Here is a 72,089-nt window from a genome sequence, read left to right as displayed (position 1 = left end):
TTAAAGTGTCAGTCCTCTTGTACATAAGTCGGCATTGTGCTTCTTGAATTTAGTTCCGATGCAATATCTGTGTTTCATCGTCAATTAGAAGTTCCGAGGTATTCAGTAAACCTTAGGTGAAACATCGGAATCTAAAACTGGACTCACAGGAGAGGTTCAAATCACAGAAAGTGAGGGTGTCGGTCCTCTTGTACTTAAGTCGGCATTGTGCCATTTGTATTATATTCGGATGCAATTTCTGTGTTTCATCGTCAATAAGAAGGTCCAAGGGATACAGTAAACCTGAAGTGAAGCATCGGAATCTAGAACTGGACTAACAGGAGGGGTTCAAATCATAGAAAGTTAGAGTGTCAGTCCTCTTGTACTTAAGTCGGCATTGTGCCTTTTATATTAAATTCGGATGCAATTTCTGTGTTTCATCGGAATCTAAAACTGGACTCACAGGAGAGGGTCAAATCATATAAAGTTAGAGTGTCAGTCCTCTTGTACTTAAGTCGGCATTGTGCCTTTTGAATGTAATTGCGATGCAATTTCTGAGCCTCATCGTCAATATGAAGGTCCAAGGTACACAGTAATCCTGAATTCAAGCATCAAAATCTAAAACTGGGCTTACAGGAGAGGTTCAAATCATAGAAAGTTAGAGTGTCAGTCCTCGTGTACTTAAGTCGGCATTGTGTCTTTTGAATTTAATTCCAATGCAATTTCTGTTTCATCGTCAATAAGAATGTCCAAGGTATACAGTAAACCTTAAGTGAAGCATCGGAATCTAACACTGGACTCACAGGAGAGGTTCAAATCATAGAATGTTAGAGTGTCAGTCCTCTTGTACTTAAGTCGGCATTGTGCCTTTTGTATTAAATTCGGATGCAATTTCTGTGTTTCATCGTCAATAAGAAGGTCCAAGGGATACAGTAAACGTGAAGTGAAGCATCAAAATCTAAAACTGGGCTCACAGGAGAGGTTCAAATCATAGAAAGTTAGAGGGTCAGTCCTCTTGTACTAAAGTCGGCATTGTTTCTTTTAAATTTAATTCCAATGCAATTTCTGTGTTTCATTGTCAATAAGAGTGTCCAAAGTATACTGTAAACCTGTAGTGAAGCTTCGGAATCTAAAACTGGACTCACAGGAGAGGTTCAAATCATAGAAAGTGACATTGTCAGTCCTCTTGTACCTAAGAAGGCATTGTGCCTTTTGTATTAAATTCGGATGCAATTTCTGCGTTTCATCGTCAATAAGAATGTGCAAGGAATAAAGGAAACCTGAAGTGAAGCATCGGAATCTAAAACTGGACACACAGGAGAGGTTCATATCATTGAAAGTTAGGGTGTCATTCCTCTTGTACTTAAGTCGGCATTGTGCCTTTTGTATGAAATTCGGATGCAATTTCTGTGTTTCATCGTCAATAAGAAGGTCCAAGGTATACAGTAAACCTGAAAGGAGGCATCGGAAACTAAAACTGGTCCTACAGGAAAGGTTCAAATCATAGAAAGTTAGAGTGTCGGTCCTGTTGCACTTAAGTCGGCATTGTGCCTTTTGTATTAAATTCGGATGCAATTTCTGTGTTTCATCGTCAATAAGAAGGTCCAATGTATACAGTAAACCTGAAGTGAAGCATCGGAATCTAAAACTGGACTCACAGGAGAGGTTCAAATCATAGAAAGTTAGAGTGATAGTCCTCTTGTACTTAAGTCGGCATTGTGCCTTTTGTATTTAATTCGGATGCAATTTCTGTGTTCCGTCGTCAATAAGAAGGTCCAAGGGATACAGTAAAGCTGAAGTGAAGAATCGGAATCTAAAACTGGACTCACAGGAGAGGTTCAAATCATAGAAAGTGAGAGTGTCTGTCCTCTTGTACTTAAGTCGGCATTGTTCCTTTTCTATTAAATTCGGATGCAATTTCTGTGTTTCATCGTCAATACGAAGGTCCAAGGGAAACAGTAAACCTGAAGTGAAGCGACGGAATCTTAAACTGGACTCACAGGAAAGGTTCAAATCATAGAAAGTGAGAGTGTCACTCCTCTTGTACTTAAGTCGGCATTGTGCCATATTTATTAAATTCGGATGCAATTTCTGTGATTCATCGTCAATAAGAAGGTCCAAGGGATACAGTAAACCTGAAGTGAAGCATCGGAATCTAAAACTGGACTCACAAGGGAGGTTCAAATCGTAGTGAGTTACAGTGTCAGTCCTCTTGTACTTAAGTCGGCATTATGCATTTTGAATTTAATTCAGATGCAATTTCTGTCTTTCATCGTCAATAAAAAGTTACGAGGTATACAGAAAACCTGAAGTGAAGCATCGGAATCTAAAACTGGACTCGCATGAGAGGTTGAAATCATAGAAAGTTCGAGTGTTAGTCCTCATGTACCTAAGTCGGCATTGTGCCTTTTGTATTAAATTCGGATGCAATTTCTGTGTTTCATCGTCAATAATAAGGTCCAAGGGATACAGTTAACCTGACGTGAAGCATCGGAATCTATCACTGGACTCACAGGAGAGATTCAAATCATAGGAAGTTACAGTGTCAGTCCTCTTGTACTTAAGTCGGCATTATGCCTTTTGTATTAAATTCGGATGCAATTTCTGTGTTTCATCGTCAATAAGAAGGTCCAAGGTATACAGTAAACCAGAAGTGAAGCATCGGAATCTAAAACTGGAATCACATTAGATGTTCAAATCATAGAAAAGGAGAGTGTCAGTCCTCTTGTACTTAGGTCGGCATTTTCCTTTTGTATTAAATTCGGATGCAATTTCTGTGTTTCATCGTCAATAAGAAGTTCCAAGGGATACAGTAAACCTGAAGTGAAGCATCGGAACCTAAAACTGGACTTACAGGAGAGGTTCAAATCATAGAAAGTGGGAGTGTCAGTCCTCTTGTACTGAAGTCGGCATTGTGCCATTTGTATTAAATTCGGATGCAATTTCTGTGTTTCATCGTCAATAAGAAGGTCCAAGGGATACAGTAAACCTAAAGTGAAGCATCGGAATTTAAAACTGGACTCACAGGAGAGGTTCAAATCATAGACGGTTAGTGTCAGTCCTCTTGTACTTAAGTCGGCATTGTGCCTTTTGAATTTAATTCCGATACAATTTCTGTGCTTCATCGTCAATAAGAAGTTCCGAGGTATACAGTAAACCTGAAGTGAAGCATCAGAATCTAAAACTGGACTTACAGGAGTGGTTCAAATCATAGAAAGTTAGAGTGTCAGTTCTCTTGCACTTAAGTCGGCATTGTGCCTTTTGTATTAAATTCGGATGCAATTTCTGTGTTTCATCGTCAATAAGAAGGTCCAATGTATACAGTAAACCTGAAGTGAAGCATCGGAATCTAAAACTGGACTCACAGGAGAGGTTCAAATCATAGAAAGTTAGAGTGTCTGTCCTCTTGTACTTAAGTCGGCATTGTGCCTTTTGTATTTAATTCGGATGCAATTTCTGTGTTCCGTCGTCAATAAGAAGGTCCAAGGGATACAGTAAACCTGAAGTGAAGAATCGGAATCTAAAACTGGACTTACAGGAGAGGTTCAAATCATAGAAAGTGGGAGTGTCAGTCCTCTTGTACTGAAGTCGGCATTGTGCCATTTGTATTAAATTCGGATGCAATTTCTGTGTTTCATCGTCAATAAGAAAGTCCAAGGGATACAGTAAACCTAAAGTGAAGCATCGGAATTTAAAACTAGACTCACAGGAGAGGTTCAAATCATAGACGGTTAGTGTCAGTCCCCTTGTACTTAAGTCGGCATTGTGCCTTTTGAATTTAATTCCGATACAATTTCTGTGCTTCATCGTCAATAAGAAGTTCCGAGGTATACAGTAAACCTGAAGTGAAGCATCAGAATCTAAAACTGGACTTACAGGAGTGGTTCAAATCATAGAAAGTTAGAGTGTCAGTTCTCTTGTACTTAAGTCGGCATTGTGCCTTTTGTATTAAATTCGGATGCAATTTCTGTGTTTCATCGTCAATTAGAAGGTCTAAGGTACACAGTAAACCTGAAGTTAAGCATCGGAATCTAAAACTGGACTCACAAGAGAGGTTCAAATCATAGAATGTGAGAGTGTCTGTCCACTTGTACTTAAGTCGGCATTGTGCCTATTGTATTAAATTCGGATGCAATATCTGTTCTTCATCGTCAATAAGAAGGTCCAAGGGATACAGTAAACCTGAAGTGACGCATCGGAATCTAAAACTGGACTCACAGGAGAGGTTCAAGTCGTAGTAAGTTACAGTGTCAGTCCTCTTGTACTTAAGTCAGCATTATGCCTTTCGAATTTAATTCCGATGCAATTTCTGTGTTTCATCGCCAATAAGAAGGTCCAAGGGATACAGTATTCCTGAAGTGAAGCTTCGGAATCTAAAACTGGACTCACAGGAGAGATTCAAATCATAGAAAGTGAGAGTGTCAGTCCTCTTGTACTTAAGTCGGCATTGTGCCTTTTGTAATAAATTCGGATGCAATTTCTGTGTTTCATCGTCAATAAGAAGGTCCAAGGTATACAGTAACCCTGAACTGTAGCATCGGAATCTAAAACTGGTCCCACAGGAGAGTTTCAAATCAAAGAAAGTTAGATTGTCAGTCCTCTTGTACTTAAGTCGGCATTGTGTCTTTTGAATTTAATTCCGATGATATTTCTGTGTTTCGTCGTCTTTAAGAAGTTCCGAGGTATACAGTAAACCTGAAGTGAAGCATCGGAATCTAAAACTGGAATCACAGGAGAGGTCCCAATCATAGAAAGTTAAAGTGTCAGTCCTCTCGTACATAAGTCGTCATTGTGCTTCTTGAATTTAGTTCCGATGCAATATCTGTGTTTCATCGTCAATTAGAAGTTCCGAGGTATTCAGTAAACCTTAGGTGAAGCATCGGAATCTAAAACTGGACTCACAGGTGAGGTTCAAATCATAGAAAGTGAGGGTGTCGGTCCTCTTGTACTTAAGTCGGCATTGTGCCATTTGTATTATATTCGGATGCAATTTCTGTGTTTCATCGTCAATAAGAAGGTCCAAGGGATACAGTAAACCTGAAGTGAAGCATCGGTATCTAGAACTGGACTCACAGGAGGGGTTCAAATCATAGAAAGTTAGAGTGTCAGTCCTCTTGTACTTAAGTCGGCATTGTGCCTTTTGTATGAAATTCGGATGCAATTTCTGTGTTTCATCGTCAATAAGAAGGTCCAAGGTATACAGTAAACCTGAAAGGAGGCATCGGAAACTAAAACTGGTCCTACAGGAAAGGTTCAAATCATAGAAAGTTAGAGTGTCGGTCCTGTTGCACTTAAGTCGGCATTGTGCCTTTTGTATTAAATTCGGATGCAATTTCTGTGTTTCATCGTCAATAAGAAGGTCCAATGTATACAGTAAACCTGAAGTGAAGCATCGGAATCTAAAACTGGACTCACAGGAGAGGTTCAAATCATAGAAAGTTAGAGTGTCAGTCCTCTTGTACTTAAGTCGGCATTGTGCCTTTTGTATTTAATTCGGATGCAAATTCTGTGTTCCGTCGTCAATAAGAAGGTCCAAGGGATACAGTAAACCTGAAGTGAAGAATCGGAATCTAAAACTGGACTCACAGGAGAGGTTCAAATCATAGAAAGTGAGAGTGTCTGTCCTCTTGTACTTAAGTCGGCATTGTTCCTTTTCTATTAAATTCGGATGCAATTTCTGTGTTTCATCGTCAATAAGAACGTCCAAGGGAAACAGTAAACCTGAAGTGAAGCGACGGAATCTTAAACTGGACTCACAGGAAAGGTTCAAATCATAGAAAGTGAGAGTGTCACTCCTCTTGTACTTAAGTCGGCATTGTGCCATATTTAATAAATTCGGATGCAATTTCTGTGATTCATCGTCAATAAGAAGGTCCAAGGGATACAGTAAACCTGAAGTGAAGCATCGGAATCTAAAACTGGACTCACAAGGGAGGTTCAAATCGTAGTGAGTTACAGTGTCAGTCCTCTTGTACTTAAGTCGGCATTATGCATTTTGAATTTAATTCAGATGCAATTTCTGTCTTTCATCGTCAATAAGAAGTTACGAGGTATACAGAAAACCTGAAGTGAAGCATCGGAATCTAAAACTGGACTCGCATGAGAGGTTGAAATCATAGAAAGTTCGAGTGTTAGTCCTCATGTACCTAAGTCGGCATTGTGCCTTTTGTATTAAATTCGGATGCAATTTCTGTGTTTCATCGTCAATAAGAAGGTCCAAGGGATACAGTTAACCTGAAGTGAAGCATCGGAATCTATCACTGGACTCACAGGAGAGATTCAAATCATAGGAAGTTACAGTGTCAGTCCTCTTGTACTTAAGTCGGCATTATGCCTTTTGTATTAAATTCGGATGCAATTTCTGTGTTTCATCGTCAATAAGAAGGTCCAAGGTACACAGTAAACCAGAAGTGAAGCATCGGAATCTAAAACTGGAGTCACATTAGATGTTCAAATCATAGAAAAGGAGAGTGTCAGTCCTCTTGTACTTAAGTCGGCATTTTCCTTTTGTATTAAATTCGGATGCAATTTCTGTGTTTCATCGTCAATAAGAAGTTCCAAGGGATACAGTAAACCTGAAGTGAAGCATCGGAACCTAAAACTGGACTTACAGGAGAGTTTCAAATCATAGAAAGTGGGAGTGTCAGTCCTCTTGTACTGAAGTCGGCATTGTGCCATTTGTATTAAATTCGGATGCAATTTCTGTGTTTCATCGTCAATAAGAAGGTCCAAGGGATACAGTAAACCTAAAGTGAAGCATCGGAATTTAAAAGTGGACTCACAGGAGAGGTTCAAATCATATACGGTTAGTGTCAGTCCTCTTGTACTTAAGTCGGCATTGTGCCTTTTGAATTTAATTCCGATACAATTTCTGTGCTTCATCGTCAATAAGAAGTTCCGAGGTATACAGTAAACCTGAAGTGAAGCATCAGAATCTAAAACTGGACTTACAGGAGTGGTTCAAAGCATAGAAAGTTAGAGTGTCAGTTCTCTTGTACTTAAGTCGGCATTGTGCCTTTTGTATTAAATTCGGATGCAATTTCTGTGTTTCATCGTCAATAAGAAGGTCTAAGGTACACAGTAAACCTGAAGTTAAGCATCGGAATCTAAAACTGGACTCACAGGAGAGGTTCAAATCATAGAATGTGAGAGTGTCTGTCCACTTGTACTTAAGTCGGCATTGTGCCTATTGTATTAAATTCGGATGCAATATCTGTTCTTCATCGTCAATAAGAAGGTCCAAGGGATACAGTAAACCTGAAGTGACGCATCGGAATCTAAAACTGGACTCACAGGAGAGGTTCAAGTCGTAGTAAGTTACAGTGTCAGTCCTCTTGTACTTAAGTCAGCATTATGCCTTTTGAATTTAATTCCGATGCAATTTCTGTGTTTCATCGCCAATAAGAATGCCCAAGGGATACAGTATTCTTGAAGTGAAGCTTCGGAATCTAAAACTGGACTCACAGGAGAGATTCAAATCATAGAAAGTGAGAGTGTCAGTCCTCTTGTACTTAAGTCGGCATTGTGCCTTTTGTAATAAATTCGGATGCAATTTCTGTGTTTCATCGTCAATAAGAAGGTCCAAGGTATACAGTAACCCTGAAGTGTAGCATCGGAATCTAAAACTGGTCCCACAGGAGAGTTTCAAATCAAAGAAAGTTAGATTGTCAGTCCTCTTGTACTTAAGTCGGCATTGTGTCTTTTGAATTTAATTCCGATGATATTTCTGTGTTTCATCGTCTTTAAGAAGTTCCGAGGTATACAGTAAACCTGAAGTGAAGCATCGGAATCTAAAACTGGAATCACAGGAGAGGTCCCAATCATAGAAAGTTAAAGTGTCAGTTCTCTCGTACATAAGTCGGCATTGTGCTTCTTGAATTTAGTTCCGATGCAATATCTGTGTTTCATCGTCAATTAGAGGTTCCGAGGTATTCAGTAAACCTTAGGTGAAGCATCGGAATCTAAAACTGGACTCACAGGTGAGGTTCAAATCATAGAAAGTGAGGGTGTCGGTCCTCTTGTACTTAAGTCGGCATTGTGCCATTTGTATTATATTCGGTTGCAATTTCTGTGTTTCATCGTCAATAAGAAGGTCCAAGGGATACAGTAAACCTGAAGTGAAGCATCGGTATCTAGAACTGGACTCACAGGAGGGGTTCAAATCATAGAAAGTTAGAGTGTCAGTCCTCTTGTACTTAAGTCGGCATTGTGCCTTTTGTATTAGATTCGGATGCAATTTCTGTGTTTCATCGTCAATAAGAAGATCCAAGGGATACAGTAAACCTGAAGTGAAGCGTCGGAAGTTAAAACTGGACTCACAGGAGAGGTTCAAACCATAGAAAGTGAGAGTGTCAGTCCTCTTGTACTTAAGTCGGCATTGTGTCTCATTATATTAAACTCGGATGCAATTTCTGTGTTTCATCGTCAATAAGAAGGTCCAAAGTATAAAGGAAACCTGAAGTGAAGCATCGGAATCTAAAACTGGACTCACAGGAGAGGTTTAAATCATAGAAAGTTAGAGTGTCATTATTCTTGTACTTAAGTCGGCATTATGCCTTTTGTATTAATTTCGGGTGCAATTTCTTTGTTTCATTGTCAATTAGATGGGACAAGGGATACAGTAAACGTGAAGTGAAGCATCGGAATCTAAAACTGGACTCACAGGAGAGGTTCACATCATAGAAAGTTAGAGTGTCTGTCCTCTTGTACTTAAGTCGGCATTGTGCCTATTGTATTAAATGCGGATGCAATTTCTGTGTTTCATCGTCAATAAGAAGATCCAAGGGATACAGTAACCCTGAAGTGAAGCATCGGAATCTAAAACTGGATCACAGGAGAGGTCAAATCATAGAAAGTGAGAGAGTCAGTCCTCTTGTACTTAAGTCGGCATTGTGCCTTTTGTATTAAATTTGGAGACAATTTCTGTGTTTCATCATCAATAAGATGGTTCAAGGGATACAGTAAACCTGAAGGGAAGCATCGGAATCTAAAACTGGACTCACAGGAGAGGTTCAAATCATAAAAAGTTAAAGAGTCAGTCCTCTTGTACTTAAGTCGGCATTGTGCTTTTTGATTTTAATTCCGATGCAATTTCTGTGTTTCATCGTCAATAAGAAGTTCCGAGGTATACAGTAAACCTGAAGTGATGCATCGGAATCTAAAACTGGACTCACAGGAGAGGTTCAAATCATAGAAAGTTAGAGTGTCAGTCCTCTTGTACTTACGTCGGCATTGTGCTTTTTGTATTAAATTCGGATGCAATTTCTGTGTTTCATCGTCAATAAGAAGGTCCAAAGGATACAGTAAACCTGATGTGTAGCATCGGAATCTAAAACTGGACTCACAGGAGAGGTTCAAACCACAGAAAGTGAGAGTGTCAGTCCTCTTGTACTTAAGTCGGCATTGTGCCTTTTGTACTAAATTCGGATGCAATTTCTGTGTTTCATCGTCAATAAGAAGGTCCAAGGGATACAGTAAACCTGAAGTGAAGCGTCGGAATCTAAAACTGGACTCATAGGAGAGGTTCAAATCATAGAAAGTGAGAGTGTCAGTCCTCTTGTACTTAAGTCGGCATTTTCCTTTTGTTTTAAATTCGGATGCAATTTCTGTGTTTCATCGTCAATAAGAAGGAACAAGGGATACAGTAAACCTGAAGTGAAGCATCGGAATCTAAAACTGGACTCACAGGAGAGGTTCAAATCATAGAAAGTTAGAGTGTCCGTCCTCTTGTACTTAGGTTGGCATTGTGCCTTTTTATTAAATTCGGATGCAATTTCTGTGTTTCAATGTCAATAAGAAGGTCCAAGGTATAAATGGAACCTGAAGTGAAGCATCGGAATGTAAAGCTGGACTCACAGGAGAGGTTCAAATCATAGAAAGTTAGAGTGTCAGTCCTCTTGCACTTAAGTCGGCATTCGGCCTTTTGTATTAAATTCGGATGCAATTTCTGTGTTTCATCGTCAATAAGAAGGTCCAAGGTATACAGTAAACCAGAAGTGAAACATCGGAATCTAAAACTGGAATCACAGGAGATGTTCAAATCGTAGAACAGGAGAGTGTCAGTCCTCTTGTACTTAAGTCGGCATTGTGCCATATTTTTTAAATTCGGATGCAATTTCTGTGTTTCATCGTCAATAAGAAGGTCCAAGGGATACAGTAAACAAGTGAAGCATCGGTATCTAAAACTGGACTTACAGGAGAGGTTCAAATCATAGAAAGTGGGAGTGTCAGTCGTCTTGTACTTAAGTCGGCATTGTGCCATTTGTTTTAAATTCGGATGCAATTTCTGTGTTTCATCGTCAATAAGAAGGTTCAAGGGATACAGTAAACCTGATGTGAAGCATCGGAATCTAAGACTGGACTCACTGGAGAGGTTCAAATCATAGAAAGTTAGTGTCAGTCCTCTTGTGTTTAAGTCGGCATTGTGCCTTTTGAATTTAATTCCGATGCAATTTCTGTGTTTCATCGGCAATAAGAAGTTCTGAGGTATACAGTAAACCTGAAGTGAAGCATCAGAATCTAAAACTGGACTCACAGGAGAGGTTCAAATCATAGAAAGTTAGAGTGTCAGTCCTCTTGTAGTTAAGTCAGCATTGTGCCTTTTGTATTAAATTCGGATGCAATTTCTGTGTTTCATCGTCAATAAGAAGGTCTAAGGTACACAGTAAACCTGAAGTTAAGCATCGGAATCTAAAACTGGACTCACAGGAGAGGTTCAAATCATAGAATGTGAGAGTGTCTGTCCACTTGTACTTAAGTCGGCATTGTGCCTATTGTATTAAATTCGGATGCAATATCTGTTCTTCATCGTCAATAAGAAGGTCCAAGGGATACAGTAAACCTGAAGTGACGCATCGGAATCTGAAACTGGACTCACAGGAGAGGTTCAAGTCGTAGTAAGTTACAGTGTCAGTCCTCTTGTACTTAAGTCAGCATTATGCCTTTTGAATTTAATTCCGATGCAATTTCTGTGTTTCATCGCCAATAAGAAGGTCCAAGGGATACAGTATTCCTGAAGTGAAGCTTCGGAATCTAAAACTGGACTCACAGGAGAGATTCAAATCATAGAAAGTGAGAGTGTCAGTCCTCTTGTACTTAAGTCGGCATTGTGCCTTTTGTAATAAATTCGGATGCAATTTCTGTGTTTCATCGTCAATAAGAAGGTCCAAGGTATACAGTAACCCTGAAGTGTAGCATCGGAATCTAAAACTGGTCCCACAGGAGAGTTTCAAATCAAAGAAAGTTAGATTGTCAGTCCTCTTTTACTTAAGTCGGCATTGTGTCTTTTGAATTTAATTCCGATGATATTTCTGTGTTTCATCGTCTTTAAGAAGTTCCGAGGTATACAGTAAACCTGAAGTGAAGCATCGGAATCTAAAACTGGAATCACAGGAGAGGTCCCAATCATAGAAAGTTAAAGTGTCAGTCCTCTCGTACATAAGTCGGCATTGTGCTTCTTGAATTTAGTTCCGATGCAATATCTGTGTTTCATCGTCAATTAGAAGTTCCGAGGTATTCAGTAAACCTTAGGTGAAGCATCGGAATCTAAAACTGGACTCACAGGTGAGGTTCAAATCATAGAAAGTGAGGGTGTCGGTCCTCTTGTACTTAAGTCGGCATTGTGCCATTTGTATTATATTCGGATGCAATTTCTGTGTTTCATCGTCAATAAGAAGGTCCAAGGGATACAGTAAACCTGAAGTGAAGCATCGGTATCTAGAACTGGACTCACAGGAGGAGTTCAAATCATACAAAGTTAGAGTGTCAGTCCTCTTGTACTTAAGTCGGCATTGTGCCTTTTGTATGAAATTCGGATGCAATTTCTGTGTTTCATCGTCAATAAGAAGGTCCAAGGTATACAGTAAACCTGAAAGGAGGCATCGGAAACTAAAACTGGTCCTACAGGAAAGGTTCAAATCATAGAAAGTTAGAGTGTCGGTCCTGTTGCACTTAAGTCGGCATTGTGCCTTTTGTATTAAATTCGGATGCAATTTCTGTGTTTCATCGTCAATAAGAAGGTCCAATGTATACAGTAAAAATGAAGTGAAGCATCGGAATCTAAAACTGGACTCACAGGAGAGGTTCAAATCATAGAAAGTTAGAGTGTCAGTCCTCTTGTACTTAAGTCGGCATTGTGCCTTTTGTATTTAATTCGGATGCAATTTCTGTGTTCCGTCGTCAATAAGAAGGTCCAAGGGATACAGTAAACCTGAAGTGAAGAATCGGAATCTAAAACTGGACTCACAGGAGAGGTTCAAATCATAGAAAGTGAGAGTGTCTGTCCTCTTGTACTTAAGTCGGCATTGTTCCTTTTCTATTAAATTCGGATGCAATTTCTGTGTTTCATCGTCAATAAGAAGGTCCAAGGGAAACAGTAAACCTGAAGTGAAGCGACGGAATCTTAAACTGGACTCACAGGAAAGGTTCAAATCATAGAAAGTGAGAGTGTCACTCCTCTTGTACTTAAGTCGGCATTGTGCCATATTTATTAAATTCGGATGCAATTTCTGTGATTCATCGTCAATAAGAAGGTCCAAGGGATACAGTAAACCTGAAGTGACGCATCGGAATCTGAAACTGGACTCACAGGAGAGGTTCAAGTCGTAGTAAGTTACAGTGTCAGTCCTCTTGTACTTAAGTCAGCATTATGCCTTTTGAATTTAATTCCGATGCAATTTCTGTGTTTCATCGCCAATAAGAAGGTCCAAGGGATACAGTATTCCTGAAGTGAAGCTTCGGAATCTAAAACTGGACTCACAGGAGAGATTCAAATCATAGGAAGTTACAGTGTCAGTCCTCTTGTACTTAAGTCGGCATTATGCCTTTTGTATTAAATTCGGATGCAATTTCTGTGTTTCATCGTCAATAAGAAGGTCCAAGGTATACAGTAAACCAGAAGTGAAGCATCGGAATCTATAACTGGAATCACATTAGATGTTCAAATCATAGAAAAGGAGAGTGTCAGTCCTCTTGTACTTAAGTCGGCATTTTCCTTTTGTATTAAATTCGGGTGCAATTTCTGTGTTTCATCGTCAATAAGAAGTTCCAACGGATACAGTAAACCTGAAGTGAAGCATCGGAACCTAAAACTGGACTTACAGGAGAGGTTCAAATCATAGAAAGTGGGAGTGTCAGTCCTCTTGTACTGAAGTCGGCATTGTGCCATTTGTATTAAATTCGGATGCAATTTCTGTGTTTCATCGTCAATAAGAAGGTCCAAGGGATACAGTAAACCTAAACTGAAGCATCGGAATTTAAAACTGGACTCACAGGAGAGGTTCAAATCATAGACGGTTAGTGTCAGTCCTCTTGTACTTAAGTCGGCATTGTGCCTTTTGAATTTAAATCCGATACAATTTCTGTGCTTCATCGTCAATAAGAAGTTCCGAGGTATACAGTAAACCTGAAGTGAAGAATCAGAATCTAAAACTGGACTTACAGGAGTGGTTCAAATCATAGAAAGTTAGAGTGTCAGTTCTCTTGTACTTAAGTCGGCATTGTGCCTTTTGTATTAAATTCGGATGCAATTTCTGTGTTTCATCGTCAATAAGAAGGTCTAAGGTACACAGTAAACCTGAAGTTAAGCATCGGAATCTAAAACTGGACTCACAGGAGAGGTTCAAATCATAGAATGTGAGAGTGTCTGTCCACTTGTACTTAAGTCGGCATTGTGCCTATTGTATTAAATTCGGATGCAATATCTGTTCTTCATCGTCAATAAGACGGTCCAAGGGATACAGTAAACCTGAAGTGACGCATTGGAATCTAAAACTGGACTCACAGGAGAGGTTCAAGTCGTAGTAAGTTACAGTGTCAGTCCTCTTGTACTTAAGTCAGCATTATGCCTTTTGAATTTAATTCCGATGCAATTTCTGTGTTTCATCGCCAATAAGAAGGTCCAAGGGATACAGTATTCCAGAAGTGAAGCTTCGGAATCTAAAACTGGACTCACAGGAGAGATTCAAATCATAGAAAGTGAGAGTGTCAGTCCTCTTGTACTTAAGTCGGCATTGTGCCTTTTGTAATAAATTGGGATGCAATTTCTGTGTTTCATCGTCAATAAGAAGGTCCAAGGTATAGAGTAACCCTGAAGTGTAGCATCGGAATCTAAAACTGGTCCCACAGGAGAGTTTCAAATCAAAGAAAGTTAGATTGTCAGTCCTCTTGTACTTAAGTCGGCATTGTGTCTTTTGAATTTAATTCCGATGATATTTCTGTGTTTCATCGTCTTTAAGAAGTTCCGAGGTATACAGTAAACCTGAAGTGAAGCATCGGAATCTAAAACTGGAATCACAGGAGAGGTCCCAATCATAGAAAGTTAAAGTGTCAGTCCTCTCGTACATAAGACGGCATTGTGCTTCTTGAATTTAGTTCCGATGCAATATCTGTGTTTCATCGTCAATTAGAAGTTCCGAGGTATTCAGTAAACCTTAGGTGAAGCATCGGAATCTAAAACTGGACTCACAGGTGAGGTTCAAATCATAGAAAGTGAGGGTGTCGGTCCTCTTGTACTTAAGTCGGCATTGTGCCATTTGTATTATATTCGGATGCAATTTCTGTGTTTCATCGTCAATAAGAAGGTCCAAGGGATATAGTAAACCTGAAGTGAAGCATCGGTATCTAGAACTGGACTCACAGGAGGGGTTCAAATCATAGAAAGTTAGAGTGTCAGTCCTCTTGTACTTAAGTCGGCATTGTGCCTTTTGTATTAGAATCGGATGCAATTTCTGTGTTTCATCGTCAATAAGAAGGTCCAAGGGATACAGTAAACCTGAAGTGAAGCGTCGGAAGTTAAAACTGGACTCACAGGAGAGGTTCAAACCATAGAAAGTGAGAGTGTCAGTCCTCTTGTACTTAAGTCGGCATTGTGTCTCATTATATTAAACTCGGATGCAATTTCTTTGTTTCATCGTCAATAAGAAGGTCCAAAGTATAAAGGAAACCTGAAGTGAAGCATCGGAATCTAAAACTGGACTCACAGGAGAGGTTCAAATCATAGAAAGTTAGAGTGTCATTATTCTTGTACTTAAGTCGGCATTATGCCTTTTGTATTAATTTTGGGTGCAATTTCTTTGTTTCATTGTCAATTAGATGGGACAAGGGATACAGTAAACGTGAAGTGAAGCATCGGAATCTAAAACTGGACTCACAGGAGAGGTTCACATCATAGAAAGTTAGAGTGTCAGTCCTCTTGTACTTAAGTCGGCATTGTGCCTATTGTATTAAATGCGGATGCAATTTCTGTGTTTCATCGTCAATAAGAAGATCCAAGGGATACAGTAACCCTGAAGTGAAGCATCGGAATCTAAAACTGGATCACAGGAGAGGTCAAATCATAGAAAGTGAGAGAGTCAGTCCTCTTGTACTTAAGTCGGCATTGTGCCTTTGGATTAAATTTGGAGACAATTTCTGTGTTTCATCATCAATAAGATGGTTCAAGGGATACAGTAAACCTGAAGGGAAGCATCGGAATCTAAAACTGGACTCACAGGAGAGGTTCAAATAATAAAAAGTTAAAGAGTCAGTCCTCTTGTACTTAAGTCGGCATTGTGCTTTTTGAATTTAATTCCGATTCAATTTCTGTGTTTCATCGTCAATAAGAAGTTCCGAGGTATACAGTAAACCTGAAGTGATGCATCGGAATCTAAAACTGGACTCACAGGAGAAGTTCAAACCACAGAATGTGAGAGTTTCAGTCCTCTTGTACTTAAGTCGGCATTGTGACTTTTGTACTAAATTCGGATGCAATTTCTGTGTTTCATCGTCAATAAGAAGGTCCAAGGGATACAGTAAACCTGAAGTGAAGCGTCGGAATCTAAAACTGGACTCATAGGAGAGGTTCAAATCATAGAAAGTGAGAGTGTCAGTCCTCTTGTACTTAAGTCGGCATTTTCCTTTTGTTTTAAATTCGGATGCAATTTCTGTGTTTCATCGTCAATAAGATGGAACAAGGGATACAGTAAACCTGAAGTGAAGCATCGGAATCTAAAACTGGACTCACAGGAGAGGTTCAAATCATAGAAAGTTAGAGTGTCCGTCCTCTTGTACTTAGGTTGGCATTGTGCCTTTTTATTAAATTCGGATGCAATTTCTGTGTTTCAATGTCAATAAGAAGGTCCAAGGTATAAATGGAACCTGAAGTGAAGCATCGGAATGTAAAGCTGGACTCACAGTAGAGGTTCAAATCGTAGAAAGTTAGAGTGTCAGTCCTCTTGCACTTAAGTCGGCATTCTGCCTTTTGTATTAAATTCGGATGCAATTTCTGTGTTTCATCGTCAATAAGAAGGTCCAAGGTATACAGTAAACCAGAAGTGAAGCATCGGAATCTAAAACTGGAATCACAGGAGATGTTCAAATCGTAGAACAGGAGAGTGTCAGTCCTCTTGTTCTTAAGTCGGCATCGTGCCATATTTATTAAATTCGGATGCAATTTCTGTGTTTCATCGTCAGTAAGAAGGTCCAAGGGATACAGTAAACAAGTGAAGCATCGGTATCTAAAACTGGACTTACAGGAGAGGTTCAAATCATAGAAAGTGGGAGTGTCAGTCGTCTTGTACTTAAGTCGGCATTGTGCCATTTGTATTAAATTCGGATGCAATTTCAGTGTTTCATCGTCAATAAGAAGGTTCAAGGGATACAGTAAACCTGATGTGAAGCATCGGAATCTAAGACTGGACTCACTGGAGAGGTTCAAATCGTAGAAAGTTAGTGTCAGTCCTCTTGTGCTTAAGTCGGCATTGTGCCTTTTGAATTTAATTCCGATGCAATTTCTGTGTTTCATCGGCAATAAGAAGTTCTGAGGTATACAGTAAACCTGAAGTGAAGCATCAGAATCTAAAACTGGACTCACAGGAGAGGTTCAAATCATAGAAAGTTAGAGTGTCAGTCCTCTTGTAGTTAAGTCAGCATTGTGCCTTTTGTATTAAATTCGGATGCAATTTCTGTGTTTCATCGTCAATAAGAAGGTCCAAAGTATAAAGGAAACCTGAAGTGAAGCATCGGAATCTAAAACTGGACTCACAGGAGAGGTTCAAATCATAGAAAGTTAGAGTGTCAGTCCTCTTGTACTTAAGTCGGCATTGTGCCTATTGTATTAAATGCGGATGCAATTTCTGTGTTTCATCGTCAATAAGAAGATCCAAGGGATACAGTAACCCTGAAGTGAAGCATCGGAATCTAAAACTGGATCACAGGAGAGGTCAAATCATAGAAAGTGAGAGTGTCAGTCCTCTTGTACTTAAGTCGGCATTGTGCCTTTGTACTAAATTCGGATGCAATTTCTGTGTTTCATCGTCAATAAGAAGGTCCAAGGGATACAGTAAACCTGAAGTGAAGCGTCGGAATCTAAAACTGGACTCATAGGAGAGGTTCAAATCATAGAAAGTGAGAGTGTCAGTCCTCTTGTACTTAAGTCGGCATTTTCCTTTTGTTTTAAATTCGGATGCAATTTCTGTGTTTCATCGTCAATAAGAAGGAACAAGGGATACAGTAAACCTGAAGTGAAGCACCGGAATCTAAAACTGGACTCACAGGAGAGGTTCAAATCATAGAAAGTTAGAGTGTCAGTCCTCTTGTAGTTAAGTCGGCATTGTGCCTTTTGTATTAAATTCGGATGCAATTTCTGTGTTTCATCGTCAATAAGAAGGTCTAAGGTACACAGTAAACCTGAAGTGAAGCATCGGAATCTAAAACTGGACTCACAGGAGAGGTTCAAGTCATACAATGTGAGAGTGTCAGTCTACTTGTACTTAAGTCGGCATTGTGCCTTTTGCATTAAATTCGGATGCAATTTCAGTGTTTCTTCGTCAATAAGAAGGTCCAAGGGATACAGTAAACCTGAAGTGAAGCATCGGAATCTAAAACTTGACTCACAGGAGAGTTTCAAATCGTAGTAAGTTACAGTGTCAGTCCTCTTGTACTTAAGTCGGCATTATGCCTTTTGAAATTAATTCCGATGCAAGTTCTGTGTTTCATCGTCATTAAGAAGTTACGAGGTATACTGAAAACATGAAGTGAAGCATCGGAATCTAAAACTGGACTCGCAGGAGAGGTTAAAATCATAGAAAGTTAGTGTGTTAGTCCTCATGTACCTAAGTCGGCATTGTGCCTTTTGTATTAAATTCGGATGCAATTTCTGTGTTTCATCGCCAATAAGAAGGTCCAAGGGATACAGTATTCCTGAAGTGAAGCTTCGGAATCTAAAACTGGACTCACACGAGAGGTTCAAATCATAGAAAGTGAGAGTGCCAGTCCTCTTGTACTTAAGTCGGCATTGTGCATTTTGTAATAAATTCGGATGCAATTTCTGTGTTTCATCGTCAATAAGAAGGTCCAAGGTATACAGTAACCCTGAAGTGAAGCATCGGAATCTAAAACTGGTCCCACAGGAGAGTTTCAAATCATAGAAAGTTAGAGTGTCAGTCCTTTTGTACTTAAGTCGGCATTGTGCCTTTTGTATTAAATTCGGATGCAAATTCTGTGTTTCATCGTCAAGAAGAAAGTCCAAGGGATACAGTAAACCTGAAGTGAAGCATCGGAATCTAAAACTGGACTCACAGGAGAGGCTCAAATGATAGAAAGTTAGATTGTCAGTCCTCTTGTACTTAAGTCGGCATTGTGTCTTTTGAATTTAATTCCGATGCAATTTCTGTGTTTCATCGTCATTAAGAAGCTCCGAGGTATACAGTAAGCCTGAAGTGAAGCATCGGAATCTGAAACTGCACTCACAGGAGAGGTTCAAATCATAGAAAGTTAAAGTGTCAGTCCTCTTGTACATAAGTCGGCATTGTGCTTCTTGAATTTAGTTCCCATGCAATTTCTGTGTTTCATCGTCAATAAGAAGTTCCGAGGTATTCAGTAAACCTGAGGTGAAGCATCGGAATCCAAAACTGGACTCACAGGAGAGGTTCAAATCATAGAAATAGAGAGTGTCTGTCGTCTTGTACTTAAGTCGGCATTGTGCCATTTGTATTATATTCGGATGCAATTTCTGTGTTTCATCGTCAATAAGAAGGTCCAAGGGATACAGTAAACCTGAAGTGAAGCATCGGAATCTAAAACTGGACTCACAGGAGGGGTTCAAATCATAGAAAGTTAGAGTGTCAGTCCTCTTGTACTTAAGTCGGGATTGTGCCGTTTGTATTAAATTCGGATGAAATTTCTGTGTTTCATCGTCAATAGGAAGGTCCAAGGGATACAGTTAACCTGAAGTGAGGCGTCGGAAACTAAAACTGGACTCACAGGAGAGGTTCAAATCATAGAAAGTGAGAGTGTCAGTACTCTTGTACTTAAGTCGTCAATGTGCCTCTTTGTATTAAATTCGGATGCTATTTCTGTGTTTCATCGTCAATAAGAAGGTCCAAGGTATAAAGGAAACCTGAAGTGAAGCATTGGAATCTAAAACTGGACTCACAGGAGAGGTTCAAACCATAGAAAGTTAGAGTGTCACTCCTCTTGTACTTAAGTGGCATTATGCCTTTTGTATTAAATTCGGATGCAATTTCTTTGTTTCATTGTCAATTAGATGGTACAAGGGATACAGTAAACGTGAAGTGAAGCATCGGGATGTAAAACTGGACTCACAGGAGGGGTTCACATCACAGAAAGTTAGAGTGTCAGTCCTCTTGTACTTAAGTCGGCATTGTGCCTTTTGTATTAAATGCGGATGCAATTTCTGTGTTTCATCGTCAATAAGAAGATCCAAGGGATACGGTAACCCTGAAGTGTAGCATCGGAATCTAAAACCGGACTCACAGGAGAGTTTAAAATCATAGAAAGTGAGAGTGTCAGTCCTCTTGTACTTAAGTCGGCATTGTGTCTTTTGAATTAAATTCCGATGCGATTTCTGTGTTTCATCGTCAATAAGAATGTCCAAGGTACACAGTAAACCTGAAGTGAAGCATCGGAATCTAAAACTGGACTCACAGGAGAGGTTCAAATCATAGAAAGTGAGAGTGTCAGTCCACTTGTACTTAAGTCAGCATTGTGCCATTTGTATTAAATTCGATTGCAATTTCTGTGTTTCATTGTCAATAAGAAGGTCCAAGGTATAAATGGAACCTGAAGTGAAGCATCGGAATCTAAATCTGGACTCACAGGAGAGGTTCAAATCATAGAAAGTGAGAGTGTCAGTCCTCTTGTACTTCAGTCGGCATTGTGCCTTTTGTATTAAATTCGGATGCAATTTCTGTGTTTCATCGTCAATAAGAAGGTCCAAAGGATACAGGAAACATGAAGTGAAGTATCGGAATCTAAAACTGGACTCACAGGAGAGGTTCAAATCACAGAAAGTTAGAGTGTCAGTCCTCTTGTACTTAAGTCGGCATTGTGCCTTTTGAATTTAATTCCGATTCAATTTTTGTCTTTCATCGTCAATGAGAAGTTCCAAGGTATACTGTAAACCTGAAGTGAAGCATCGGAATCTAAAACTGGACTCACAGGAGAGGTTCAAATCATAGAAAGTTAAAGTGTCAGTAATCTAGTACTTAAGTCGGCATTGTGCCTTTTGTATTAAATTCGGATGCAATTTCTGTGATTCATCGTCAATAACAAGTTCGAAGGTATACAGTAACCCTGAAGTGAAGCATCGGAATCTAAAACTGGACTCACAGGAGAGGTTCAAATCATAGAAAGTGAGAGTGTCAGTCCTCTTGTACTTAAGTCGGCATTGTGCCGTTTGTATTAAATTCGGATGCAATATCTGTGTTTCATCGTAAATAAGAAGCTCCAAGGGATACAGTAAACCTGAAGTGAAGCATCGGAATCTAAAACTGGACTCACAAATGAGGTTCACATCATCGAATGTTAGAGTGTAAGTCCTCTTGTACTTAAGTCGGCATTATGCCTTTTGAATTTAACTTCGATGTAATTTCTGTGTTTCATCATCAATAAGAAGATTCGAGGTATACAGTAAACCTGAAGTGAAGCATCGGAATCTAAAACTGGACTCACAGGAGAGGTTCAAATCATAGAAAGTGAGAGTGTCAGTCCTCTTGTATTTAAGTCGGCAGTGTGCCTTTTGTATTAAATTCGGATGCAATTTCTGTGTTTCATCGTCAATAAGAAGGTCTAAGGTACACAGTAAACCTGAAGTGAAGCATCGGAATCTAAAACTGGACTCACAGGAGAGGTTCAAGTCATACAATGTGAGAGTGTCAGTCTACTTGTACTTAAGTCGGCATTGTGCCTTTTGTATTAAATTCGGATGCAATTTCAGTGTTTCTTCGTCAATAAGAAGGTCCAAGGGATACAGTAAACCTGAAGTGAAGCATCGGAATCTAAAACTTGACTCACAGGAGAGTTTCAAATCGTAGTAAGTTACAGTGTCAGTCCTCTTGTACTTAAGTCGGCATTATGCCTTTTGAAATTAATTCCGATGCAAGTTCTGTGTTTCATCGTCATTAAGAAGTTACGAGGTATACTGAAAACATGAAGTGAAGCATCGGAATCTAAAACTGGACTCGCAGGAGAGGTTAAAATCATAGAAAGTTAGAGTGTTAGTCCTCATGTACCTAAGTCGGCATTGTGCCTTTTGTATTAAATTCGGATGCAATTTCTGTGTTTCATCGCCAATAAGAAGGTCCAAGGGATACAGTATTCCTGAAGTGAAGCTTCGGAATCTAAAACTGGACTCACACGAGAGGTTCAAATCATAGAAAGTGAGAGTGCCAGTCCTCTTGTACTTAAGTCGGCATTGTGCCTTTTGTATTAAATTCGGATGCAAATTCTGTGTTTCATCGTCAATAAGAAGGTCCAAGGGATACAGTATACCTGAAGTGAACCATCGGAATTTAAAACTGGACTCGCAGGAGAGGTTCAAATCATAGAAAGTGAGAGTGTCAGTCCTCTTGTACTTAAGTCGACATTGTGCCATTTGTATTAAATTCGGATGCAATATCTGTGTTTCATCGTCAAGAAGAAAGTCCAAGGGATACAGTAAACCTGAAGTGAAGCATCGGAATCTAAAACTGGACTCACAGGAGAGGCTCAAATCATAGAAAGTTAAAGTGTCAGTCCTCTTGTACATAAGTCGGCATTGTGCTTCTTGAATTTAGTTCCCATGCAATTTCTGTGTTTCATCGTCAATAAGAAGTTCCGAGGTACTCAGTAAACCTGAGGTGAAGCATCGGAATCCAAAACTGGACTCACAGGAGAGGTTCAAATCATAGAAATAGAGAGTGTCTGTCGTCTTGTACTTAAGTCGGCATTGTGCCATTTGTATTATATTCGGATGCAATTTCTGTGTTTCATCGTCAATAAGAAGGTCCAAGGGATACAGTAAACCTGAAGTGAAGCATCGGAATCTAAAACTGGACTCACAGGAGGGGTTCAAATCATAGAAAGTTAGAGTGTCAGTCCTCTTGTACTTAAGTCGGGATTGTGCCGTTTGTATTAAATTCGGATGAAATTTCTGTGTTTCATCGTCAATAGGAAGGTCCAAGGGATACAGTTAACCTGAAGTGAGGCGTCGGAAACTAAAACTGGACTCACAGGAGAGGTTCAAATCATAGAAAGTGAGAGTGTCAGTACTCTTGTACTTAAGTCGTCAATGTGCCTCTTTGTATTAAATTCGGATGCTATTTCTGTGTTTCATCGTCAATAAGAAGGTCCAAGGTATAAAGGAAACCTGAAGTGAAGCATCGGAATCTAAAACTGGACCCACAGGAGAGGTTCAAACCATAGAAAGTTAGAGTGTCACTCCTCTTGTACTTAAGTGGCATTATGCCTTTTGTATTAAATTCGGATGCAATTTCTGTGATTCATCGTCAATAACAAGTTCGATGGTATACAGTAACCCTGAAGTGAAGCATCGGAATCTAAAACTGGACTCACAGGAGAGGTTCAAATCATAGAAAGTGAGAGTGTCAGTCCTCTTGTACTTAAGTCGGCATTGTGCCGTTTGTATTAAATTCGGATGAAATATCTGTGTTTCATCGTAGATAAGAAGGTCCAAGGGATACAGTAAACCTGAAGTGAAGCATCGGAATCTAAAACTGGACTCACAAATGAGGTTCACATCATCGAATGTTAGAGTGTCAGTCCTCTTGTACTTAAGTCGGCATTATGCCTTTTGAATTTAACTTCGATGTAATTTCTGTGTTTCATCATCAATAAGAAGTTTCGAGGTATACAGTAAACCTGAAGTGAAGCATCGGAATCTAAAACTGGACTCACAGGAGAGGTTCAAATCATAGAAAGTGAGAGTGTCAGTCCTCTTGTATTTAAGTCGGCAGTGTGCCTTTTGTATTAAATTCGGATGCAATATCTGTGTTTCATCGTCTATATGAAGGTCCAAGGGATACAGCAAACCTGAAGTGAAGCATCAGAATCTAACACTGGACTCACAGGAGGGGCTCAAATCGTAGAACGTTAGAGTGTCAGTCCTCTTGTACTTAATTCGCCATTGTGCCTTTTGTATTAAATTCGGATGCAATTTCAGTGTTTCATCGTCAATAAGAAGGTCCAAGGGATACAGTATACCTGAAGTGAACCATCGGAATTTAAAACTGGACTCACAGGAGAGGTTCAAATCATAGAAAGTGAGAGTGTCAGTCCTCTTGTACTTAAGTCGACATTGTGCCATTTGTATTAAATTCGGATGCAATATCTGTGTTTCATCGTCAAGAAGAAAGTCCAAGGGATACAGTAAACCTGAAGTGAAGCATCGGAATCTAAAACTGGACTCACAGGAGAGGCTCAAATCATAGAAAGTTAGATTGTCAGTCCTCTTGTACTTAAGTCGGCATTGTGTCTTTTGAATTTAATTCCGATGCAATTTCTGTATTTCATCGTCATTAAGAAGCTCCGAGGTATACAGTAAACCTGAAGAGAAGTATCGGAATCTGAAACTGGACTCACAGGAGAGGTTCAAATCATAGAAAGTTAAAGTGTCAGTCCTCTTGTACATAAGTCGGCATTGTGCTTCTTGAATTTAGTTCCCATGCAATTTCTGTGTTTCATCGTCAATAAGAAGTTCCGAGGTATTCAGTAAACCTGAGGTGAAGCATCGGAATCCAAAACTGGACTCACAGGAGAGGTTCAAATCATAGAAATAGAGAGTGTCTGTCCTCTTGTACTTACGTCGGCATTGTGCCATTTGTATTATATTCGGATGCAATTTCTGTGTTTCATCGTCAATAAGAAGGTCCAAGGGATACAGTAAACCTGAAGTGAAGCATCGGAATCTAAAACTGGACTCACAGGAGGGGTTCAAACCATAGAAAGTTAGAGTGTCAGTCCTCTTGTACTTAAGTCGGCATTGTGCCGTTTGTATTAAATTCGGATGCAATATCTGTGTTTCATCGTCAATAAGAAGGTCCAAGGGATACAGTAAACCTGAAGTGAAGCATCGGAATCTAAAACTGGACTCACAAATGAGGTTCAAATCATAGAATGTTAGAGTGTCAGTCCTCTTGTACTTAAGTCGGCATTATACCTTTTGAATTTAACTTCGATGTAATTTCTGTGTTTCATCATCAATAAGAAGTTTCGAGGTATACAGTAAACCTGAAGTGAAGCATCGGAATCTAAAACTGGACTCACAGGAGAGGTTCAAATCATAGAAAGTGAGAGTGTCAGTCCTCTTGTATTTAAGTCGGCATTGTGCCTTTTGTATTAAATTCGGATGCAATTTCTGTGTTTCATCGTCTATATGAAGGTCCAAGGGATACAGCAAACCTGAAGTGAAGCATCGGAATCTAACACTGGACTCACAGGAGGGGCTCAAATCGTAGAACGTTAGAGTGTCAGTCCTCTTGTACTTAATTCGCCATTATGCCTTTTGTATTAAATTCGGATGCAATTTCTGTGTTCCATCGTCAAAAAGAAGGTCCAAGGGATACAGTAAACCTGAAGTGAGACATCGGAATCTAAAACTGGTGCCACAGGAGAGGTTCAGATCATAGAAAGTTAGAGTCTCAGTCCTCTTTTACTCATGTTGGCATTGTGCCTTTTGTATTAAATTCGGATGCAATTTCTGTGTTTCATCGTCAATAAGAAGGTCCAAGGGATACCGTGAACCTGAATTGAAGCATCGGAATCCAACACTGGACTCACAGGAGAGGTTCAAATCATAGAAAATTAGAGTGTCAGTCCTCTTGTACTTAAGTCGGCATTGTGCCTTTAGTATTAAATTTGGATGCAATTTCTGTGTTTCATCGTCAATAAGAAGGTCCAAGGGATACAGTATACCTGAAGTGAACCATCGGAATTTAAAACTGGACTCACAGGAGAGGTTCAAATCATAGAAAGTGAGAGTGTCAATCCTCTAGTACTTAAGTCGACATTGTGCCATTTGTATTAAATTCGGATGCAATATCTGTGTTTCTTCGTCAAGAAGAAAGTCCAAGGGATACAGTAAACCTGAAGTGAAGCATCGGAATCTAAAACTGGACTCACAGGAGAGGCTCAAATCATAGAAAGTTAGACTGTCAGTCCTCTTGTACTTAAGTCGGCATTGTGTCTTTTGAATTTAATTCCGATGCAATTTCTGTGTTTCATCGTCATTAAGAAGCTCCGAGGTATACAGTAAACCTGAAGTGAAGCATCGGAATCTGAAACTGGACTCACAGGAGAGGTTCAAATCATAGAAAGTTAAAGTGTCAGTCCTCTTGTACATAAGTCGGCATTGTGCTTCTTGAATTTAGTTCCCATGCAATTTCTGTGTTTCATCGTCAATAAGAAGTTCCGAGGTATTCAGTAAACCTGAGGTGAAGCATCGGAATCCAAAACTGGACTCACAGGAGAGGTTCAAATCATAGAAATAGAGAGTGTCTGTCCTCTTGTACTTAAGTCGGCATTGTGCCATTTGTATTATATTCGGATGCAATTTCTGTGTTTCATCGTCAATAAGAAGGTCCAAAGGATACAGGAAACATGAAGTGAAGTATCGGAATCTAAAACTGGACTCACAGGAGAGGTTCAAATCACAGAAAGTTAGAGTGTCAGTCCTCTTGTACTTAAGTCGGCATTGTGCCTTTTGAATTTAATTCCGATTCAATTTTTGTCTTTCATCGTCAATGACAAGTTCCAAGGTACACTGTAAACCTGAAGTGAAGCATCGGAATCTAAAACTGGACTCACAGGAGAGGTTCAAATCATAGAAAGTGAGAGTGTCAGTCCTCTTGTACTTAAGTCGGCAATGTGTCGTTTGTATTAAATTCGGATGCAATATCTGTGTTTCATCGCCAATAAGAAGGTCCGAGGGATACAGTAAACCTGAAGTGAAGCATCGGAATCTAAAACTGGACTCACAAATGAGGTTCAAATCATAGAATGTTAGAGTGTCAGTCCTCTTGTACTTAAGTCGGCATTATGCCTTTTGAATTTAACTTCGATGTAATTTCTGTGTTTCATCATCAATAAGAAGTTTCGAGGTATACAGTAAACCTGAAGTGAAGCATCGGAATCTAAAACTGGACTCACAGGAGAGGTTCAAATCATAGAAAGTGAGAGTGTCAGTCCTCTTGTATTTAAGTCGGCATTGTGCCTTTTGTATTAAATTCGGATGCAATTTCTGTGTTTCATCGTCTATATGAAGGTCCAAGGGATACAGCAAACCTGAAGTGAAGCATCGGAATCTAACACTGGACTCACAGGAGGGGCTCAAATCGTAGAACGTTAGAGTGTCAGTCCTCTTGTACTTAATTCGCCATTGTGCCTTTTGTATTAAATTCGGATGCAATTTCTGTGTTTCATCGTCAAAAAGAAGGTCCAAGGGATACAGTAAACCTGAAGTGAGGCAACGGAATCTAAAACTGGTCCCACAGGAGAGGTTCAGATCATAGAAAGTTAGAGTGACAGTCCTCTTTTACTTATGTTGGCATTGTGCCTTTTGTATTAAATTCGGATGCAATTTCTGTGTTTTATCGTCAATAAGAAGGTCCAAGGGATACAGTAAACCTGAATTGAAGCATCGGAATCTAACACTGGACTCACAGGAGAGGTTCAAATCATAGAAAATTAGAGTGTCAGTCCTCTTGTACTTAAGTCGGCATTGTGCCTTTAGTATTAAATTTGGATGCAATTTCTGTGTTTCATCGTCAATAAGAAGGTCCAAGGGATACAGTAAACCTGAAGTGATGCATCGGAAACTAAAACTGGTCCCACAGGAGAGGTTCAAATCATAGAAAGATAGAGTGTCAGTCCTCTTGTACCTAAGTCGGCATTGTGCCTTTTGTATTATATTCGGATGCAATTTCTGTGTTTCATCGTCAATAAGAAGGTCCAAGGTATACAGTAACCCTGAAGTGAAGCATCGGAATCTAAAACTGGTCCCACAGGAGAGTTTCAAATCATAGAAAGTTAGATTGTCAGTCCTCTTGTACTTAAGTCGGCATTATGCCTTTTGAATTTAATTCCGATGCAATTTCTGTGCTTCATCGTGAATAAGAAGTTACGAGGTATACAGAAAACCTGAAGTGAAGCATCGGAATCTAAAACTAAACTCGCAGGAGAGGTTAAAATCATAGAAAGTGAGAGTGTTAGTCCTCATGTACCTAAGTCGGCATTGTGCCTTTTGTATTAAATTCGGATGCAATTTCTGTGTTTCATCGTCAAAAAGAAGGTCCAAGGGATACAGTAAACCTGAAGTGAGGCATCGGAATCTAAAACTGGTCCCACAGGAGAGGTTCAGATCATAGAAAGTTAGAGTGTCAGTCCTCTTTTACTTATGTTGGCATTGTGCCTTTTGTATCAAATTCGGATGCAATTTCTGTGTTTTATCGTCAATAAGAAGGTCCAAGGGATACAGTAAACCTGAATTGAAGCATCGGAATCTAACACTGGACTCACAGGAGAGGTTCAAATCATAGAAAATTAGAGTGTCAGTAATCTTGTACTGAAGTCGGCATTGTGCCTTTAGTATTAAATTTGGATGCAATTTCTGTGTTTCATCGCCAATAAGAAGGTCCAAGGGATTCAGTATTCCTGAAGTGAAGCTTCGGAATCTAAAACTGGACTCACAGGAGAGATTCAAATCATAGAAAGTGAGAGTGTCAGTCCTCTTGTACTTAAGTCGGCATTGTGCCTTTTGTAATAAATTCGGATGCAATTTCTGTGTTTCATCGTCGATAAGAAGGTCCAAGGTATACAGTAACCCTGAAGTGAAGCATCGTAATCTAAAACTGGTCCCACAGGAGAGTTTCAAATCATAGAAAGTTAGATTGTCAGTCCTCTTGTACTTAAGTCGGCATTGTGTCTTTTGAATTTAATTCCGATGCAATTTCTGTGTTTCATCGTCATTAAGAAGTTCCGAGGTATACAGTAAACCTGAAGTGAAGCATCGGAATCTAAAACTGGACTCACAGGAGAGGTTCAAATCATAGAAAGTTAAAGTGTCAGTCCTCTTGTACATAAGTCGGCATTGTATTTCTTGAATTTAGTTCCGATGCAATTTCTGTGTTTCATCGTCAATTAGAAGTTCCGAGGTATTCAGTAAACCTGAGGTGAAGCATCGGAATCTAAAACTGGACTCACAGGAGAGGTTCAAATCATAGAAAGTGAGGGTGTCGGTCCTCTTGTACTTAAGTCGGCATTGTGCCATTTGTATTATATTCGGATGCAATTTCTGTGTCTCATCGTCAATAAGAAGGTCCAAGGGATACAGTAAACCTGAAGTGAAGCATCGGAATCTAAAACTGGACTCACACGAGAGGTTCACATCATAGAAAGTTAGAGTGTCAGCCCTCTTGTACTTAAGTCGGCATTGTGCCTTTTGTATTAAATGCGGATGCGATTTCTGTGTTTCATCGTCAATAAGAAGGTCCAAGGGATACAGTAAACCTGAAGTGAAGCGTCGGAAGTTAAAACTGGACTCACAGGAGAGGATCAAATCATAGAAAGTGAGAGTGTCAGTCCTCTTTTACTTAAGTCGGCATTGTGTCTCTTTGTATTAAACTCGGATGCAATATCTGTGTTTCATCGTCAATAAGAAGGTCGAAAGTATAAAGGATACCTGAAGTGAAGCATCGGAATCCAAAACTGGACTCACAGGAGAGTTTCAAATCATAGAAAGTTAGAGTGTCATTCCTCTTGTACTTAAGTCGGCATTATGCCTTTTGTATTAAATTCGGGTGCAATTTCTTTGTTTCATTGTCAATTAGATGGGACAAGGAATACAGTAAACGTGAAATGAAGCATCGGAATCTAAAACTGGACTCACACGAGAGGTTCACATCATAGAAAGTTAGAGTGTCAGCCCTCTTGTACTTAAGTCGGCATTGTGCCTTTTGTATTAAATGCGGATGCGATTTCTGTGTTTCATCGTCAATAAGAAGATCCAAGGGATACAGTAACCCTGAAGTGAAGCATCGGAATCTAAAACTGGACTCACAGGAGAGGTTCAAATCATAGAAAGTGAGAGTGTCAGTCCTCTTGTACTTAAGTCGGCATTGTGCCTTTTGTATTAAATTTGGATACAATTTCTGTGTTTCATCATCAATAAGATGGTTCAAGGGATACAGTAAACCTGAAGTGAAGCATCGGAATCTATAACTGGACTCACAGGAGGGGTTCAAATCATAGAAAGTTAAAGTGTCAGTCCTCTTGTACTTAAGTCGGCATTGTGCCTTTTGTACTAAATTCGGATGCAATTTCTGAGTTTCATCGTCAATAAGAAGGTCCAAGGGATACAGTAAACCTGAAGTGTAGCATCGGAATCTAAAACTGGACTCACAGGAGAGGTTCAAATCATAGAATGCTAGAGTGTCAGTCCTCTTGTACTTAAGTCGGCATTGTGCCATTTGTATTAAATTCGGATGCAATTTCTGTGTTTCATCGTCAATAAGTAGGTCCAAGGGATACAGGAAACCTGAAGTGAAGCGTCGGAATCTAAAACTGGACTCACAGGAGGGGTTCAAATCATAGAAAGTGAGAGTGTCAGTCCTCTTGTACTTAAGTCGGCATTTTGGTTTTGTTTTAAAATCGGATGCAATTTCTGTGTTTCATCGTCAATAAGAAGGAACAAGGGATACAGTAAACCTGAAGTGAAGCATCGGAATCTAAACCTGGACTCACAGGAGAGGTTCAAATTATAGAAAGTTGGAGTGTCAGTGCTCTCGTACTTAAGTCGGCTTTGTGCCTTTTTATTAAATTCGGATGCAATTTCTGTGTTTCATTGTCAATAAGAAGGTCCAAGGTATAAATGGAACCTGAAGTGAAGCATCGGAATGTAAAACTGGACTCACAGGAGCGGTTCAAATCGTAGACAGTTAGAGTGTCAGTCCTCTTGTACTTAAGTCGGCATTCTGACTTTTGTATTAAATTCGGATGCAATTTCTGTGTTACATCGTCAATAAGAAGGTCCAAGGTATACAGTAAACCAGAAGTGAAGCATCGGAATCTAAAACTGGAATCACAGGAGATGTTCAAATCATAGAAGAGGAGAGTGTCAGTCCTCTTGTACTTAAGTCGGCATTGTGCCATATTTATTAAATTCGGATGCAATTTCTGTGTTTCATTGTCAATAAGAAGGTCCAAGGTATAAATGGAACCTGAAGTGAAGCATCGGAATGTAAAACTGGACTTACAGGAGAGGTTCAAATCATAGAAAGTTAGAGTGTCTGTCCTCTTGTAGTTAAGTCGGCATTGTGTCTTTTGTATTCAATTCGGATGCAATTTCTGTGTTTCATCGTCAATAAGAAGGTCTAAGGTACACAGTAAACCTGAAGTGAAGCATCGGAATCTAAAACTGGACTCACAGGAGAGGTTCAAATCATAGAATGTGAGAGTGTCAGTCTACTTGTACTTAAGTCTGCATTGTGCCTTTTGTATTAAATTCGGATGCAATTTCAGTGTTTCTTCGTCAATAAGAAGGTCCAAGGGATACAGTAAACCTGAAGTGAAGCATCGGAATGTAAAACTGGACTCACAGGAGAGTTTCAAATCGTAGTAAGTTACAGTGTCAGTCCTCTTGTGCTTAAGTCGGCATTATGCCTTTTGAATTTAATTCCGATGCAATTTCTGTGTTTCATCGTCAATAAGAAGTTACGAGGTATACAGAAAACATGAAGTGAAGCATCGGAATCTAAAACTGGACTCGCAGGAGAGGTTAAAATCATAGAAAGTTAGAGTGTTAGTCCTCATGTACCTAAGTCGGCATTGTGCCTTTTGTATTAAATTCGGATGCAATTTCTGTGTTTCATCGCTAATAAGAAGGTCCAAGGGATACAGTACTCCTGAAGTGAAGCTTCGGAATCTAAGACTGGACTCACAGGAGAGGTCCAAATCATAGAAAGTGAGAGTGCCAGTCCTCTTGTACTTAAGTCGGCATTGTGCCTTTTGTAATAAATTCGGATGCAATTTCTGTGTTTCATCGTCAATAAGAAGGTCCAAGGTATACAGTAACCCTGAAGTGAAGCATCGGATTCTAAAACTGGTCCCACAGGAGAGTTTCAAATCATAGAAAGTTAGATTGTCAGTCCTCTTGTACTTAAGTCGGCATTGTGTCTTTTGAATTTAATTCCGATGCAATTTCAGTGTTTCATCGTCATTAAGAAGCTCCGAGGTATACAGTATACCTGAAGTGAAGCATCGGAATCTAAAACTGGACTCACAGGAGAGGTTCAAATCATAGAAAGTTAAAGTGTCAGTCCTCTTGTACATAAGTCGGCATTGTGTTTCTTGAATTTAATTCCCATGCAATTTCTGTGTTTCATCGTCAATAAGAAGTTCCGAGGTATTCTGTAAACCTGAGGTGAAGCATCGGATTCTAAAACTGGACTCACAGGAGAGGTTCAAATCATAGAAATAGAGAGTGTCAGTCCTCTTGTACTTAAGTCGGCATTGTGCCATTTGTATTATATTCGGATGCAATTTCTGTGTTTCATCGTCAATAAGAAGGTCCAAGGGATACAGTAAACCTGAAGTGAAGCATCGGAATCTAAAACTGGACTCACAGGAGGGGTTTAAATCATAGAAAGTTAGAGTGTCAGTCCTCTTGTACTTAAGTAGGGATTGTGCCGTTTGTATTAAATTCGGATGAAATTTCTGTGTTTCGTCATCAATAAGAAGGTCCAAGGGATACAGTTAACCTGAAGTGAAGTGTCGGAAACTAAAACTGGACTCACACGAGAGGTTCAAATCATAGAAAGTGAGAGTGTCAGTACTCTTGTAGTTAAGTCGTCATTGTGCCCCTTTGTAATTAATTCGGATGCAATTTCTGTGTTTCATCGTCAATAAGAAGGTCCAAGGTATAAAGGAAACCTGAAGTGAAGCATCGGAATCTAAAACTGGACTCACAGGAGGGGTTCACATCATAGAATGTTAGAGTGTCAGTCCTCTTGTACTTAAGTCGGCATTGTGCCTTTTGTATTAAATGTGGATGCAATTTCTGTGTTTCATCGTCAATAAGAAGATCCAAGGGATACAGTAACCCTGAAGTGTAGCATCGGAATCTAAAACCGGACTCACAGGAGAGGATCAAATCATAGAAAGTGAGAGTGTCAGTCCTCTTGTACTTAAGTCGGCATTGTGCCTTTTGTATTGAATTTGGATACAATTTCTGTGTTTCATCATCAATAAGAAGGTTCAAGGGATACAATAAATCTGAAGGGAAGCATCGGAATCTAAAACTGGACTCACAGGAGATGTTCAAATCATAGAAAGTTAAAGAGTCAGTCCTCTTGTACTTAAGTCGGCATTGTGCCTTTTGAATTTAATTGCGATGCAATTTTTGTGTTTCAACGTCAATAAGAAGTTCCGAGGTATACAGTAAACCTGAAGTTATGCATCGGAATCTAAAACTGGACTCACAGGAGAGGATTAAATCATAGAAAGTTAGAGTGTCAGTCCTCTTGTACTTAAGTCGGCATTGTGCCTTTTGTGTTAAATTCGGATGCAATTTCTGTGTTTCATCGTCGATAAGAAGGTCCAAGGGATACAGTAAACCTGAAGTGTAGCATCGGAATCTAAAACTGGACTCACAGGAGGGGTTCAAACCATAGAAAGTGAGAGTGTCGGTCATCTTGTACTTAAGTCGGCATTGTGCCTTTTGTATTAAATTCGGATGCAATTTCTGTGCATCGGAATTTAATTCAAAAGACACAATGCCGACTTAAGTACAAGAGGACTGACACTCTAACTTCAATAAGAAGGTCCAAGGTACACAGTATACCTGAAGTGAAGCATCGGAATCTGAAACTGGACTCACAGGAGAGGTTCAAATCATAGAAAGTTAAAGTGTCAGTCCTCTTGTACTTAAGTCGGCATTGTGCTTCTTGAATTTAGTTCCCATGCAATTTCTGTGTTTCATCGTCAATAAGAAGTTCCGAGGTATTCAGTAAACCTGAGGTGAAGCATCGGAATCTAAAACTGGACTCGCAGGAGAGGTTCAAATCATAGAAATAGAGAGTGTCAGTCCTCTTGTACTTAAGTCGGCATTGTGCCATTTGTATTATATTCGGATGCAATTTCTGTGTTTCATCGTCAATAAGAAGGTCCAAGGGATACAGTAAACCTGAAGTGAAGCATCGGAATCTAAAACTGGACTCACAGGAGGGGTTCAAATCATAGAAAGTTAGAGTGTCAGTCCTCTTGTACTTAAGTAGGGATTGTGCCGTTTGTATTAAATTCGGATGAAATTTCTGTGTTTCATCGTCAATAAGAAGGGCCAAGGGATACAGTTAACCTGAAGTGAAGCGTCGGAAACTAAAACTGGACTCACACGAGAGGTTCAAATCATAGAAAGTGAGAGTGTCAGTACTCTTGTACTTAAGTCGTCATTGTGCCCCTTTGTATTAAATTCGGATGCAATTTCTGTGTTTCATCGTCAATAAGAAGGTCCAAGGTATAAAGGTAACCTGAAGTGAAGCATCGGAATCTAAAACTGGACTCACAGGAGGGGTTCACATCATAGAATGTTAGAGTGTCAGTCCTCTTGTACCTAAGTCGGCATTGTGCCTTTTGTATTAAATGTGGATGCAATTTCTGTGTTTCATCGTCAATAAGAAGATCCAAAGGATACAGTAACCCTGAAGTGTAGCATCGGAATCTAAAACCGGACTCACAGGAGAGGATCAAATCATAGAAAGTGAGAGTGTCAGTCCTCTTGTACTTAAGTCGGCATTGTGCCTTTTGTATCAAATTTGGATACAATTTCTGTGTTTCATCATCAATAAGAAGGTTCAAGGGATACAATAAATCTGAAGGGAAGCATCGGAATCTAAAACTGGACTCACAGGAGAGGTTCAAATCATAGAAAGTTAAAGAGTCAGTCCTCTTGTACTTAAGTCGGCATTGTGCCTTTTGAATTTAATTGCGATGCAATTTTTGTGTTTCAACGTCAATAGGAAGTTCCGAGGTATACAGTAAACCTGAAGTTATGCATCGGGATCTAAAACTGGACTCACAGGAGAGGATTAAATCATAGAAAGTTAGAGGGTCAGTCCTCTTGTACTTAAGTCGGCATTGTGCCTTTTGTGTTAAATTCGGATGCAATTTCTGTGTTTCATCGTCGATAAGAAGGTCCAAGGGATACAGTAAACCTGAAGTGTAGCATCGGAATCTAAAAGTGGACTCACAGGAGGGGTTCAAACCATAGAAAGTGAGAGTGTCGGTCCTCTTGTACTTAAGTCGGCATTGTGCCTTTTGTATTATATTCGGATGCAATTTCTGTGCATCGGAATTTAATTCAAAAGACACAATGCCGACTTAAGTACAAGAGGACTGACACTCTAACTTCAATAAGAAGGTCCAAGGTACACAGTATACCTGAAGTGAAGCATCGGAATCCAAAACTGGACTCACAGGAGAGGTTCAAATCATAGAAAGTGAGAGTGTGAGTCCACTTGTACTTAAGTCGGCATTGTGCCATTTGTATTAAATTCGGATGCATTTTCTGTGTTTCATTGTCAATAAGAAGGTCCAAGGTATAAATGTTAGAGTGTCAGTCCTCTTGTACTTAAGTCGGCATTGTGTCTTTTGAATTAAATTCCGATGCGATTTCTGTGTTTCATCGTCAATAAGAAGTTCCGAGGTATACAGTAAACCTGAAGTGAAGCATCGGAATCTAAAACTGGACTCACAGGAGAGGATCAAGTCATAGAAAGTTAGAGTGTCAGTCCTCTTGTACTTAAGTCGGCATTGTGCCTTTTGTATTAAATTCGGATGCAATTTCTGTGTTTCATCGTCAATAAGAAGGTCCAAGGTACACAGTATACCTGAAGTGAAGCATCGGAATCTAAAACTGGACTCACAGGAGAGGTTCAAATCATAGAAAGTGAGAGTGTGAGTCCACTTGTACTTAAGTCGGCATTGTGCCATTTGTATTAAATTCGGATGCATTTTCTGTGTTTCATTGTCAATAAGAAGGTCCAAGGTATAAATGGAACCTGAAATGAAGCATCGGAATCTAAATCAGGACTCACAGGAGAGGTTCAAATCATAGAAAGTGAGAGTGTCAGTCCTCTTGTACTTCAGTCGGCATTGTGCCTTTTGTATTAAATTCGGATGCAATTTCTGTGTTTCATCGTCAGTAAGAAGGTCCAAGGGATACAGTAAACCTGAAGTGTAGCATCGGAATCTAAAACTGGACTCACAGGAGGGGTTCAAACCACAGAAAGTTAGAGTGTCAGACCTCTTGTACTTAAGTCGGCATTGTGCCTTTTGAATTTAATTCCGATTCAATTTCTGTCTCTCATCGTCAATAAGAAGTTCCAAGGTATACTGTAAACCTGAAGTGAAGCATCGGAATCTAAAACTGGACTCACAGGAGAGGTTCAAATCATAGAAAGTTAAAGTGTCAGTAATCTAGTACTTAAGTCGGCATTGTGCCTTTTGTATTAAATTCGGATGCAATTTCTGTGTTCCATCGTCAATAAGAAGGTCCAAGGGATACAGTAAACCTGAAGTGAAGAAGATTGTGTCTTTTGAATTAAATTCCGATGCGATTTCTGTGTTTCATCGTCAATAAGAAGTTCCGAGGTATACAGTAAACCTGAAGTGAAGCATCGGAATCTAAAACTGGACTCACAGGAGAGGATCAAGTCATAGAAAGTTAGAGTGTCAGTCCTCTTGTACTTAAGTCGGCATTGTGCCTTTTGTATTAAATTCGGATGCAATTTCTGTGTTTCATCGTCAATAAGAAGGTCCAAGGTACACAGTATACCTGAAGTGAAGCATCGGAATCTAAAACTGGACTCACAGGAGAGGTTCAAATCATAGAAAGTGAGAGTGTGAGTCCACTTGTACTTAAGTCGGCATTGTGCCATTTGTATTAAATTCGGATGCATTTTCTGTGTTTCATTGTCAATAAGAAGGTCCAAGGTATAAATGGAACCTGAAGTGAAGCATCGGAACCTAAATCAGGACTCACAGGAGAGGTTCAAATCATAGAAAGTGAGAGTGTCAGTCCTCTTGTACTTCAGTCGGCATTGTGCCTTTTGTATTAAATTCGGATGCAATTTCTGTGTTTCATCGTCAGTAAGAAGGTCCAAGGGATATAGTAAACCTGAAGTGTAGCATCGGAATCTAAAACTGGACTCACAGGAGGGGTTCAAACCATAGAAAGTGAGAGTGTCAGCCCTCTTGTACTTAAGTCGGCATTGTGCCGTTTGTATTAAATTCGGATGCAATTTCTGTGTTTCATCGTCAATAAGAAGGTCCAAGGGATACAGTAAACCTGAAGTGAAGAATCGGAATCTAAAACTGGACTCACAAATGAGGTTCAAATCATAGAATGTTAGAGTGTCAGTCCTCTTGTACTTAAGTCGGCATTATGCCTTTTGAATTTAACCTCGATGTAATTTCTGTGTTTCATCATTAATAAGAAGTTTTTTAGGTATACAGGAAACTTGAAGTGAAGCATCGGAATCTAAAACTGGACTCACAGGAGAGGTTCAAATCTTAGAAAGTGAGAGTGTCAGTCCACTTGTATTCAAGTCGGCATTGTGCCTTTTGTATTAAATTCGGATGCAATTTCTGTGTTTCATCGTCTATATGAAGGTCCAAGGGATACAGCAAACCTGAAGTGAAGCATCGGAATCTAACACTGGACTCACAGGGGGGATTCAAATCGTAGAAAGTTAGAGTGTCAGTCCTCTTGTACTTAAGTCGGCATTGTGCCTTTAGTATTAAATTTAGATGCAATTTCTGTGTTTCATCGTCAATAAGAAGGTCCAAGGGATACAGTAAACCTGAAGTGAGGCATCGGAAACTAAAACTGGTCCCACAGGAGAGGTTCAAATCATAGAAAGTTAGAGTGCCAGTCCTCTTGTACTTAAGTCGGCATTGTGCCTTTTGTATTAAATTCGGATGCAATTTCTGTGTTTCATCGTCAATAAGAAGGTCCAAGGTACACAGTAAACCTGAAATGAAGCAGCGGAATCTGAAACTGGACTCACAGGAGAGGTTCAAATCATAGAAAGTGAGAGTGTCAGTCCTCTTGTACTTAAGTCGGCATTGTGTCTTTTGTAATAAATTCGGATGCAATTTCTGTGTTTCATCGTCAATAAGAAGGTCCAAGGGATACAGCAAACTTGAAGTGAAGCATCGGAATCTAACACTGAACTCACAGGAGAGGTTCAAATCATAGATAGTGAGAGTGTCAGTCCTCTTGTACTTACGTCGGCATTGTGCCTTTTGTATTAAATTCGGATGCAATTTCTGTGTTTCATCGTCAATAAGAAGGTCCAACGTATACAGTAAACCAGAAGTGAACCATCGGAATTTAAAACTGGACTCACAGGAGATGTTCAATTCATAGAAAAGGAGAGTGTCAGTCCTCTTGTACTTAAGTCGGCATTGTGCCATATTTATTAAATTCGGATGCAATTTCTGTGTTTCATCGTCAATATGAAGGGCCAAGGGATACAGTAAACCTGAAGTGAGGCATCGGAATCTAATACTGGACTAACAGGAGAGGTTCAAACATAGAAAGTTAGAGTGTCTGTCCTCTTGTACTTAAGTCGGCATTGTGCCTTTTGATTTAATTGCGATGCAATTTCTGTTCCTAATCGTCAATAAGAAGGTCCAAGGGATACAGTAAACGTGACGTTAAGCATCGGAATCTAAGACTGGACACACAGGAGAGGTTCAAATCATAGATAGTGAGAGTGTCAGTCCTCTTGTACTTACGTCGGCATTGTGCCTTTTGTATTAAATTCGGGTGCAATTTCTGTGTTTCATCGTCAATAAGAAGTTCCAAGGGATACAGTAACCCTGAAGTGAAGCACCAGAATCTAAAACTGGACTCACAGGGGGGGGGGTTCAAATCATAGAAAGTGAGAGTGTCAGTCCTCTTGCACTTAAGTCGGCATTGTGCCGTTTCTATTAAATTCGGATGCAATTTCTGTGTTCCATCGTCAATAAGTAGGTCCAAGGGATACAGTAAACCTGAAGTGAAGCATCGGAATCTAAAACTGGACTCACAAATGAGGTTCAAATCATAGAATGTTAGAGTGTCAGTCCTCTTGTACTTAAGTCGGCATTATGCCTTTTGAATTTAACTTCGATGTAATTTCTGTGTTTCATCGTCAATAACAAGTTCCGAGGTATACAGTAAACCTGAAGTGAAGCATCGGAATCTAAAACTGGTCCCACAAGAGAGTTTCAAATCATAGAAAGTTAGATTGTCAGTCCTCTTGCACTTAAGTCGGCATTGTGCCTTTAGTATTAAATTTGGATGCTATTTCTGTGTTTCATCGTCAATAAGAAGGTCCAAGGTACACAGTAAACCTGAAATGAAGCAGCGGAATCTGAAACTGGACTCACAGGAGAGGTTCAAATCATAGAAAGTGAGAGTGTCAGTCCTCTTGTACTTAAGTCGGCATTGTGTCTTTTGTAATAAATTCGGATGCAATTTCTGTATTTCATCGTCAATAAGAAGGTCCAAGGGATACAGCAAACCTGAAGTGAAGCATCGGAATCTAACACTGGACTCACAGGAGGGGTTCAAATCGTAGAAAGTTAGAGTGTCAGTCCTCTTGTACTTAAGTCGGCATTGTGCCTTTTGTATTAAAATCGGAAGCAATTTCTGTGTTTCATCGTCAATAAGAAGGTCCAACGTATACAGTAAACCAGAAGTGAACCATCAGAATCTAAAACTGGACTCACAGGAGATGTTCAAATCATAGAAAAGGAGAGTGTCAGTCCTCTTGTACTTAAGTCGGCATTGTGCTATATTTATTAAATCCGGATGCAATTTCTGTGTTTCATCGTTAATATGAAGGGCCAAGGGATACAGTAAACCTGAAGTGAGGCATCGGAATCTAAAACTGGACTCACAGGAGAGGTTCAAACATAGAAAATTAGAGTGTCAGTCCTCTTGTACTTAAGTCGGCATTGTGCCTTTTGATTTAATTGCGATGCAATTTCCGTTCCTCATCGTCAATAAGAAGGTCCAAGGGATACAGTAAACGTGAAGTGAAGCATCGGAATCTAAAACTGGACACACAGGAGAGGTTCAAATCATAGAAAGTGAGAGTGTCCGTCCTCTCGTACTTATGTCGGCATTGTGCCTTTGGTATTATATTCGGATGCAATTTCTGTGTTTCATCGTCAATAAGAAGTTCCAAGGGATACAGTAACCCTGAAGTGAAGCACCGGAATCTAAAACTGGACTCACAGGGGAGGTTCAAATCATAGAAGGTGAGAGTGTCAGTCCTCTTGCACTTAAGTCGGCATTGTGCCGTTTCTATTAAATTCGGATGTAATTTCTGTGTTTCATCGTCAATAACAAGTTCCGAGGTATACAGTAAACCTGAAGTGAAGCATCGGAATCTAAAAGTGGACTCACAGGAGGGGTTCAAATCATAGAAAGTGAGAGTGTCACTCCTCTTGTACTTAAGTCGGCATTGTGTCTTTTGTAATAAATTCGGATGCAATTTCTGTGTTTCATCGTCAATAAGAAGGTCCAAGGTATACAGTAAACCTGAAGTGAAGCGTCGGAAGCTAAAATTGGACTCACAGGAGAGGTTCAAATCATAGAAAGTGAGAGTGTCAGTCCTCTTGTACTTAAGTCGGCATTGTGCCTCTTTGTATTAAATTCGGATGCCATTTCTGTGTTTCATCGTCAATAAGAAGGTCCTAGGTATAAAGGAAACCTGAAGTGAAGCATCGGAATCTAAAACTGGACTCACAGGAGAGGTTCAAATCATAGAAAGTTAGAGTGTCAGTCCTCTTGTACTTAAGTCGCCATTGTGCCATTTGTATTAAATTCGGATGCAATTTCTTTGTTTCATTGTCAATAAGAAGGTCCAACGGATACAGTAACCCTGAAGTGAAGCATCGGAATCTAAAACTGGACTCACAGGAGAGGTTCAAATCATAGAAAGTGAGAGTGTCAGTCTTCTTGTACTTAAGTCGGCATTGTGCCTTTTGATTTAATTGCGATGCAATTTCTGTTCTTCATCGTCAATAAGAAGGTCCAAGGGATACAGCAAACCTGAAGTGAAGCATCGGAATCTAACACTGGACTCACAGGAAGGGTTCAAATCGTAGAAAGTTAGAGTGTCAGTCCTCTTGTACATAAGTCGGCATTGTGCCTTTTGTATTAAAATCGGATGCAATTTCTGTGTTTCATCGTCAATAAGAAGGTCCAACGTATACAGTAAACCAGAAGTGAACCATCAGAATCTAAAACTGGACTCACAGGAGATGTTCAAATCATAGAAAAGGAGAGTGTCAGTCCTCTTGTACTTAAGTCGGCATTGTGCTATATTTATTAAATCCGGATGCAATTTCTGTGTTTCATCGTCAATATGAAGGGCCAAGGGATACAGTAAACCTGAAGTGAGGCATCGGAATCTAAAACTGGACTCACAGGGGGGGTTCAAATCATAGAAGGTGAGAGTGTCAGTCCTCTTGCACTTAAGTCGGCATAGTGCCGTTTCTAATTAATTCGGATGTAATTTCTGTGTTTCATCGTCAATAACAAGTTCCGAGGTATACAGTAAACCTGAAGTGAAGCATCGGAATCTAAAACTGGACTCACAGGAGAGGTTCAAATCATAGAAAGTGAGAGTGTCAGTCCACTTGTATTTAAGTCGGCATTGTGCCTTTTGTATTAATTTCGGATGCAATTTCTGTGTTTCATCGTCAATAAGAAGTGCCAAGGGATACAGTAAACCTGAAGTGAAGCATCGGAATCTAAAAGTGGACTCACAGGAGGGGTTCAAATCATAGAAAGTGAGAGTGTCAGTCCTCTTGTACTTAAGTCGGCATTGTGTCTTTTGTAATAAATTCGGATGCAATTTCTGTGTTTCATCGTCAATAAGAAGGTCCAAGGTATACAGTAAACCTGAAGTGAAGCGTCGGAAGCTAAAATTGGACTCACAGGAGAGGTTCAAATCATAGAAAGTGAGAGTGTCAGTCCTCTTGTACTTAAGTCGGCATTGTGCCTCTTTGTATTAAATTCGGATGCCATTTCTGAGTTTCATCGTCAATAAGAAGGTCCAAGGTATAAAGGAAACCTGAAGTGAAGCATCGGAATCTAAGACTGGACTCACAGGAGAGGTTCAAATCATAGAAAGTTAGAGTGTCATTCCTCTATTACTTAAGTCGGCATTGTGCCTTTTGTATTAAATTCGGATGCAATTTCTTTGTTTCATTGTCAATAAGAAGGTCCAAGGGATACAGTAACCCTGAAGTGAAGCATCGGAATCTAAAACTGGACTCACAGGAGAGGTTCAAATCATAGAAAGTGAGAGTGTCAGTCTTCTTGTACGTAAGTCGGCATTGTGCCTTTTGATTTAATTGCGATGCAATTTCTGTTCCTCATCGTCAATAAGAAGGTCCAAGGGATACAGTAAACGAGACTTGAAGCATCGGAATCTAAGACTGGACACACAGGAGAGGTTCAAATCATAGATAGTGAGAGTGTCAGTCCTCTTGTACTTACGTCGGCATTGTGCCTTTTGTATTAAATTCGGATGCAATTTCTGTGTTTCATCGTCAATAAGAAGTTCCAAGGGATACAGTAACCCTTAAGTGAAGCACCAGAATCTAAAACTGGACTCACAGGGGGTGGTTCAAATCATAGAAAGTGAGAGTGTCAGTCCTCTTGCACTTAAGTCGGCATTGTGCCGTTTCTATTAAATTCGGATGCAATTTCTGTGTTTCATCGTCAATAAGTAGGTCCAAGGGATACAGTAAACCTGAAGTGAAGCATCGGAATCTAAACCTGGACTCACAAATGAGGTTCAAATCATAGAATGTTAGAGTGTCAGACCTCTTGTACTTAAGTCGGCATTATGCCTTTTGAATTTAACTTCGATGTAATTTCTGTGTTTCATCGTCAATAACAAGTTCCGAGGTATACAGTAAACCTGAAGTGAAGCATCGGAATCTAAAACTGGACTCACAGGAGAGGTTCAGATCATAGAAAGTGAGAGTGTCAGTCCACTTGCATTTAAGTCGGCATTGTGCCTTTTGTATTAAATTCGGATGCAATTTCTGTGTTTCATCGTCAATAAGAAGGTCCAAGGTATACAGTAACCCTGAAGTGAAGCATCGGAATCTAAAACTGGTCCCACAAGAGAGTTTCAAATCATAGAAAGTTAGATTGTCAGTCCTCTTGCACTTAAGTCGGCATTGTGCCTTTAGTATTAAATTTGGATGCAATTTCTGTGTTTCATCGTCAATAAGAAGGTCCAAGGGATACAGTAAACCTGAAATGAGGCATCGGAAACTAAAACTGGTCCCACAGGAGAGGTTCAAATCAAAGAAAGTTAGAGTGTCAGTCCTCTTGTACTTACGTCGGCGTTGTGCCTTTTGTATTAAATTCGGATGCAATTTCTGTGTTTCATCGTCAATAAGAAGGTCCAAGGTACACAGTGAACCTGAAATGAAGCAGCGGAATCTGAAACTGGACTCACAGGAGAGGTTCAAATCATAGAAAGTGAGAGTGTCAGTCCTCTTGTACTTAAGTCGGCATTGTGTCTTTTGTAATAAATTCGGATGCAATTTCTGTGTTTCATCGTCAATAAGAATGTCCAAGGGATACAGCAAACCTGAAGTGAAGCATCGGAATCTAACACTGGACTCACAGGAGGGGTTCAAATCGTAGAAAGTGAGAGTGTCAGTCCACTTGCACTTAAGTCGGCATTGTGCCGTTTCTATTAAATTCGGATGTAATTTCTGTGTTTCATCGTCAATAACAAGTTCCGAGGTATACAGTAAACCTGAAGTGAAGCATCGGAATCTAAAACTGGACTCACAGGAGAGGTTCAAATCATAGAAAGTGAGAGTGTCAGTCCACTTGTATTTAAGTCGGCATTGTGCCTTTTGTATTAAATTCGGATGCAATTTCTGTGTTTCATCGTCAATAAGAAGTGCCAAGGGATACAGTAAACCTGAAGTGAAGCATCGGAATCTAAAAGTGGACTCACAGGAGGGGTTCAAATCATAGGAAGTGAGAGTGTCAGTCCTCTTGTACTTAAGTCGGCATTGTGTCTTTTGTAATAAATTCGGATGCAATTTCTGTGTTTCATCGTCAATAAGAAGGTCCAAGGTATACAGTAAACCTGAAGTGAAGCGTCGGAAGCTAAAATTGGACTCACTGGAGAGGTTCAAATCATAGAAAGAGAGAGTGTCAGTCCTCTTGTACTTAAGTCGGCATTGTGCCTCTTTGTATTAAATTCGGATGCCATTTCTGTGTTTCATCGTCAATAAGAAGGTCCAAGGTATAATGGAAACCTGAAGTGAAGCATCGGAATCTAAAACTGGACTCACAGGAGAGGTTCAAATCATAGAAAGTTAGAGTGTCATTCCTCTTGTACTTAAGTCGGCATTGTGCCTTTTGTATTAAAATGGGATACAATTTCTGTGTTTCATCATCAATAAGAAGGTTCAAAAGATACAGTAAACCTGAAGTGAAGCATCGGAATCGAAAACTGGACTCACAGGAGAGGTTCAAATCAAAGAAAGTTAAAGAGTCAGTCCTCTTGTACTTAAGTCGGCACTGTGCCTTTTGAATTTAATTCCGATGCAATTTCTGTGTTTCATCGTCAATAAGAAGATCCGAGGTATACAGTATACCTGAAGTGAGGCATCGGAATCTAAAACTGGACTCACAGGAGAGGTTCAAACCATAGAACGTTAGAGTGTCAGTCCTCTTGTACTTAAGTCGGCATTGTGCCTTTTGTATTAAATGTGGATGCAATTTCTGTGTTTCATCGTCAATAAGAAGGTCCAAGGGATACAGTAACCCTGAAGTGAAGCATCGGAAACTAAAACTGGACTCACAGGAGAGGTCCAAATCATAGACAGTGAGAATGTCAGTCCTCTTGTACTTAGGTCGGCATTGTGCCTTTTGTATTATATTGGGATACAATTTCTGTGTTTCATCATCAATAAGAAGGTTCAAGGGATACAGTAAACCTGAAGTGAAGCATCGGAATCTAAAACTGGACTCACAGGAGAGGTTCAAATCATAGAAAGTTAAAGAGTCAGTCCTCTTGTACTTAAGTCGGCATTGTGCCTTTTGAATTTAATTCCGATGCAATTTCTGTGTATCATCGTCAATAAGAAGTTCCGAGGTATACAGTAAACCTGAAGTGAGGCATCGGAAATTAAAACTGGTCCCACAGGGGAGGTTTAGATCATAGAAAGTTAGAGTGTCAGTCCTCTTGTACTTAAGTCGGCATTGTGCCCTTTGTATTACATTCGGATGCAATTTCTGTTTTTCATCATCAATAAGAAGGTCCAAGGTATACAGTAAACCTGAAGTAAAGCATCGGAATCTGAAACTGGACTCACAGGAGAGGTTCAAATCATAGAATGTTAGAGTGTCAGTCCTCTTGTACTTAAGTCGGCATTGGGCCTTTAATATTAAATTCGGATGCAATTTCTGTGTTACATCGTCAATAAGAAGGTCCAAGGGATACAGTAAACCTGAAGTGAAGCCTCGGAATCTAAAACTGGACTCACAGGGGAGGTTCAAATCATAGAAAGTTAGAGTGTCAGTCCTCTTGTACATAAGTCGGCACTGTGCCTTTTGTATTAAATTCGGATGCAATTTTTGTGTTTCGTCGTCTATAAGATGGTCCAAGGGATACTGTAAAGCTGTAGTCAAGCATCGGAATCTGAAACTGGACTCACAGGAGAGGTTCAAATCATAGTATGTTAGAGTGTCAGTCGTCTTGTACTTAAGTCGGCATTGTGCCTTTTGAATTTAATTCCGATGCAATTTCTGTGTTTCATCTTCAATAAGAAGTTCCGAGGTATACAGTAATCCTGAGGTGAAGCATCAGAATCTAAAACTGGACTTACAGGAGAGGTTCAAATCGTAGTAAGTTAGACTGTCATTCCTCTTGTACTTAAGTCGGCATTGTGCCTTTTGTATTAAATTCGGATGCAAATTCTGTTATTTATCGTCAATAAGAAGGTCCAAGGTACACAGTAAACCTGAAGTGAAGCATCGGAATCTAAAACAGGACTCACAGGAGAGGGTCAAATCATAGAAAGATAGAGTGTCAGTCCTCTTGTACTTAAGTCGGCATTGTGCCTTGGGTATTAAATTCGGATGCAATTTCTGTGTTTCATTGTCAATAAGAAAGTCCAAGGTATACAGTAAACCTTAAGTAAAGCATCGGAATCTAAAACTGGACTCACAGGAGAGGTTCAAATCATAGAATGTTAGAGTGTCAGTCCTCTTGTACTTAAGTCGGCATTGGGACTTTTATATTAAATTCGGATGCAATTTCTGGGTTACATCGTCAATGAGAAGGTCCAAGGTACACAGTAAACCTGAAGTGAAGCATCAGAATCTAAAACTGGACTCACAGGAGAGGTTCAAATCATAGAATATTAGAGTGTCAGTCGTCTTGTACTTAAGTCGGCATTGTGCCTTTTGAATTTAATTCCGATGCAATTTCTGTGTTTCATCGTCAATAAGAAGTTCCGAGGTATACAGTAATCCTGAAGTGAAGCATCAGAATCTAAAACTGCACTTACAGGAGAGGTTCAAATCATAGTAAGTTAGACTGTCATTCCTCTTGTACGTAAGTCGGCATTGTGCCTTTTGTATTAAATTCGTATGCAAATTCTGTTATTTATCGTCAATAAGAAGGTCCAAGGTACAAAGTAAACCTGAAGTGAAGCATCGGAATCTAAAACTGCACTCACAGGAGAGGGTCAAATCATAGAAAGATAGAGTGTCAGTCCTCTTGTACTTAAGTCGGCATTGTGCCTTTTGTATTAAATTCGGATGCAATTTCTGTGTTTCATCGTCAATAAGAAAGTCCAAGGTATACAGTAAACCTGAAGTAAAGCATCGGAATCAAAAACTGGACTCACAGGAGAGGTTCAAATCATAGAAAGTGAGTGTGTCAGTCCTCATGTACTTAAGTCGGCATTGTGCCTTTTATATTAAATTCGGTTGCAATTTCTGTGTTTCATCGTCAATAAGAAGGTACAAGGGATACAGTAAACCTGAAGAGAAGCATCGAAATATAAAACTGGACTCACAGGCGAGGTTCAAATCATAGAAAGTGAGAGTGTCAGTCCTCTTGTACTTAAGTCGGCATTGTGCCTCTTTGTATTAAATTCGGACGCAATTTCTGTGTTTCATCGTCAATAAGAAGGTCCAAGGTATAATGGAAACCTGAAGTGAAGCATCGGAATCTAAAACTGGACTCACAGGAGAGATTCAAGTCATAGAAAGTTAGAGTGTCATTCCTCTTGTACTTAAGTCGGCATAGTGCCTTTTGTATTAAATTCGGAAGCGATTTCTCCGTGTCATTGTCAATTAGAAGGTACAAGGGATACAGTAAACCTGAAGTGAAGCATCGGAATCTAAAACTGGACTCACAGGAGGGGTTCAAATCATAGAAAGTTAGAGTGTCAGTCCACTTGTACTTAAGTCGGCATTGTGCCTTTTGTATTAAATTCGGATGCAATTTCTGTGTTTCACCGTCAATAAGAAGGTCCATGGGATACAGTAACCCGGAAGTGAAGCATCGGAATCTAAAACTGGACTCACAGGAGAGGTTCAAATCATAGAAAGTGAGAGTGCCAGTCCTCTTGTACTTAAGTCGGCATTGTGCCTTTTGTATTAAATTGAGATACAATTTCTGTGTTTCATCATCAATAAGAAGGTTCAAGGGATACAGTAAACTTAAAGTGAAGCATCGGAATCTAAAACTGGACTCACAGGAGAGGTTCAAATCATAGAAAGTAAAAGAGTCTGTCCTCTTGTATTTAAGTCGGCATTGTGCCTTTTGAATTTAATTCCGATGCAATTTCTGTGTTTCATCGTCAATAAGAAGTTCCGAGGTATACAATAAACCTGAAGTGAAGCATCGGAATCTAAAACTGGACTCACAGGAGACTTTCAAATCATAGATAGTTAGAGTATCAGTCCTCTCGTACTTAAGGCGGCATTGTGCCTTTTGTATTAAATTCGGATGCAGTTTCTGTGTTTCATCGTCAGTAACAAGGTGCAAGGGATACAGTAAACCTGAAGTGAAGCATCGGAATCTAAAGCTGGACTCCCAGGAGACGTTCAAACCATGGAAAGTTAGAGTGTCAGTCCTCTTGTACTTAAGTCGGCATTGTGCCTTTTGTATTAAATTCGGATGCAATTTCTGTGTTTCATCGTCAATAAGAAGGTCCAAGGGATACAGTAAACCTGAAGTGAAGCATCGGAGTCTAAAACTGGACTCACAGGAGAGGTTCAAATCATAGAAAGTTAGAGTGTCAGTCCTCTTGTACTCAAGTCGGCATTGTGCCATTTGTATTAAATTCGGATGCAATTTCTGTGTTTCATCGTCAATAAGAAGTTCCGAGATATACAGTAAACCTGAAGTCAAGCATCGGAATCTAAAACTGGACTCACAGGAGAGGTTCAAATCATAGAAAGTTAGAGTGTCAGTCCTCTAGTACTCAAGTCGGCATTGTGCCATTTGTATTAAATTCGGATGCAATTTCTGTGTTTCATCGTCAATAAGAAGGTCCAAGTGATACAGTAAACCTGAAGTGAAGCATCGGAATTTAAAACTGGACTCACAGGAGAGGTTCAAGTCATAGAAAGTGAGAGTGTCAGTCCTCTTGTACTTAAGTCGGCATTGTGCCTTTTGTATTAAAGTCAAATACAATTTCTGTGTTTCATCGTCAATAAGAAGGTACAAGGGATACAGTAAACCTGATGTGAAGCATCGGAATCTAAAACTGGTCCCACAGGAGGGGTTCAAATCATAGAAATTTAAAGTGTCAGTACCCCTGTACATAAGTCGTAATTGTGCCTTTTGAATTTAGTTCCGATGCAATTTCTTTGTTTCATCGTCAATAAGAAGGTCCAAGGGATACAGTAAACCTGAAGTGAAGCATCGGAGTCTAAAACTGGACTCACAGGAGAGGTTCAAATCATAGAAAGTTAGAGTGTCAGTCCTCTTGTACTTTAGTCGGCATTGTGCCTTTTGTATTAAATTCGGATGCATTTTCTGTGTTTCATCGTCAATAAGAAGTTCCAAGGTACACAGTAGCCCTGGAGTGAAGCATCGGAATCTACAGCTTAACTCACAGGAGAGGTTCAAATCATAGAAAGTGAGAGTGTCAGTCCACTTGTATTTAAGTCGGCCTTGTGCCTTTTGTATTAAATTCGGAAGCAATTTCTGTGATTCATTGTCAATAAGAAGGTCCAAGGTATAAAGGGAACCTGAAGTGAAACAACGGAATGTAAAACTAAACTCACAGGAGAGGTTCAAATCATAGAAAGTGAGAGTGTCAGTCCTCTTGTACTTAAGTCGGCATTGTGCCATTTGTATCAAATTCGGATGCAATTTCTGTGTTTCATCGTCTATAAGGTGGTCCAAGGGATACAGTAAACCTGAAGTGAATCATCGGAATCTAAAACTGGACTCACAGGAGGGGTTCAAATCATAGAAAGTTAGAGTGTCAATCCTCTTCTACTGAAGTCGGCATTGTGCCTTTTGTCTTAATTTCTGATACAATTTCTGTGTTTCATCGTCAATAAGAAGGTCCAAGGGATACAGTAAAACTGAAGTGAAGCGTCAAAAGCTAAAACTGGACTCACAGGAGAGGTTCAAATCATAGAAAGTGAGAGTATCAGTCCTCTTGTACTTAAGTCGGCTTTGTGCCTCTTTGTATTAAATACGGATGCAATTTCTGTGTTTCATCGTCAATAAGAAGGACCAAGGTATAAAGGAAACCTGAAGTGAAGCATCGGAATCTAAAACTGAACTCACAGGAGAGATTCAAGTCCTAGAAAGTTAGAGTGTCATTCCTCTTGTACTTAAGTCGGCATAGTGCCTGTTGTATTAAATTCGGATGCAATTTCTTTGTTTCATTGTCAATTAGAAGGTACAAGGGATTCAGTAAACCTGAAGTGAATCATCGGAATCTAAAACTGGACTCACAGGAGAGGTTCAAATCATAGAAAGTTAGAGTGTCAGTCCTCTTGTACTTAAGTCGGCATTGTGCCTTTTGTATTAAATTCAGATGCAATTTCTGTGTTTCATCGTCAATAAGAAGGTCCAAGGGATACAGTAACCCTGAAGTGAAGCATCGGAATCTAAAACTGGACTCACAGGAGAGGTTCAAATCATAGAAAGTGAGAGTGTCAGTCCTCTTGTACTTAAGTCGGCATTGTGCCTTTTGTATTAAATTGGGATACAATTTCTGTGTTTCATCATCAATAAGAAGGTTCAAGGGATACAGTAAACTTGAAGTGAAGCATCGGAATCTAAAACTGGACTCACAGGAGAGGTTCAAATCATAGAAAGTTAAAGAGTCTGTCCTCTTGTATTTAAGTCGGCATTGTGCCTTTTGAATTTAATTCCGATGCAATTTCTGTGTTTCATCGTCAATAAGAAGTTCCGAGGTATACAGTAAACCTGAAGTGAAGCATCGGAATCTAAAACTGGACTCACTGGAGAGGTTCAAATCATAGAAAGTTAGAGTGTCAGTCCTCTTGTACTTAAGTCGGCATTGTGCCGTTTGTATTAAATTCGGATGCAATTTCTGTGTTTCATCGTCAATAAGAAGGTCCAAGGGATACAGTAAACCTGAAGTGAAGCATCGGAATCTAAAACAGGACTCACAGGAGCGGTTCAAATCATAGAAAGTTAGAGTGTCAGTCCTCTTGTACTTAAGTCGGCATCGTGTCTTTTGAATTTAATTCCGATGCAATTTCTGTGTTTCATCGTCAATAAGAAGTTCCGAGGTATACAGTAAACCTGAAGTGAAGCATGAGAATCTAAAACTCGACTCACAGGAGAGGTTCAAATCATAGAAAGGTAGACAGTCATTCCTCTTGTACTTAATTCGGCATTGTGAAGTTCGTATTAAATTCAGATGCAAATTCTGTTATTTATCGTCAATAAGAAGGTCCAAGGTACACAGTAAACCTGAAGTGAAGCATCGGAATCTAAAACTGGACTCACAGGAGAGGTTCAAATCATAGAAAATAAGAGTGTCAGTCCTCTTGTACTTAAGCCGTCATTATGCCTTTTGTATTAAATTCGGATGCAATTTCTGTCTTTCATCGTCAGTAAGAAGGTCCAAGGGATACAGTAACCCAGAAGTGAAGCATCGGAATCTAAAACTGGACTCACGGGAGAGGTTCAAGTCATAGAAAGTAAGAGTGTCAGTCCTCTTGTACTTAAGTCGGCATTGTGCCATTTGTATTAAATTCGGATGCAATTTCTGTGTTTCATCGTCTATAAGATGGTCCAAGGGATACAGTAAACCTGAAGTGAAGCATCGGAATCTAAAACTGGACTCACAGGAGGGGATCAAATCATAGAAAGTTAGAGTGTCAATCCTCTTGTACTTAAGTCGGCATTGTGCCTTTTGTATTAAATTCTGATGCAGTTTCTGTGTTTCACCGTCAATAAGAAGGTCCAAGGGATACAGTAAAACTGAAGTGAAGCGTCAGAAGCTAAAACTGGACTCACAGGAGAGGTTCAAATCATAGAAAGTGAGAGTGTCAGTCCTCGTGTACGTAAGTCGGCTTTGTGCCTCTTTGTATTAAATTCGGATGCAATTTCTGTGTTTCATCGTCAATAAGAAGGTACAAGGTATAAAGGAAACCTGAAGTGAAGCATCGGAATCTAAAACTGGACTCACAGGAGAGATTCAAGTCATAGAAAGTTAGAATGTCATTCCTCTTGTACTTAAGTCGGCATAGTGCCTTTTGTATTAAATTCGGATGCAATTTCTTTGTTTCATTGTCAATTAGAAGGTACAAGGGATACAGTAAACCTGCAGTGAAGCGTCGGAATCTAAAACTGGACTCACAGGAGAGGTTCAAATCATAGAAAGTTAGAGTGTCAGTCCTCTTGTACTTAAGTCGGCATTGTGCCTTTTGTATTAAATTCGGATGCAATTTCTGTGTTTCATTGTCAATAAGAAGGTCCAAGGGATACAGTAACCCTGAAGTGAAGCATCGGAATCTAAAACTGGACTCACAGGAGAGGTTCAAATCATAGAAAGTGAGAGCGTCAGTCCTCTTGTACTTAAGTCGGCATTGTGCCTTTTGTATTAAATTGGGATACAATTTCTGTGTTTCATCATCAATAAGAAGGTTCAAGGGATACAGTAAACTTGAAGTGAAGCATCGGAATCTAAAACTGGACTCACAGGAGAGGTTCAAATCATAGAAAGTTAAAGAGTCTGTCCTCTTGTATTTAAGTCGGCATTGTGCCTTTTGAATTTAATTCCGATGCAATTTCTGTGTTTCATCGTCAATAAGAAGTTCCTAGGTATACAGTAAACCTGAAGTGAAGCATCGGAATCTAAAACTGGACTCACAGGAGCGGTTCAAATCATAGAAAGTTAGAGTGTCAGTCCTCTTGTACTTAAGTCGGCATTGTGCCTTTTGTATTAAATTCGGATGCAATTTCTGTGTTTCATCGTCAGTAAGAAGGTCCAAGGGATACAGTAAACCTGATGTGAAGCATCGGAATCTAAAACTGAACTCACAGGAGGAGTCCAATTCATAGAAATTTAAAGTGTCAGTACTCCTGTACATAAGTCGGCATTGTGCCTTTTGAATTTAGTTCCGATGCAATTTCTGTGTTTCATCGTCAATAAGAAGTTCCGAGGTATTCAGAAACCTGAGGTGAAGCATCGGAATCTAAAACTGGACTCACAGGAGCGGTTCAAATCATAGAAAGCGAGAGTGTCAGTCCTCTTGTACTTAAGTCGGCATTGTGCCATTTGTATTAAATTCGGATGCAATTTCTGTGTTTCATCGTCTATAAGATGGTCCAAGGGATACAGTAAAACTGAAGTGAAGCGTCAGAAGCTAAAACTGGACTCACAGGAGAGGTTCAAATCATAGAAAGTTAGAGTGTCAGTCCTCTTGTACTTAAGTCGGCATTGTGCCTTTTGTATTAAATTCGGATGCAATTTCTGTGTTTCATCGTCAATAAGAAGGTCCAAGGGATACAGTAACCCTGAAGTGAAGCATCGGAATCTAAAACTGGACTCACAGGAGAGGTTCAAATCATAGTAAGTGAGTGTGTCAGTCCTCTTGTACTTAAGTCGGCATTGTGCCTTTTGTATTAAATTGGGATACAATTTCCGTGTTTCATTATCAATAAGAAGGTTCAAGGGATACAGTAAACTTGAAGTGAAGCATCGGAATCTAAAACTGGACTCACAGGAGAGGTTCAAATCATAGAAAGTTAAAGAGTCTGTCCTCTTGGATTTAAGTCGGCATTGTGCCTTTTGAATTTAATTCCGATGCAATTTCTGTGTTTCATCGTCAATAAGAAGTTCCGAGGTATACAGTAAACCTGAAGTGAAGCATCGGAATCTAAAACTGGACTCACAGGAGACTTTCAAATCATAGAAAGTTAGAGTGTCAGTCCTCTTGTACTTAAGTCGGCATTGTGCCTTTTGTATTAAATTCGGATGCAATTTCTGAGTTTCATCGTCAATAAGAAGGTCCAAGGGATACAGTAAACCTGAAGTGAAGCATCGGAGAATAAAACTGGACTCACAGGAGAGGTTCAAATCATGGAAAGTGAGAGTGTCAGTCCTCTTGTACTTAAGTCGGCATTGTGCCTTTTGTATTAAATTGGGATACAATTTCTGTGTTTCATCGTCAATAAGAAGATCCAAGGGATACAGTAAACCTGAAGTGAGAAATCGGAATCTAAAACAGGACTCACAGGAGCGGTTCAAATCATAGAAAGTTAGAGTGTCAGTCCTCTTGTACTTAAGTCGGCATTGTGTCTTTTGAATTTAATTCCGATGCAATTTCTGTGTTTCATCGTCAATAAGAAGTTCCGAGATATACAGTAAGCCTGAAGTCAAGCATCGGAATCTATAACTGGACTCACAGGAGTGGTCCAAATCATAGAAAGTTAGAGTGTCAGTCCACTTGTACTTAAGTCGGCATTGTGCCTTTTGTATTAAATTCGGATGCAATTTCTGTGTTTCATCGTCAATAAGAAGGTCCAAGGTACACAGTAACTCTGAAGTGAAGCATCGGAATCTAAATCTTAACTCACAGGAGAGGTTCAAATCATAGAAAGTGAGAGTGTCAGTCCACTTGTATTTAAGTCGGCATTGTGCCTTTTGTATTAAATTCGGATGCAATTTCTGTGTTTCATCGTCAATAAGAAGGTCCAAGGTATAAAGGGAACCTGAACTGAAGCAACGGAATGTAAAACTGGACTCACAGGAGAGCTTCAAATCATAGAAAGTTAGAGTGTCAGTCCTCGTGTACTTAAGTCGCCATTGTGCCTTTTGTATTAAATTCGGATGCAATTTCTGTGTTTCATCGTCAATAAGAAGGTCCAAGGGATACAGTAAACCTGAAGTGAGACATCGGAATCTAAAACAGGACTCACAGGAGCGGTTCAAATCATAGAAAGTTAGAGTGTCAGTCCTCTTGTACTTAAGTCGGCATTGTGTCTTTTGAATTTAACTCCGATGCAATTTCTGTGTTTCATCGTCAATAAGAAGTTCCGAGATATACAGTAAACCTGAAGTCAAGCATCGGAATCTATAACTGGACTCACAGGAGTGGTCCAAATCATAGAAAGTTAGAGTGTCAGTCCACTTGTACTTAAGTCGGCATTGTGCCTTTTGTATTAAATTCGGATGCAATTTCTGTGTTTCATCGTCAGTAAGAAGGTCCAAGGGATACAGTAATCCTGAAGTCAAGCATCGGAATCTATAACTGGACTCACAGGAGTGGTCCAAATCATAGAAAAATAGAGTGTCAGTCCACTTGTACATAAGTCGGCATTGTGCCTTTTGTATTAAATTCGTATGCAATTTCTTTGTTTCATCGTCAATAAGAAGGTACAAGGGATACAGTAAACCTGAAGTGAAGCATCGGAATCTAAAACTGGACTCACAGGAGAGGTTCAAATCATAGAAAGTTAGAGCGTCAGTCCTTTAGTACTTAAGTCGGCATTGTGCCTTTTGTATTAAATTCGGATGCAATTTCTGTGTTTCATCGTCAATAAGAAGTTCCAAGGGATACAGTAACCCTGAACTGAAGCATCGGAATCAAAAACTGGACCCACAAATGAGGTTCAAATCATAGATTGTTAGAGTGTCAGTCCTCCTGTACTTAAGTCGGCATTATGCCTTTTGAATTTAATTTCGATGTAATTTCTGTGTTTCATCGTCAATAAGATGTTTCGAGGTATACAGCAAACCTGAAGTGAAGCATCGGAATCTAAAACTGGACTCACAGGAGAGGTTCGAATCATAGAAAGTGAGAGTGTCGGTCCACTTGTACTTAAGTCGGCATTGTGCCTTTTGTATTAAATTCGGATGCAATGTCTGTGTTTCATCGTCAATAAGAAGGTCCAAAGGATACAGTAAACATGAAGTGAAGCATCGGAATCTAAAACTGGACTCACAGGAGAGGTTCAAATCATAGAAAGGGAGATTGTCAGTCCTCTTGTATTGAAGTCGGCTTTGTGCCTTTTGTATTAAATTCGGATGCAATTTCTGTGTTTCATCGTCAATAAGAGGGTCCAAGGGATACAGTAAACCTGAAGTGAAGCATCGGAATCTAACACTGGACTCACAGGAGAGGTACAAATCATAGAAAGTTGGAGTGTCAGTCCTCTTGTACTTAAGTCGCCATTGTGCCTTTTGTATTAAATTCGGCTGCAATCTCTGTGTTTCATCGTCAAAAGGAAGGTCCAAGGGATACAGTAAACCTGAAGTGAAGTATCGGAATCTAAAACTGATCCCACAGGAGAGGTTCAGATCATAGAAAGTTAGAGTGTCAGTCCTCTTGTACTTAAGTCGGCATTGTGCCTTTTGTATTAAATTCGGATGATATTTCTGTGTTTCATCGTCAATAAGAAGGTCCAAGCGATACAGTAAACCTGAATTGAAGCATCGGAATCTAACACTGGACTCACTGAAGAGGTTCAAATCATAGAAAGTTAGAGTGTCAGTCCTCTTGTACTTAAGTCGTCATTGTGCCGTTTGTATCAAATTCGGATGCAATTTCTGTGCTTCATCGTCAATAAGAAGGTGCAAGGGATACAGTTAACCTGAAGTGAGGCATTGGAATCTAAAACTGGACCCACAGGAGAGGTTCAAATGATAGAAAGTTAGTGCGTCAGTCCTCTTGTACATAAGCCGGCATTGTGCCTTTTGTATTAAATTCGGATGCAATTTCTGTTTTTCATCGTCAATAAGAAGGTCCTAGGTATACAGTAAACCTGAATTAAAGCAACGGAATCTAAAACTGGACTCACAGCAGAGGTTCAAAACATAGAAAGTTAGAGTGTCAGTCCACTTGTATATAAGTCTTCATTGGGCCTTTTATATTAAATTTGGATGCAATTTCTGTGCTTCATCGTCAATAAGAAGGTCAAAGGGATACAGTAAACCTGAAGTGAAGCATCGGAATCTAAAACTGGACTCACAGGAGAGGTTCAAATCATAGAAAGTTAGAGTGTCAGTCCTCTTGTACATAAGTCGGCACTGTGCGTTTTGAATTTAATTCCGATGCGATTTCTGTGTTTCATCGTCAATAAGAAGCTCCGAGGTATACAGTAAACCTGAAGTGAAGCATCAGAATCAAAAACTCGACTCACAGGAGAGGTTCAAATCATAGAAAGTTAGACTGTCATTCCTCTTGTATTTAATTCGGCATTGTGCCGTTTGTATTAAATTCGGATGCAAATTCTGTTATTTATCGTCAATAAGAAGGTCCAAGGTACACAGTAAACCTGAAGTGAAGCATCGGAATCCAAAACTGGACTCACAGGAGCGGTTCAAATCATAGAAAGTTAGAGTGTCAGTCCTCTTGTACTTAAGTCGGCATTGTGCCTTTTGTATTATATTCGGATGCAATTTCTGTATTCCATCGTCAATAAGAAAGTCCAAGGTATACAGTAAAGCTGAAGTAATGCTTCGGAATCTAAAACTGGACTCACAGGAGAGGTTAAAATCATAGAAAGTGAGTGTGTCAGTCCTCTTGTACTTAAGTCGGCATTGTACCTTTGTATTAAATTCGGATGCTATTTCTGTGTTTCATCGTCAATAAGAAGGTCCAAGCGATACAGTAAACCCGAATTGAAGCATCGGAATCTAACACTGGACTCACTGAAGAGGTTCAAATCATAGAAAGTTAGAGTGTCAGTCCACTTGTATATTAGTCGGCATTGGGCCTTTTATATTAAATTCGGATGCAATTTCTGTGTTTCATCGTCAATAAGAAGGTCAAAGGGATACAGTAAACCTGAAGTGAAGGATCGGAATCTAAAACTGGACTCACAGGAGAGGTTCAAATCATAGAAAGTTAGAGTGTCAGTCCTCTTGTACATAAGTCGGCACTGTGCCTTTTGTATTAAATTCGGATGCAAATTCTGTGTTTCATCGTCAATAAGATGGTCCAAGGGATACAGTAAACCTGTAGAGAAGCATCGGAATCTAAAACTGGACTCACAGGAGATGTTCAAATCATAGAAAGTTAGAGTGTCAGTCTTCTTCTGCTTAAGTCGACATTGTGCCTTTTGAATTTAATTCCGATTGGATTTCTGTGTTTCATCGTCAATAAGAAGTTCCGAGGTATACAGTAAACCTGAAGTGAAGCAACAGAATCAAAAACTCGACTCACAGGAGAGGTTCAAATCATAGAAAATTAGACAGTCATTCCTCTTGTACTTAATTCGGCATTGTGCCTTTTGTATTAAATTCGGATGCAATTTCTGTATTCCATCGTCAATAAGAAAGTCCAAGGTATACGGTAAACCTGAAGTAAAGCATCGGAATCTAAAACTGGACTCACAGGAGAGGTTAAAATCATAGAAAGTGAGTGTGTCAGACCTCTTGTACTTAAGTCGGCATTGTGCCTTTTGTATTAATTTCGGATGCAATTTCTGTGTTTCATCGTCAATAACAAGGTCCAAGGGATACAGTAAACCTGAAGTGAAGCATCGGAATCTAAAACTGGACTTACAAATGAGGTTCAAATCATAGATTGTTAGAGTGTCAGTCCTCCTGTACTTAAGTCGGCATTATGCCTTTTGAATTTAATTTCGATGTAATTTCTGTGTTTCTTCGTCAATAAGATGTTCCGAGGTATACAGTAAACCTGAAGTGAAGCATCGGAATCTAAAACTGGACTCACAGGAGAGGTTCAAATCATAGAAAGTGAGAGTGTCAGTCCTCTTGTATTTAAGTCGGCATTGTGCCTTTTGTATTACATTCGGATGCAATTTCTGTGTTTCATCGTCAATAAGAAGGTCCTAGGGATACAGTAAACCTGAAGTGAAGCATCGGAATCTAACACTGGACTCACAGGAGAGGTTCAAATCATAGAAAGTTAGAGTGTCAGTCCTCTTGTACTTAAGTCGCCATTGTGCCTTTGGTATTAAATTCGGATGCGATTTCTGTGTTTCATCGTCAAAAAGAAGGTCCAAGGGATACAGTAAACCTGAAGTGAAGCATCGGAATCTAAAACTGGTCCCACAGGAGAGGTTCAGATCATAGAAAGTTAGAGTGTCAGTCCTCTTGTACTTAAGTCGGCATTGTGCCATTTCTATTAAATTCGGATGCTATTTCTGTGTTTCATCGTCAATAAGAAGGTCCAAGCGATACAGTAAACCTGAATTGAAGCATCGGAATCTAACACTGGACTCACTGAAGAGGTTCAAATCATAGAAAGTTAGAGTGTCAGTCCTCTTGTACTTAAGTCATCATTGTGCCGTTGGTATCAAGTTCGGATGCAATTTCTGTGCTTCATCGTCAATAAGAAGGTCCAAGGGATACAGTTAACCTGAAGTGAGGCATCGGAATCTAAAACTGGACCCACAGGACAGGTTCAAATCATAGATAGTTAGAGTGTCAGTCCTCTTGTAGTTAAATCGGCACTGTGCCTTTTGTATTAAATTCGGATGCAATTTCTGCTTTTCATCGTCAATAAGAAGGTCCTAGGTATACAGTAACCCTGAAGTAAAGCATCGGAATCTAAAACTGGACTCACAGCAGAGGTTCAAAACATAGAAAGTTAGAGTGTCAGTCCTCTTGTACATAAGTCAGCATTGTGCCTTTTCTATTATATTCGGATGCAATTTCTGTGTTTCATCGTCAATAAGAAGGTCCAAGGGATACAGTAAACCTGAAGTGAAGCATCGAAATCAAAAACTGGACTCACAGGAGAGGTTCAAATCATAGAAAGTTAGAGTGTCAGTAATCTTGTACTTAAGTCGGCATTCTGCCTTTTGTATTAAATTCGGATGCAATTTCTGTGTTTCATCGTCAATAAGAAGATCCGAGGAATACAGTAAACCTGAAGTGAAGCATCGGAATCTAAAACTGGACTCACAGGAGAGGTTCAATTCATAGTGTAAGAGTGTCAGTCCTCTTGTATTTAAGTCGGCATTGTGCCTTTTGTATTAAATTCGGATGCAATTTCTGTCTTTCATCGACAATGAGAAGGTCCAAGTTATACAGTAAACCTGAAGTGAAGCATCGGAATCTAAAACTGGACTCACAGGAGAGGTTCAGATCATAGAAAGATAGAGTGTCAGTCCTCTTGTACTTAAGTCGGCATTGTACCTTTTGTATTAAATTCGGATGCAATTTCTGTGTTTCATCGTCAATAAGAAGGTCCAAGGTACACAGTAAACCTGAAGTGAAGCATCGGAATCTAAATCTTAACTCACAGGAGAGGTTCAAATCGTAGAAAGTGAGAGTGTCAGTCCACTTGTACTTAAGTCGCCATTGTGCCTTTTGTTTTAAATTCGGATGCAATTTCTGTGTTTCATTGTCAATAAGAAGGTCCAAGGTATAAAGGGGGCCTGAAGTGAAGCATCGGAATGTAAAACTGGACTCACAGGAGAGGTTCAAATCATAGAAAGTTAGAGTGTCAGTCCTCTTGTACTTAAGTAGGCATTGTGCCTTTTGTATTAAATTGGCATGCAATTTCTTTGTTTCATCGTAAATAAGAAGGTACAAGGGATACAGTAAACCTGAAGTGAAGCATCGGAATCTAAAACTGGACTCACAGGAGAGGTTCAAATCATAGAAAGTGAGAGTGTCAGTCCTCTTGTACTTAAGTCGGCATTGTGCCTTTTGTATTAAATTCGGATGCAATTTCTGTGTTTCATCGTCACTAAGAAGGTCCAAAGGATACAGTATACATGAAGTGAAGCATCGGAATCTAAAACTGAACTCACAGGAGATGTTCAAATCATAGAAAGTTAGAGTGTCAGTCCTCTTGTACTTAAGTCGGCATTGTGCCTTTTGAATTTAATTCCGGTGCAATTTCTGTGATTCATCGTCAATAAGAAGTTCCAAGGGATACAGTAACCCTGAAGTGAAGCATCGGAATCTAAAACTGGACTCACAGGAGAGGTCCAAATCATAGAAAGTGAGAGTGTCAGTCCTCTTGTACTTAAGTCGGCATTGTGTTTTGTATTAAATTCGGATGCAATTTCTGTATTCCATCGTCAATAAGAAAGTCCAAAGTATACAGTAATCCTGAAGTAAAGCATCGGAATCTAAAACTGGACTCACAGGAGAGGTTAAAATCATAGAAAGTGAGTGTGTCAGTCCTCTTGTACTTAAGTCGGCATTGTGCCTTTTGTATTAAATTCGGATCCAATTTCTGTGTTTCATCGTCAATAACAAGGTCCAAGGGATACAGTAAACCTGAAGTGAAGCATCGGAATCTAAAACTGGACCCACAAATGAGGTTCAAATCATAGATTGTTAGAGTGTCAGTCCTCCTGTACTTAAGTCGGCATTATGCCTTTTGAATTTAATTTCGATGTAATTTCTGTGTTTCTTCGTCAATAAGATGTTCCGAGGTATACAGTAAACCTGAAGTGAAGCATCGGAATCTAAAACTGGACTCACAGGAGAGGTTCAAATCATAGAAAGTGAGAGTGTCAGTCCTCTTGTATTTAAGTCGGCATTGTGCCTTTTGTATTACATTCGGATGCAATTTCTGTGTTTCATCGTCAATAAGAAGGTCCTAGGGATACAGTAAACCTGAAGTGAAGCATCGGAATCTAACACTGGACTCACAGGAGAGGTTCAAATCATAGAAAGTTAGAGTGTCAGTCCTCTTGTACTTAAGTCGCCATTGTGCCTTTGGTATTAAATTCGGATGCAATTTCTGTGTTTCATCGTCAAAAAGAAGGTCCAAGGGATACAGTAAACCTGAAGTGAAGCATCGGAATCTAAAACTGGTCCCACAGGAGAGGTTCAGATCATAGAAAGTTAGAGTGTCAGTCCTCTTGTACTTAAGTCGGCATTGTGCCATTTCTATTAAATTCGGATGCTATTTCTGTGTTTCATCGTCAATAAGAAGGTCCAAGCGATACAGTAAACCTGAATTGAAGCATCGGAATCTAACACTGGACTCACTGAAGAGGTCCAAATCATAGAAAGTTAGAGTGTCAGTCCTCTTGTACTTAAGTCATCATTGTGCCGTTGGTATCAAGTTCGGATGCAATTTCTGTGCTTCATCGTCAATAAGAAGGTCCAAGGGATACAGTTAACCTGAAGTGAGGCATCGGAATCTAAAACTGGACCCACAGGAGAGGTTCAAATCATAGATAGTTAGAGTGTCAGTCCTCTTGTAGTTAAATCGGCACTGTGCTTTTTGTATTAAATTCGGATGCAATTTCTGCTTTTCATCGTCAATAAGAAGGTCCTAGGTATACAGTAACCCTGAAGTAAAGTATCGGAATCTATAACTGGACTCACAGCAGAGGTTCAAAACATAGAAAGTTAGAGTGTCAGTCCTCTTGTACATAAGTCAGCATTGTGCCTTTTCTATTATATTCGGATGCAATTTCTGTGTTTCATCGTCAATAAGAAGGTCCAAGGGATACAGTAAACCTGAATTGAAGCATCGAAATCAAAAACTGGACTCACAGGATAGGTTCAAATCATAGAAAGTTAGAGTGTCAGTAATCTTGTACTTAAGTCGGCATTCTGCCTTTTGTATTAAATTCGGATGCAATTTCTGTGTTTCATCGTCAATAAGAAGATCCGAGGAATACAGTAAACCTGAAGTGAAGCATCGGAATCTAAAACTGGACTCACAGGAGAGGTTCAATTCATAGTGTAAGAGTGTCAGTCCTCTTGTATTTAAGTCGGCATTGTGCCTTTTGTATTAAATTCGGATGCAATTTCTGTCTTTCATCGACAATGAGAAGGTCCAAGGGATACAGTAAACCTGAAGTGAAGCATCGGAATCTAAAACTGGACTCACAGGAGAGGTTCAGATCATAGAAAGATAGAGTGTCAGTCCTCTTGTACTTAAGTCGGCATTGTACCTTTTGTATTAAATTCGGATGCAATTTCTGTGTTTCATCGTCAATAAGAAGGTCCAAGGTACACAGTAAACCTGAAGTGAAGCATCGGAATCTAAATCTTAACTCACAGGAGAGGTTCAAATCGTAGAAAGTGAGAGTGTCAGTCCACTTGTACTTAAGTCGCCATTGTGCCTTTTGTTTTAAATTCGGATGCAATTTCTGTGTTTCATTGTCAATAAGAAGGTCCAAGGTATAAAGGGGGCCTGAAGTGAAGCATCGGAATGTAAAACTGGACTCACAGGAGAGGTTCAAATCATAGAAAGTTAGAGTGTCAGTCCTCTTGTACTTAAGTAGGCATTGTGCCTTTTGTATTAAATTGGCATGCAATTTCTTTGTTTCATCGTAAATAAGAAGGTACAAGGGATACAGTAAACCTGAAGTGAAGCATCGGAATCTAAAACTGGACTCACAGGAGAGGTTCAAATCATAGAAAGTGAGAGTGTCAGTCCTCTTGTACTTAAGTCGGCATTGTGCCTTTTGTATTAAATTCGGATGCAATTTCTGTGTTTCATCGTCACTAAGAAGGTCCAAAGGATACAGTATACATGAAGTGAAGCATCGGAATCTAAAACTGAACTCACAGGAGATGTTCAAATCATAGAAAGTTAGAGTGTCAGTCCTCTTGTACTTAAGTCGGCATTGTGCCTTTTGAATTTAATTCCGGTGCAATTTCTGTGATTCATCGTCAATAAGAAGTTCCAAGGGATACAGTGACCCTGAAGTGAAGCATCGGAATCTAAAACTGGACTCACAGGAAAGGTCCAAATCATAGAAAGTGAGAGTGTCAGTCCTCTTGTACTTAAGTCGGCATTGTGTTTTGTATTAAATTCGGATGCAATTTCTGTATTCCATCGTCAATAAGAAAGTCCAAAGTATACAGTAATCCTGAAGTAAAGCATCGGAATCTAAAACTGGACTCACAGGAGAGGTTAAAATCATAGAAGGTGAGTGTGTCAGTCCTCTTGTACTTAAGTCGGCATTGTGCCTTTTGTATTAAATTCGGACGCAATTTCTGTGTTTCATCGTCAATAACAAGGTCCAAGGGATACAGTAAACCTGAAGTGAAGCATCGGAATCTAAAACTGGACCCACAAATGAGGTTCAAATCATAGATTGTTAGAGTGTCAGTCCTCCTGTACTTAAGTCGGCATTATGCCTTTTGAATTTAATTTCGATGTAATTTGTGTGATTCATCGTCAATAAGATGTTCCGAGGTATACAGTAAACCCGAAGTGAAGCATCGGAATCTAAAACTGGACTCGCAGGAGAGGTTCAAATCATAGAAAGTGAGAGTGTCAGTCCTCTTGTATTTAAGTCGGCATTGTGCCTTTTGTATTACATTCGGATTCAATTTCTGTGTTTCATCGTCAATAAGAAGGTCCTAGGGATACAGTAAACCTGAAGTGAAGCATCGTAATCTAACACTGGACTCACAGGAGAGGTTCAAATCATAGAAAGTTAGAGTGTCAGTCCTCTTGTACTTAAGTCGCCATTGTGTCTTTTGTATTAAATTCGGATGCTATTTCTGTGTTTCATCGTCAATAAGAAGGTCCAAGCGATACAGTAAACCTGAATTGAAGCTTCGGAATCTAACACTGGACTCACTGAAGAGGTTCAAATCATAGATAGTTAGAGTGTCAGTCCTCTTGTACTTAAGTCATCATTGTGCCGTCTGTATCAAGTTCGGATGCAATTTCTGTGCTTCATCGTCAATAAGAAGGTCCAAGGGATACAGTTAACCTGAAGTGAGGCATCGGAATCTAAAACTGGACCCACAGGAGAGGCTCAAATCATAGATAGTTAGAGTGTCAGTCCTCTTGTAGTTAAATCGGCACTGTGCTTTTTGTATTAAATTCGGATGCAATTTCTGCTTTTCATCGTCAATAAGAAGGTCCTAGGTATACAGTAACCCTGAAGTAAAGCATCGGAATCTATAACTGGACTCATAGCAGAGGTTCAAAACATAGAAAGTTAGAGTGTCAGTCCTCTTGTACATAAGTCAGCATTGTGCCTTTTCTATTATATTCGGATGCAATTTCTGTGTTTCATCGTCAATAAGAAGGTCCAAGGGATACAGTAAACCTGAATTGAAGCATCGAAATCAAAAACTGGACTCACAGGAGAGGTTCAAATCATAGAAAGTTAGAGTGTCAGTAATCTTGTACTTAAGTCGGCATTCTGCCTTTTGTATTAAATTCGGATGCAATTTCTGTGTTTCATCGTCAATAAGAAGATCCGAGGAATACAGTAAACCTGAAGTAAAGCATCGGAATCTAAAACTGGACTCACAGGAGAGGTTCAATTCATAGTGTAAGAGTGTCAGTCCTCTTGTATTTAAGTCGGCATTGTGCCTTTTGTATTAAATTCGGATGCAATTTCTGTCTTTCATCGACAATGAGAAGGTCCAAGGGATACAGTAAACCTGAAGTGAAGCATCGGAATCTAAAACTGGACTCACAGGAGAGGTTCAGATCATAGAAAGATAGAGTGTCAGTCCTCTTGTACTTAAGTCGGCATTGTACCTTTTGTATTAAATTCGGATGCAATTTCTGTGTTTCATCGTCAATAAGAAGGTCCAAGGTACACAGTAAACCTGAAGTGAAGCATCGGAATCTAAATCTTAACTCACAGGAGAGGTTCAAATCGTAGAAAGTGAGAGTGTCAGTCCACTTGTACTTAAGTCGCCATTGTGCCTTTTGTTTTAAATTCGGATGCAATTTCTGTGTTTCATTGTCAATAAGAAGGTCCAAGGTATAAAGGGGGCCTGAAGTGAAGCATCGGAATGTAAAACTGGACTCACAGGAGAGGTTCAAATCATAGAAAGTTAGAGTGTCAGTCCTCTTGTACTTAAGTAGGCATTGTGCCTTTTGTATCAAATTGGCATGCAATTTCTTTGTTTCATCGTAAATAAGAAGGTACAAGGGATACAGTAAACCTGAAGTGAAGCATCGGAATCTAAAACTGGACTCACAGGAGAGGTTCAAATCATAGAAAGTGAGAGTGTCAGTCCTCTTGAACTTAAGTCGGCATTGTGCCTTTTGTATTAAATTCGGATGCAATTTCTGTGTTTCATCGTCACTAAGAAGGTCCAAAGGATACAGTATACATGAAGTGAAGCATCGGAATCTAAAACTGAACTCACAGGAGATGTTCAAATCATAGAAAGTTAGAGTGTCAGTCCTCTTGTACTTAAGTCGGCATTGTGCCTTTTGAATTTAATTCCGGTGCAATTTCTGTGATTCATCGTCAATAAGAAGTTCCAAGGGATACAGTGACCCTGAAGTGAAGCATCGGAATCTAAAACTGGACTCACAGGAAAGGTCCAAATCATAGAAAGTGAGAGTGTCAGTCCTCTTGTACTTAAGTCGGCATTGTGTTTTGTATTAAATTCGGATGCAATTTCTGTATTCCATCGTCAATAAGAAAGTCCAAAGTATACAGTAATCCTGAAGTAAAGCATCGGAATCTAAAACTGGACTCACAGGAGAGGTTAAAATCATAGAAGGTGAGTGTGTCAGTCCTCTTGTACTTAAGTCGGCATTGTGCCTTTTGTATTAAATTCGGATGCAATTTCTGTGTTTCATCGTCAATAACAAGGTCCAAGGGATACAGTAAACCTGAAGTGAAGCATCGGAATCTAAAACTGGACCCACAAATGAGGTTCAAATCATAGATTGTTAGAGTGTCAGTCCTCCTGTACTTAAGTCGGCATTATGCCTTTTCAATTTAATTTCGATGTAATTTGTGTGATTCATCGTCAATAAGATGTTCCGAGGTATACAGTAAACCCGAAGTGAAGCATCGGAATCTAAAACTGGACTCGCAGGAGAGGTTCAAATCATAGAAAGTGAGAGTGTCAGTCCTCTTGTATTTAAGTCGGCATTGTGCCTTTTGTATTACATTCGGATGCAATTTCTGTGTTTCATCGTCAATAAGAAGGTCCTAGGGATACAGTAAACCTGAAGTGAAGCATCGTAATCTAACACTGGACTCACAGGAGAGGTTCAAATCATAGAAAGTTAGAGTGTCAGTCCTCTTGTACTTAAGTCGCCATTGTGTCTTTTGTATTAAATTCGGATGCTATTTCTGTGTTTCATCGTCAATAAGAAGGTCCAAGCGATACAGTAAACCTGAATTGAAGCTTCGGAATCTAACACTGGCCTCACTGAAGAGGTTCAAATCATAGATAGTTAGAGTGTCAGTCCTCTTGTACTTAAGTCATCATTGTGCCGTTTGTATCAAGTTCGGATGCAATTTCTGTGCTTCATCGTCAATAAGAAGGTCCAAGGGATACAGTTAACCTGAAGTGAAGCATCGTAATCTAACACTGGACTCACAGGAGAGGTTCAAATCATAGAAAGTTAGAGTGTCAGTCCTCTTGTACTTAAGTCGGCATTGTGCCTTTTGTATTAAATTCGGATGCAATTTCTGTGTTTCATCGTCACTAAGAAGGTCCAAAGGATACAGTATACATGAAGTGAAGCATCGGAATCTAAAACTGAACTCACAGGAGATGTTCAAATCATAGAAAGTTAGAGTGTCAGTCCTCTTGTACTTAAGTCGGCATTGTGCCTTTTGAATTTAATTCCGGTGCAATTTCTGTGATTCATCGTCAATAAGAAGTTCCAAGGGATACAGTGACCCTGAAGTGAAGCATCGGAATCTAAAACTGGACTCACAGGAAAGGTCCAAATCATAGAAAGTGAGAGTGTCAGTCCTCTTGTACTTAAGTCGGCATTGTGTTTTGTATTAAATTCGGATGCAATTTCTGTATTCCATCGTCAATAAGAAAGTCCAAAGTATACAGTAATCCTGAAGTAAAGCATCGGAATCTAAAACTGGACTCACAGGAGAGGTTAAAATCATAGAAGGTGAGTGTGTCAGTCCTCTTGTACTTAAGTCGGCATTGTGCCTTTTGTATTAAATTCGGATGCAATTTCTGTGTTTCATCGTCAATAACAAGGTCCAAGGGATACAGTAAACCTGAAGTGAAGCATCGGAATCTAAAACTGGACCCACAAATGAGGTTCAAATCATAGATTGTTAGAGTGTCAGTCCTCCTGTACTTAAGTCGGCATTATGCCTTTTGAATTTAATTTCGATGTAATTTGTGTGATTCATCGTCAATAAGATGTTCCGAGGTATACAGTAAACCCGAAGTGAAGCATCGGAATCTAAAACTGGACTCGCAGGAGAGGTTCAAATCATAGAAAGTGAGAGTGTCAGTCCTCTTGTATTTAAGTCGGCATTGTGCCTTTTGTATTACATTCGGATGCAATTTCTGTGTTTCATCGTCAATAAGAAGGTCCTAGGGATACAGTAAACCTGAAGTGAAGCATCGTAATCTAACACTGGACTCACAGGAGAGGTTCAAATCATAGAAAGTTAGAGTGTCAGTCCTCTTGTACTTAAGTCGCCATTGTGTCTTTTGTATTAAATTCGGATGCTATTTCTGTGTTTCATCGTCAATAAGAAGGTCCAAGCGATACAGTAAACCTGAATTGAAGCTTCGGAATCTAACACTGGACTCACTGAAGAGGTTCAAATCATAGATAGTTAGAGTGTCAGTCCTCTTGTACTTAAGTCATCATTGTGCCGTTTGTATCAAGTTCGGATGCAATTTCTGTGCTTCATCGTCAATAAGAAGGTCCAAGGGATACAGTTAACCTTAAGTGAGGCATCGGAATCTAAAACTGGACCCACAGGAGAGGTTCAAATCATAGAAAGTTAGAGTGTCAGTCCTCTTGTAGTTAAATCGGCACTGTACCTTTTGTATTAAATTCGGATGCAATTTCTGTTTTTATCGTCAATAAGAAGGTCCTAGGTATACAGTAACCCTGAAGTAAAGCATCGGAATCTAAAACTGGACTCACAGCAATGGTTCAAAACATAGAAAGTTAGAGTGTCAGTCCACTTGTATTTAAGTCGGCATTGGGCCTTTTATATTAAATTCGGATGCAATTTCTGTGTTTCATCGTCAATAAAAAGGTCAAAGGGATACAGTAAACCTGAAGTGAAGCATCGGAATCTAAAACTGGACTCACAGGGGAGGTTCAAATCGTAGAAAGTTAGTGTGTCAGTCCTCTTGTACTTAAGTCGGCATTGTGCCTTTTGTATTAGATTCGGGTGCAATTTCTGTATTCCATCGTCAATAAGGAAGTCCAAGGTATAATGTAAACCTGAAGTAAAGCATCGGAATCTTAAACTGGACTCACAGGAGAGGTTAAAATCATAGAAAGTGAGTGTGTCAGTCCTCTTGTACATAAGTCGGCATTGTGCCTTTTGTATTAAATACGGATGCTTTTTCTGTGTTTCATCGTCAATAAGAAGGTACAAGGGATATAGTAAACCTGAAGCGAAGCATCGGAATCTAAAACTGAACTCACAGGAGAGGTTCAAAACATAGAAAGTGAGAGTGTCAGTCCTCTTGTACATAAGTCAGCATTGTGCCTTTTCTATTATATTCGGATGCATTTTCTGTGTTTCATCGTCAATAAGAGGGTCCAAGGGATACAGTAAACCTGAATTGAAGCATCGAAATCAAAAACTGGACTCACAGGAGAGGTTCAAATCATAGAAAGTTAGAGTGTCAGTATTCTTGTACTTAAGTCGGCATTCTGCCTTTTGTATTAAATTCGGATGCAATTTCTGTGTTTCATCGTCAATAAGAAGATCCGAGGTATACAGTAAACCTGAAGTGAAGCATGGGAATCTAAAACTGGACTCACAGGAGAGGTTCAATTCATAGTGTGAGAGTGTCAGTCCTCTTGTATATAAGTCGGCATTGTGCCTTTTGTATTAAATTCGGATGCAATTTCTGTCTTTCATCGACAATGAGAAGGTCCAAGGGATACAGTAAACCTGAAGTGAAGCATCGGAATCTAAAACTGGACTCACAGGAGAGGTTCAGATCATAGAAAGATAGAGTGTCATTCCTCTTGTACTTAAGTCGGCATTGTGCCTTTTGTATTAAATTCGGATGCAATTTCTGTGTTTCATCGTCAATAAGAAGGTCCAAGGTACACAGTAAACCTGAAGTGAAGCATCGGAATCTAAATCTTAACTCACAGGAGAGGTTCAAATCGTAGAAAGTGAGAGTGTCAGTCCACTTGTACTTAAGTCGGCATTGTGCCTTTTGTTTTAAATTCGGATGCAATTTCTGTGTTTCATTGTCAATAAGAAGGTCCAACGTATAAAGGGAGCCTGAAGTGAAGCATCGGAATGTAAAACTGGACTCACAGGAGAGGTTCAAATCATAGAAAGTTAGAGTGTCAGTCCTCTTGTACTTAAGTAGGCATTGTGCTTTTTGTATTAAATTCGCATGCAATTTCTTCGTTTCATCGTAAATAAGAAGGTACAAGGGATACAGTAAACCTGAAGTGAAGCATCGGAATCTAAAACTGGACTCACAGGTGAGGTTCAAATCATAGAAAGTGAGAGTGTCAGTCCTCTTGTACATAAGTCGGCACTGTGCCTTTTGAATTTAATTCCGATGCGATTTCTGTGTTTCATCGTCAATAAGAAGCTCCGAGGTATACAGTAAACCTGAAGTGAAGCATCAGAATCAAAAACTCGACTCACAGGAGAGGTTCAAATCATAGAAAGTTAGACTGTCATTCCTCTTGTATTTAATTCGGCATTGTGCCGTTTGTATTAAATTCGGAGAGGTTCAAATCATAGAAAGTTAGAGTGTCAGTATTCTTGTACTTAAGTCGGCATTCTGCCTTTTGTATTAAATTCGGATGCAATTTCTGTGTTTCATCGTCAATAAGAAGATCCGAGGTATACAGTAAACCTGAAGTGAAGCATGGGAATCTAAAACTGGACTCACAGGAGAGGTTCAATTCATAGTGTGAGAGTGTCAGTCCTCTTGTATTTAAGTCGGCATTGTGCCTTTTGTATTAAATTCGGATGCAATTTCTGTCTTTCATCGACAATGAGAAGGTCCAAGGGATACAGTAAACCTGAAGTGAAGCATCGGAATCTAAAACTGGACTCACAGGAGAGGTTCAGATCATAGAAAGATAGAGTGTCATTCCTCTTGTACTTAAGTCGGCATTGTGCCTTTTGTATTAAATTCGGATGCAATTTCTGTGTTTCATCGTCAATAAGAAGGTCCAAGGTACACAGTAAACCTGAAGTGAAGCATCGGAATCTAAATCTTAACTCACAGGAGAGGTTCAAATCGTAGAAAGTGAGAGTGTCAGTCCACTTGTACTTAAGTCGGCATTGTGCCTTTTGTTTTAAATTCGGATGCAATTTCTGTGTTTCATTGTCAATAAGAAGGTCCAAGGTATAAAGGGAGCCTGAAGTGAAGCATCGGAATGTAAAACTGGACTCACAGGAGAGGTTCAAATCATAGAAAGTTAGAGTGTCAGTCCTCTTGTACTTAAGTAGGCATTGTGCTTTTTGTATTAAATTCGCATGCAATTTCTTCGTTTCATCGTAAATAAGAAGGTACAAGGGATGCAGTAAACCTGAAGTGAAGCATCGGAATCTAAAACTGGACTCACAGGAGAGGTTCAAATCATAGAAAGTGAGAGTGTCAGTCCTCTTGTACATAAGTCGGCACTGTGCCTTTTGAATTTAATTCCGATGCGATTTCTGTGTTTCATCGTCAATAAGAAGCTCCGAGGTATACAGTAAACCTGAAGTGAAGCATCAGAATCAAAAACTCGACTCACAGGAGAGGTTCAAATCATAGAAAGTTAGACTGTCATTCCTCTTGTATTTAATTCGGCATTGTGCCGTTTGTATTAAATTCGGATGCAAATTCTGTTATTTATCGTCAATAAGAAGGTCCAAGGTACACAGTAAACCTGAAGTGAAGCATCGGAATCCAAAACTGGACTCACAGGAGCGGTTCAAATCATAGAAAGTTAGAGTGTCAGTCCTCTTGTACTTAAGTCGGCATTGTGCCTTTTGTATTATATTGGGATGCAATTTCTGTATTCCATCGTCAATAAGAAAGTCCAAGGTATACAGTAAAGCTGAAGTAATGCTTCGGAATCTAAAACTGGACTCACAGGAGAGGTTAAAATCATAGAAAGTGAGTGTGTCAGTCCTCTTGTACTTAAGTCGGCATTGTACCTTTGTATTAAATTCGGATGCAATTTCTGTGTTTCATCGTCAATAAGAAGGTCCAAAGGATACAGCAAACACAAAGTGAAGCATCGGAATATAAAACTGGACTCACTGAAGAGGTTCAAATCATAGAAAGTTAGAGTGTCAGTCCTCTTGTATTTATGTCATCATTGTGCCGTTTGTATCAAATTCGGATGCAATTTCTATACAGCAAACACGAAGTGAAGCATCGGAATATAAAACTGGACTCACTGAAGAGGTTCAAATCATACTAAGTGAGAGTGTGAGTCCTCTTGTATTTAAGTCGGCATTGTGCCTTTTGTATTACATTCGGATGCAATTTCTGTGTTTCATCGTCAATAGGAAGGTCCTAGGGATACAGTAAACCTGAAGTGAAGCATCGGAATCGAACACTGGACTCACAGGAGAGGTTCAAATCATAGAAAGTTAGAGTGTCAGTCCTCTTGTACTTAAGTCGCCATTGTGCCTTTTGTATTAAATTCGGATGCAATTTCTGTGTTTCATCGTCAAAAAGCAGGTCCAAGGGATACAGTAAACCTGAAGTGAAGCATCGGAATCTAAAACTGGTCCCACAGGAGAGGTTCAGATCATAGAAAGTTAGAGTGTCAGTCCTCTTGTACTTAAGTCGGCATTGTGCCTTTTGTATTAAATTCGGATGCTATTTCTGTGTTTCATCGTCAATAAGAAGGTCCAAGCGATACAGTAAACCCGAATTGAAGCATCGGAATCTAACACTGGACTCACTGAAGAGGTTCAAATCATAGAAAGTTAGAGTGTCAGTCCACTTGTATATTAGTCGGCATTGGGCCTTTTATATTAAATTCGGATGCAATTTCTGTGTTTCATCGTCAAAAAGAAGGTCCAAGGGATACAGTAAACCTGAAGTGAAGCATCGGAATCTAAAACTGGTCCCACAGGAGACGTTCAGATCATAGAAAGTTAGAGTGTCAGTCCTCTTGTACTTAAGTCGGCATTGTGCCATTTGTATTAAATTCGGATGCTATTTCTGTGTTTCATCGTCAATAAGAAGGTCCAAGCGATACAGTAAACCTGAATTGAAGCATCGGAATCTAACACTGGACTCACTGAAGAGGTTCAAATCATAGAAAGTTAGAGTGTCAGTCCTCTTGTACCTAAGTCATCATTGTGCCGTTGGTATCAAGTTCGGATGCAATTTCTGTGCTTCATCGTCAATAAGAAGGTCCAAGGGATACAGTTAACCTGAAGTGAGGCATCGGAATCTAAAACTGGACCCACAGGAGAGGTTCAAATCATAGATAGTTAGAGTGT

This window comes from Schistocerca americana, chromosome 3 (assembly GCF_021461395.2).
Source record: "Schistocerca americana isolate TAMUIC-IGC-003095 chromosome 3, iqSchAmer2.1, whole genome shotgun sequence".
NCBI classification, from domain to species: domain Eukaryota; kingdom Metazoa; phylum Arthropoda; class Insecta; order Orthoptera; family Acrididae; genus Schistocerca; species Schistocerca americana.
Note: the sequence above shows the minus strand (reverse complement) of the source record.